The sequence below is a fragment of the Suricata suricatta genome, chromosome 16, assembly GCF_006229205.1.
Source record: "Suricata suricatta isolate VVHF042 chromosome 16, meerkat_22Aug2017_6uvM2_HiC, whole genome shotgun sequence".
In the NCBI taxonomy this organism is placed as follows: domain Eukaryota; kingdom Metazoa; phylum Chordata; class Mammalia; order Carnivora; family Herpestidae; genus Suricata; species Suricata suricatta.
In genome coordinates, this window is record NC_043715.1 from 14,954,233 (window position 1) to 15,026,321 (window position 72,089).

Below are 72,089 nucleotides of genomic sequence, written 5' to 3' on the forward strand. Positions count from 1 at the left end.
ACTTCTTTAGAAAACAATAACAAAAAAGGAGATCTATTCAAAGCTTAAATTGTTTTTTCTAATTTAACTTCAAAATTCCAGCCTAATGACTCCTCCAACTCCAACCTACCCATCCTGCTAAGTTATAAATAGTTTGACATCTTGGTTGTGTAGCATTTTACAATGATTTCTCTGTAAAGTATGAATGCCTTCTCGGTTTTCCATGTGTACCATATTAACAGTGTCACTGCTTATGCTTCTAAGCATTTGGTGTAAATACTGAGTTGTGAGATAGCCCCTTGTGTGTGTGCTGCTTCCTAAGTATCCTTATGGCTTTTTAAAAAGCAAAACAGAAATGGTGACTTCCACCAGTACTCAACAAAATCCGAAGACCGTAAGTGAAAGGTGGAAACTCAGAATGCACAAGATCATAGTTTTCACAATTTATGTGAATAGAGGTTGGAAAGGTATTGGCCTTTCGTGGAGGACACTGGCTAGTGTGAATGAGGGAGTCTCCTGGGATACTGGAGCTGTCTGACATATTCATACGGGTTTGATTACATCAGTGTGTGTATATGTGTGCATGTGTGCATGCGTGTGTGTGTGTGTGTGTGTGTGTGTGTGTGTGTGTATAGGGTGTACACTTAAGACCCGTGCTCTTTATTATATGTATGTACACATCAATAAGAAATGTGAAAATAATCATTTTCCAAAAGACCTATAACTTCAACTCCTGCACAATGGAAGGAGGAATTCCTTTCCTAAAAAATGATTGCTACACCATCATTTTAAAGGGCAGGCTTTTCATGAAATTTGGCACTTGTGAGGGACACACAAGTTAGCCCAAACAATAGCTACTGGGAGTGAGGGGCAGGGAGGGGGGCAAGTACATTAGACCACGTCTCTTGGGTCTCAGGCTTGTCTAGGAATGCTTGGCATTGCTTCTTGGGCACCACACTGAAGGTCTTAATGGGAATGGGTCTCAGGTATGGAGACACTATGAGGGGTATTTCCATGTACAAAGTTTATTGAGCAGTGTGTTTGAGATGGACACTGTCTTTGGTGGGGTGAAGAAAGCAGGGTCAGGTTGAGGAAGAAGTTGAACTGTGATGCAGATAAAACCAAGGCCTTTCCTTGGGGAGCAGGGGGTTGGATCTCCAGAATGGGATGTAGTCTGCTTCTGCAGAAAGGAGTTTTCTAACCCGGGATAACTACCAGGGAGAGGACTCTGTGAAGAGCTGTCCAAACACCAGGGAAATGAATGCTTCTATTCTGAAGTAGGGGATGGATCTAGATGGTGCTGGAAGATTCCACAATCAGGGGGAGGCAAAATGGAGCATGTACCACTTTGCTCTAACAGCATCTCACCACTCAAAATGTGTGAGCTATGTGCTTATGAGACTTGGAGTGAAGGTTATAATCATGGGCAAAACTACAGTAGTTCATTAAATAAAGATGCCATTTGGCATCCTAGGTAGCAGGATACTGAGCCTGCAACTACCATCTAGTGAAAGAGAACTTGATGACCTGAGGGAGAAACTCAGGGACACCTTCTAGTCTCTTGTGCCCATGACCTCCTCTGTTGGGTCACAGCCAAGAAAGACAACCAGAGCTGCAGGCTCATCTACCCAAGGGGCATTCCCCTAACTGCCGCCATGTTGGGGGGAAAAGCATCTTTGTGCAGGATGCAAATGAGTTTTCATAAGGGGACATGAGTTAATTAGTGTGCTCCGGTTTGGGAAGTTGGTGACAAGCTGCCACTTAGCATTCAGCAGTTCCCTTTCTGAACAGGTGGCAACTGACTGACAGGCATTCTCTGAAGTGGAGGAGGACATCTGTGTTTTTCACACTGTAGAATACTGGATATTTCCAAGTTGCACATTTGGGAAAACAGCTGACTTGCCTTCTAAGTTCTTCATGTTATGGTACAAATATCCATCTGATGCACAAACATGTAAGAGGCATGGGAGGGGGGCAGTTATGATAGAACTGGAAAATACAGATAAAAATCTAATGAGTGGAGACTTCTTATCAGATGAGGAGATCTCAGCAACTAGAAGAAAAGGATATGCAAACAAAAATTATATCTACAATGGTCATCAAAATCTACACTAAAAATTTACCATGTTTTGTCTCTCCTTGCACACACTACACATACCACTCACAATTTGAGATTCTGGAAAAGACCTGCCTTCAACACGAAATAAGCCAACTGTTTCAGAAGAAAAGCTAACCCAGCAACTCACAAGAAGGAATCGTATCATACATGAGCTCCATACTTCCATAATATTTAACCAGCAGTCTCACTCCTCCTGCTCTGAATTGTGTTGTGAGTGCTCATGATTTATAGACCACCATCGATAATCAAAGCCATCATTGGATTGAAAATGACAATCAGATCGGGCATCTAAATTAAATGGGAACAAGAGTCTCTTTCAGAAGATCCATTACACTGAAGGAATTCTGCTAAAGACACCAAGACATTTACAGAGAACACCTCAGAGCAGGACTCAAACTGTGAACAAAATGGAAAATGTCTCAAAGAGCTCTCAAAATTAATTAGAAAAATGAGAAGAAAGCTGAAAGAAAGCCGCCATATGGGGGAAGATAGAAGTGGAGAGAGTCAGCCTGAACCCACGTTTAGGACCACACCCAACATCTCCCTCTGGGGGTGAAGAGCCGCTGAAGGTACAGAGAGAGCCTCAACAGACAAAAGGTTTGGTTGCTGTTATGTAGGATTTAAAAAAACCACACACACACACACACACACACACGCACACACACACACACACACACACAGAACCATTTATTTGCTTTGATAAACTGTGTCTCCCACAAGCAGCAGGTTATCTCTCTTTTCTGTTTCTTACTACCAGGAGGTAAAAACCACGAGAAGTGGTTGAAGGAAGATACAGCAATAAAAGTCACTGATCGGGCAAAAAAAGAAGCCATAGATCAAGAAACCTGTGGTTAGTCCGTTTTGAATATAAATGGGAACCTCTAAAAGGCCATTAAGGAAAGCAGCCTGGAAAATGCACATTTTTTTTCTTGGTTTTCTTGGATAAAGCCTTCTGCCCAGTGCCAACAAGACCTGCCAGGCAGTGTGAAGGTGAGGAATGTGGGACATTTAATGACCAACAGTAGTGACTGAGAAACCCAGGGCCCAGCACGTTCCTTTTCCGACAGGGTCATCATGCCTCCTTTGTCCCTTATGGCCCTAGGAATTGACAATGATTAAAAAGGTCAGAGATGGGTCTCTGATCCCAAGATAACCCTAGATATTGGGACAGTGGCCTAGGAAGCAGCCTGAGCTAAGAGGCTGCTCTGTACCACATGGAGACTAACCACTCATGGGGAGTGTGGACTTCAGACCTCTTAAGATGGTAGACAATGCAGAAGCTGAGAATCCCACAGAAAGAAGGTAGCAGCCATGGGCAAGGGAGAGGACAGAGAATTGGGCCAGTAGGAGAAATAGAAATAGAAGCACAGAAAGAAATTAGTGGCCCGCTCAGACACTTGGTCTAAGACTCCATGGACTTGGTAGAGTAGGAGCAATGGGCATCAGGAGCTGGAAAAAGTGGAAAGACTAGCTTGGAAACCCTGCAAGATGAAGACCACCGGGGCCTCTGAGCCCTGAGATGCTGAAGCTCTAGAGCTACCGCTATCTCCGAGCGATGCTCCAGTTTTTTCCCATCCTTAGCCAGAATGGCTTCCTTTTCTTCTCATTTCCTTGGGTATTATTTAAATAAACTTGATTAACTGCGATAAACTCAGAGAGTCTTGTCTCCTTGTAACTGCAAAGCACCTCCCTGACACACTGGCATAATAGTGTTGGACATGATGGCAAACACTGCCAGTAGTGCATTCATGGAGTGTCCTGTGGTTCAGGGCCTAGAGTGATCAAACCCATTGTCATATGCCTTGGAACTGCTTATCCCTTTTCCCACTTTTTTGGGGGATGTTCTAATCAGTGCTAGATGATATGCCCATAAAATGGGAGTCAGCATTCACAGCACAGGGCCTGTGGCCTGTGGGAATCCATGATTTCATCAGGGACGTGTTTGTAGCCACGATGATGAGCCAGAGGCACTTGTCTATATAGATTCACCCTTAGCTGTGTGCCTACTGTCCCCAGGTCTGGATGCTATGGTCTCTTAGGTGCACAGCACTAGCAGCCCCAGGTAAGTCTACAAGGTACCTTTGTCTCTGAGGATGTCTGAGACATTGGGCATATTGACATCTACAGACTTCCTTTTGCGTCAAGTCATAAATGTTCACATATACAGGAGATGGCTGGGACATGTCACATGGCTTAACATGAGACCTGTCTACAAAAGGCATTGACTTTGCAATGCTTGCTCTTGGTGATGGTGGCTCCACAGTGGCACTCACTTCATGACATTGACAGCTGCGTCTCCATTCTCCTCTGCTTCCCAACCCGACTCCTTCAGTTTCCAATTACCAACATGTCAATTACAGGCACCGTTATGGTTTAACTGGACCCACTACTTCCTGAAAGCGGGGATGGGAGGAAAAGGAACAGGGAGCTGCCCTTGAAGAATGGAGGTACTGAATGCCTACTACCTACATGACACACATCATCCAGGAGGGATGTGGGGTGCTTCCTCCATTTTGGAACATGTAATCAACCGAATTGGCCCAGTCTCAGACTGAAGCCACTGGATGCACAATCAGTGCTTTTTGTGATTTTTTTTTTTTTACCTATTTCTTCCAAAAAGAGAAATAAATCCTGAAGGAGTAAACTGGGGTTTGTGCTCCTCAGAGGAAGAAATGAGGGTGATAGTCATTCATTTCCTCATTAAAAAAATACTGTTCTGATCTAGAAATTGCTCTTTCTTCTAAACAAAAGGTAGAGAGGGGGAGTATTGATGGGAAAATATGTTTATTATTTGAGTCAATGACAGGACTAATAAAAGTCTGATTAATAAATAAACAGAAATGGGAAAAATTGTTACAGTTTTCTTATAACCCACATCCCAACCATTTCTCTTTCTGTCTCCCTATTTTTCTTTTAAATATCCCCCCTCACCACCTCATCCTACTCCCCCCCCCCCAGCTTTGGGAAGAGAGTATTATTTTAATATTAATGTTTTCTTTTAACAGCTATGGAATCATCAGTGCCAAGATGATAAACTGAAGGAGGAAAAAAACCACTGAACTCAATCAGAGAATTCACATCAGCTTTTTGAAAAGCGGGAAAAACAAAAATATTCATCTCAAATCTCAACCCCCTCTATTCCCCAAAACGTCTTTCTTTGAATTTGCTCTTGCATGAAAGTCTTTACCTAGGTTTGAAAACCAATTCTCCTTTTTTTCTAGAACCATCCAAATATTGAGTGTGTGTAAAACCATGGTACCTTAAAAAAAAAAGATAATTATCAGAGGGAAGGAGGAGGAAGGAAAGAGAAGGAAAATAAAGAGATATGACACAAGGGACCTGGGCCAAATGAAGACAAAGCAATGCACTTAACCCACCTGGAGAGCAAAGCGGACCAGCAAGGCGCTCAGCCAATCGCCTGGGTCTGCAGCGGGGAGGAGAGTCGGCATGGGTTCATTTGGCCGAGGAGTGTGTTTCATAAACCTTACGGTGCAGCTATGAAAGCTATCAGGATCTTCCCACGTTTCCTGTCATCCCGTGGAGATTGGCTGCTGGAGTGTTGGGGGGGGGCGCGGGGGGAGTGGAGGTGGGGGCGGGAAGAGGGTGGTTGGGTTGCGGAAAGGAGGACTGTCTCGGTGGGGAGTGGAATCACAGAGGAATTTATTTTAGGTGCATATACAAAATGCAACGAGGGGAAAAAAACAGTGTATTCCTTTTGGGTCATGTGAGGGAGCCACTGGCAAAGATAATAATATACAAGGCGGGGGGAGAGCGCGGGAGAGGCAAAAGGCTTTCTATTATTCGGGACACCGGTGAAGCACACTGAGGCAGCTGGAAGATTAAATTAAGTATTATATCTGCTGACCCTGTTGCCATGGTTACCGGACAGCGGAAAATATTAATCAACCCAAGTCTTTTCAGATAAATGTGCTTGAAAAAATACAATAAATATAAATATATATGTATATCTTCCCTGCTTGCTGTCTAAATGCAGAATGCCAGCCAGTGCACCACCTGATAGTAGAGATAAACAAACAAACAAAAAAAACCATTCTTGCCTCTCTGGGAAGGTTTACGTCACCTACGGGAGGCAGGGCCTGAACAGCAGGGCTGACCACTTGCTCACTTTCTCTTTGATTTCTTCTTCTAACCCCTTCAATAATTACCTATAACATCTGGTTTGATTGTGAAATTGAGGGGCTATCTCTGTCTCCTTACTCTGAGAGGAGAGAGTCATCCTTGTGCAGTAACTAAACCTGAGGTGCGCTGGAGGGGAGAGAAAAGGCAAAAAGACACATACAAGTAAGACCAGAAGCTCAATAAGTCAAGGTAAGAGCGAAGAGATTTTCATCTGCTTGGCTGTGAGTCTAAAGGATCCCGTGCTTAATTTCTCCCCAGGCTGGAAACATTGCTTCTTGTACCAGTGTTACGTCTTCACAGCCATGGCCAGGCATCACTGGTCCTAGATTTTGCTTCATCTCACTTTACCCCCAGCAGCTGACGCTGTAGACTTTCCTGCCTGCTGTGAAATGTACTGCCACTGTTCCCACCATGGAAAACTTGAGGAACTGCAGAGTGGAACCAAGGAGCACGGCTGCATTAACACCAGTAAACTCACTGGAGCAGGATCTTTCCTGCTCGATGCACCAGCATCGATTGCCACTCTGCTACTAAATGCTTTCTTCTCTTCCATTCAATGTTTCCTGAGTTCCCACTATGTGTGAGGCATCCTGTTGGACAGTGCGTGTGGGAGATGGAGACAGTAAAGACTGAGGAGCTTAAATTATGGCAGGATTGGGGTCAGCGATGGGGGTGCCTTGAGGTTCATTTTATTCAAACGTCACCACTTAGCAGATGACGACCTAGAAACCCCAAGTGGATAAAGGTTTGCTTCAGGTCCCCATGTGCTTCGCTCCAGACCGTATCTTGCAGAGAATCTCCGAAGTCCTAGACCTGATCTGATCTTAGATGCCAAGATGGTTTTCATAGTAAGTTTGTCTTTTCATGAAATGCTACTGGTTCCAATCCCCTACAGTGCCAACTCAGCCTGGCCCTGGCCCAGATACATAGGGACACCTTAAGAAATCTATTGGACAAGTTCCCTTCCATTTTCCCTGTCCTATCTCTTTCTATAACTCGTGCCTTCCTAACTCTGTTCCCCTTGAAATAAGTAGGACATTTTGGACATAGAGACTCAGTTTCCAGATTTCTTTCCTTTGCTGAATACTCACATCCTTACATTAACACAGAGTCCTGAAGAAATGCAGTGAAGTCTAGCACAGATCTCCTAGCAGAATGCCCATGCATTTTAGCCAGAATGATCCTAGCTATGAAACCCAAACCAGTCTGTCAGGCCTGGTTCTGACACCCCCTTAGCCAGGAGCCACAGGGGTTCGGATAGCTTTTCTCCTACTTAAGCCTTCACCACATGTAGCCCTGGCCAAGACCAATCAGCCCCCTCTTTTTGCTGAGGTGCAATTTTACACAGTAGGTGACATTAACTCGGTAGCTGAGTCCCGGCGTGCAGCTACAGTAACCACAGGGTCCCAGCAGATGACAGGAGGCAGCGGGTTGTATGATCCTGTAAATTATTTCCCCATAGTAACGGCAAGATTACACACTTTAATATGCATGTGGCCTCAGAGAGCCTTCTCCTTGGCTGAATCAAGGCGATAATGTGTATTTTGTGCCCAGAAATCCATTCTGAGCCGTCCATGTGAAATAGTCGGCACTCCTGGAGGGTTCCTACAGGACTGTTCTCACCTGGCTCCTCCCACGGACTTCCGCACGGACTGCTCCTTCCCTCTCAGCCTCCCTTTGCTGCTAGGTTCTCTAGTTTGTGATGACTGTCTTGGAACAGATTCCATGCCCTTCCCAGTTTCAGCAAAGCTCTTTTGTTCTTGTTTCTGCCTACATGTATTATTTTTTTTAATCTCTTTAGACAAACACAACCTGATTTGGGTATCCTCTTTTCTTAGGGAGAAGAGCAAAATTGGTCCAGTAAACAAGGAAGGGGAATAAAATAGAAAAACAAGGTTATGTAGACAATCCAAAATGGGTTGCACCTACTATATACACGACAATCCTGGGTTTGTGAGCTGAAAGCCATATTCCTTTAAGTTTAATACAAAATACCTCTTACCCTGTAGTGACTTAAAAATTTTTTTTAAATGTTTATTTTTAAGAGAAAGAGATAAAGTGTGAGTGGGGAAGGGGCAGCGAGAGAGAGGGAGAAGCAGAATCCAAAGCAAGTTCCCGGTTCTGAGCTGGCAGCATAGAGCCCCATGTGGGTCTCCACCTCACAAACTGTGAGATTGTGACCTAAGTCAAAGTCGGATGCTTAACCAGCTGAGCCAACCCAAGGGCCTCCTGTAGCGACTTTTAAAATAACTATTTAAACTAGAAACTTGAGGGGTGCCTGGGTGGCTCAGTCAGTTATGCATCTGACTTCAGCTTAGGTCCTGATCTCGCAGTTTATAAGGTCGAGCCCCACGTTGGGTTCTGTGCTGACAGCTCAGAGCCTGAAGACTGCTTTGGATTCTGTGTCTCCCTCTCTCTCTGCTCCTCCCCTGCTCATGCTCTGTCTCTCTCACTCTCTCTCTTAAAAATATATAAATATTAAAAGAAAATCTAAACTAGAAAGTTCATGGTACCAGCATCAGATATAAGGGAAAGGTGGTAGCTTCAGTGGCAAAGAATGAGTATGAAATTCAGCTCTATAACTTTTTACTTGTAAGATTAGAGACAGGTTTTTAACCTGTGTAATCCACAGTCACCATCTCAATAAAATGGAGTAATTATAATGAGTATATAAAATGTTTGTAAAATTCAATTAGACTAGTGCCTAGATATAATAGATGATCAACAAATAATAGGGCCCAGGCAGAGGGCAAGGATACTAATATATGCAGTTATTTTACAAATGCCTCAGGATGGTAATTTGGTTTTGATATAAAGTCACTTTCCCCAAATGTCCATTGATCCTATTAGCTAACCAGACCCATTACAATCCAAATGGTGCTCTGAGAATATCTACCCAAAGCCCAGAGAGAGAGAGATTAGTGGATTCGTTCTGCTGCTAGGATGCCCGTTTATTTTTCCTAGGCGTCAACTCCTTCATCTGTAAAATGGGGGAGATAGGTCACGTGGAAGAAAAAGGTTTAGTATAATTCCAAGAGCTCTGGAAGAAAATGTCGACATTTTATGAAAAGAAATTAGATTGCTTAGTGAGGACTATTTTCTGTTCTTCATACGCCTTAACACAAACGGGTGGGTGGAAGGTGAAAAGCGTGTTCCAGGGAAAAGGATTTGAGTATACTATCATGGAGTACTCGACGCAGGTAAAAGGATATTACACTTGAAGCGTGGACATTCAGTTCCTCAGAACCGTCATTACACATATGTGAGTTAGGCAGAGTACAGCATAGAAACAAAGCTTTCACTTTATCACATGGAACCAGGTAAGGGAAATAGCGTAAGCTGAACTTTGGACAACCCTGAATCATACTCAATTTATTCTCCATCATCCAACAAGTCATCATCAAAAACAGGCAAAGCACAGTCCAGGAGAATAGGACACAATGGAAATATACACAGATGCACTGGTACTTTATTGTCCAGACATAAATGAAAACTGCAGCTTAGCAAGACTTAGGCTTTAAATGGCACAGATAGAAACAGTATGTCTCTCTTCCTTTGTCAAAGGAGGTTGTGTGTCTTTGATACTTCCACCAAAATAAGAACTGTGCTGAAGGTCTGCAATGTCTTTTGAATAAATCTTGGAAAAAGATAAACCTGTGCCAAATGTATAAAGCCTCAAACACGAACACCCAAGGAACACTTCAGACTCTTTCTCAGAGAAATTCAGTGCCAATGGATCAAATCAATTCCAAAAGCAGTTTCATGGAGAAAAACACACTCACATAGCTGATACTGATTAATCAGACATTTCCAAGGTCTCATCCTTGGCATAGCTACTTTGACTTTGGCCTTGATTTTCATAGGTACAAATTTGTCATAATGGTAGCTACTAGAACTGAAAGTCTTAATTTGTCAATTGTTTCTTCTTTTAAAAATACCCTTCAGTCTCCCCATCTGAAGAACTTTCTACACACCCCCTAAAACACAGATCCCTTTCTGTTTCTGTAAATGGCATCAGCCAGTTCTCAACTGTTCTTCACTGTGGTTCCCCTTCTGCACCAATCCATCAGCCAATCCTTTCAATGCCCTTTTAGAATAAAAGTCTACAAAGCTCTGCATGATTTGGGCTCTGACTACCTCTCCCACTTCATTTCCTTCTACTCCCATCTTGGCCTAGACAGTCTTGGTCTCTTTTCCTTTCTCAAGTGTGCCTAGAACATTTCTTTGAGACCATTCTCTGTCTCCACTCTTGTTGCTAATAGTCTATTAACCAGGGTTAGACTTCAGGAGAATTTGAGAGGGGGAAATAATTATCTGCTCCAGGAAGAAATAGCTTACTAACTGAAGGAACTGAAGTTTTTGTAGTAGAACATGGAGCATCCATGAGAATGGGTCTAAAGGGTGTTGAAATAGGAGGGTTGGGAAATAAGGCAAATAAAGGAAGAATTGAGTAGAATAAGATGGCTCCATTATGGCCTGGCAAAGAAACCTGGACCCAGTCCTAATACTTGCCTGGGCTAGTTCCTAAAAGCCTGGGCACAGTGATAGCCTATAGCAAATGGTAGAGAGGTAAAAATGTTTTGGCATTGTATATAGGAAGGATCAGGGGCTAGAAATGCTAGAATAGACTCATTATCTGAGACTATAGAACCCACTGCCTGAGTATGTTTCCTAGGAAGGCCCAGAGAACACTGCCTTGGTTGAATCAGTAAAGAACACACTAGTGAGACTGGCAGTGACAGCTCTATGAAACTCATTGGTTGCTGTCCTCCATAGGTCAGGGTAAACGAAAGAAAATGCTATCTTGGAATACATTTCCCTAATTTCAATGAGGAATACAGATTCTAGAATGGCAGAGGTCAGACACTGGTACTAAACCATTCAACAGAGGATGGTTATAATTACTGAAATGGGCAGCAGGGCTGACTGGGCAATCAGAGACCTGTGGAGATGGCTAAAAATCATACTGTTCTGATGAGTGAAATAGCCCCTGGTGTGCAACTAAGCCCATGTAGAGACTGAGAATCTGATCATGGAACTCAAAGTAACTGTGTGACAGGTGTTGCCTTTAATATTCTCGGTATTAGTAGAACCAATAGTCACAAGGTTGGAATGGCAGACCAACACATCATAATACAGTAGATAATACAGTAGAAATGGTAGGCATATTCATGCATAAGAACATCCAAAGTTACATTAACAGATGACCAAGATCCCCAATGTCAACTAAGTCTGTTATCCTGACACCTCCCCTCGATCTGTACCATTTGCTCATAGTAGGGGTACTTCCTTAGGATCAGATGATGAAGGAGAAAAGAACTTGAGATTGGTTCATGGATATGTTGACACATCATGTTAGTGTGAACTGTAAATGATCTGATAGCCTCCCTTAGGAATGGCCTACAAGACAGTGGTGATGGGTCATTATCTTATAAAGTGGAGCTCTGACTAGAATGTATGGTCATAAATTTGGGATAAAGATAAAATAATGGTTTGGATTAAGATATATAAACACTCATGAGCAGTGGCAAATGCTTGGTTGGTCAGGAGCCTGGAAGGAGTAGGACTGGAATATTGAAAACAAGGAGAGCTATGAAAGAGACACATTACAAGGCAGGTGGATATTTTGTTCATGCCCACCAGAGGAGAGGTAATGAATAAACAGGAATACTCATCCTGCAGATGTCAGCCATTCTCTCTCCTCTGCAAGGTCAGGTGACCAGTTCTGTGGAGGCAGGAGGGTTGGACAATGGAAGAAAAAGGTTTCACAGAGGATGTGATATTTTAGCCATAATGAAGAAGGAATCCGTATTTGGTAGGTGATGATTACTACTACAATGACCAACCACCACCACCACCGCCACCACCATCACTACTACTAATACTACTAATAATATTAAGTAACATTTACTGATGGTATATGATATGCCAAACACTATTCCAAGCATTTTATACCCATCTTCCAATTTATCCATCACAATAACTATGAATTAGATCTTATTATTATTAATTACCATTTTATATATGATGAAGTTGGATATTCTGAATTATTATTATTATTACTATTATTTCCTTCCACTAGTGATACTGACAACCATGGGTCAGAAACAAACTTGGCATCTATCATCTTATTTAGTCAATAACCCTACGAGATAGGTATTATTATCCCTGTGTTGCAAGTGATGAATTGAACTTGTAACTGCCAGACCTAAGAGCACCTTCTGCTGAAGCAGTTTATGTCATTCCTATTTCTGCCTAGAAGTCGGAGACAGAAGGTTGGTGAGGGGGGGCGGGCACTGAGCTTGATCAAACTGTTATGAGTGAATGAATGAATTAGCTGAGATAAAATGCCAACATTCTTGATCCACCTTAAGGATACTGTTGTCCCTGCCTTCCTCCTTCTCCATCCTTTCCTTCTCTTTCTCCCACAGATGTGATGACAATGATTGAGCTGGTCTTAGTCATCTTTACCATCTTGATATTTTATTCCAATTTTTTTCTTATAAACCAAAGAAAGGACTCATGTTTTAGGAAACAAATAAAAATAAAGAGAAATCTAGCATATTCATTGCAGGATATGTATCCCAAATGTTTTTCTAAGGCTCTTCCATGATACTTCCGACAATGCTTTGAATCTCATACAGGCCAGGAAACCTGCTTTCTGAAGGCTTCCTTTCCATGCCTTTATCTACATAACTTTCATTGACCTAAATTGGATTTGTGTGTGCAGAAGGGCAGCACAATTGAGGCTCTGCAAGTCTTGTCGTCTTTTTGTTAAGCTTCCCAGGCTGCCAATTACGAATTCTGTGCACTCAGGGATGTGCAGGACACAGCACATTAAATTGGAACAGAATGTACTGGCTAATGATAACCAAGTCAAATATGTAAAGGGATTTCTGGGTAACAGAGATGGAGTTGAGGCCGGAAGCTAATAAAACAGGGCTTAAACTAGGATGGGGAACCAAAAGAAAGGAGAAGAGAGGAGAAGACAGAGTGAGGAAGAAAGAGAGAGTAGAGGGGGAACAAACATGAGAATCTGAGGATATGGTTTCTTTAGAAGTATGTAATGGAGAAGAGTCTGGAAAATAATCCCTTGAAATGATTTATGGCTATAGGGAATCTGGGACCATTTAAAATCTGTCATGGAGGAATCTGGGACTCCATTTGAGAGACATTTCTTTGAGCTGTATCTATGTCTAACTATTTTGATAATTTGACCAGCTGTTTAAATGGAATGATTATGTGGCTGGGTGGATGGGCTAAATCGGTCAAACAAGTCCATCTGGAAGATGATGTAGAGTCAGTTAACATGTTATATTCTTTGTGCAAATGCAAACGCATTGTTTCCATTGGTCATTTGCCATTCATGGGATAGAACATGGAACTAAGTAATTCTTATGAAATAAATTTACATTCAAAGACAGAATGCAGAGGAAAACATGTCAGCACCTCTCTTGCTAACTCTTTGCAATAATCATTAAACACTGACCCATGGACTCTTTTAAGAAAACGATGCCATGACTTGTATGAATGCATTTTGAAAAGTCGAGCAAGTCACACAAAATCCTAACACTAAATACTGTCACTGCCAAAAAAGATAACAGCATTAAATCACCTTGTGTAGCTGGGGCTGTACAGGGGAAGTTAAAGTAACAGATCTTCCCTTGTAACAGGGCTTACATTCTACTGTGGCTGACATCCATGGAACCATATGGTTCGAAAAGAAAATACTAGTGTGTAAACACTCACATATATAACTGGATTCAAGAGACACACATACTCACACACAGGCAGAAATATATTTAAGTGCCCAAAGTTCATCATCTTTACACTGCATGCAAATTTCATGGTTTGAACGTTCTAACACAAGACACATAGCTACCACTGGGCAGTGATTAGAAGTTTCAAATATCATCTCTTTGCAGGTAATGTTCAGCATACCTCTAACTCAGTCCTTTCTCTGGAATGACAGTTCAAAGTGCCTGTAGATCATTAGGGATTTTCATTTGAACACTGTTCCTTGAAGCCAATATATCTAAAAATAAAATCATCACTTTCTCCCCAACATAATTTCCCATTCCGCCATTCCCCATGATCTTTATCATGTGAACTTTTATGGGGCAAAGGGCATTGTCTGAATTGCTTACAGCTGTATTCCCAAGACCCAAACCAGTATCTTGCATATAGTAGATACTCAGTAAGCATATGTTGAATGATTTGCTTGAATGGATAGATGGATGGAAGACTAATATCACTATTCTCCCTGCTATGGAGCTCATCTCATACCTTCCTTTCCAGTTACCCATAAATCCTGTCCTATCTTTCTTCAAAATGCTTCTCTCCACGTGTTTGCCCCACTGAGGTATGGTGGATAAAAGGAGAGTGAGCATGCCAGTCAGAGTGGCTAAAATAAACAAATCAGGAGACTATAGATGCTGGCGAGGATGTGGAGAAATGGGCACCCTCCTACACTGTTAGTGGGAATGTAAACTGGTGTAGCCGCTCTGGAAAACAGTGTGGAGGTTCCTCAAAAAATTAACAATAGAACTCCCCTATGACCCAGCAATAGCACTGCTAGGGATCTACCCAGGGGATACGGAAGTGCTGATGCATAGGGGCACAGGTACCCCAATGTTCATAGCAGCACTTTCAACAATAGCCAAATCATGGAAAGAACCTAAAGGTCCATCAACAGATGAATGGATCAAGAAGATGTGGTTTATATATACAATGGAGTATTACATGGCAATGAGAAAGAATGAAATCTGGCCATTCGTGGCAACATGGATGGACCTCGAGAGTGTCATGCTAAGTGAAATAAGGGAGGCAGAGAAGGACAGATCTCATATGTTTTCACTCATAAGTGGAACAGGAGAGACTTAACAGAGGACCATGGGGGAGGGAAAGGGGAAAACATAGATGGGGAGAGGGAGGGAGGCAAACCATGAGAGACTCTTGAATACTGAAAACAAACTGAGGGCTGATGGGGGAGGGGGAGGAGAGGAAGGGGAGGATGACCATGGAGGAGGGCACTTGCGGGGAAGAGCACTGGGTGTTATATGGAAACCAATTTGACAATAAACAATAAAATAAATAAATAAACATTTAAAAACAAAGGGAATAAAAAGAGAGTGAGCACATGATAATCCTTGAGAAACTGTGTAACGCCATACACATTTAGGGTAAATATTCCTTTCAACTTCTGCTTGGCAGCACCCCAATTGAGATTGTAATGATCTCACAACAAATATAACAAGCCACTTGCTTCCAGAACTTCCTTTCCTGTCATCCTGTATTCCCATTGAAGTATAACCTCCTGAATCTCTACGGCAATTATGCCCTTCCACCACCTGACCATCAATGAGAAGCTCCCCGTGGCCCGTAAGACCGCAAAGAACTAAGACCGTCCATACTTGGGAATCTGTGTATTTGTCTACCTGTGTCTCCCACTTGTCTCCTTTGCTCTGGAAATACCAGTCATCTCATGCTCCTCTAACAGGCCCGGTCATCTCTGCCTTCACAGAGTCTGCCATTCTCCACGTACATCAGTAAAATTCATGAGTAAACAAATAGATAAAGATCCTCCCCATCAAACTTTACAAATCCCATGCACCTCTCAGATGCACTGTCTAACTCTACAGCCTTCTTTCCTGACTGCCTGAGTTAGCGTAAGCAGTCCGAGTACATGAGGCCAGAAATCTGAGTGCATGTAGTTTACTTGGGAAGAGCAAGGGACATGAGCAAGAGATGAGACCACCGTGGACAGCTATGGGGAAAGCACTAGAAATGGTGCAAAACATGCACTTTGGAACTATCTCATCTGTAAGGTGAGGCGGCTAGTATATTTACACACAAGCTCCTGAAACATATTGGTTGAGGACCAATGCAGAGGAGGGAAGAACATTAATTCCCAATTACCGCCATCTACCACAACTCCAGGAGAAGCTCTCAGGTACAGAAATGTAGATACTGAAGTAGTTCATGAAATCTTAAGTTTTCTAGTAGCCACATGCAAAAAGGCAAAAAGAAATCGTTTAAATTAACTTCAATAGTATGTATTTTTATCAGTTAATATATTTTATTTGACCTAATATGCTACCCCAAATATTATCATTTCAACATGTAATTAACATAAAAATTACTGATATACTTTCCATTTTTTGTACTAAGTCTTTAAAAACTGGCACGCATTTTATGCTTAGAGCACATCTCAATAAGGACTAGCCACATATTACGTGCTTAAGAGCCACATGTGGCTACTGGCTGCTTTACTGGACAGCGCAGGTTTAAGATTCACAGGCACACGGGCCACCTAGAGTATCTGCTACACAGTTTCTAGACACTAAGATCATTTTCTTTCAATTGACTATTTAAAGTACTGATCTAAGACTCAGCATACATTGTTCAGAAATGTTATTTACTTTTTCATGTGGTTAGGTCTTTTGCCCCTGAATAAAGAAGTATACTTCTAGGATTTACTTGTATTCCTTCCCATCAGTTCCTTTTTTTATTGCCTTGTTCAATTACCTTTTGCCAAATGATTGATTCTCTGAAGTCACTTTATCCACAGGTCCCTAACCTTCTACAAAAAGAAATCACTGTGAATTCTCCATTCAGTGGGGAAGGGAGACGTGCCTGCCCAGCTCTCCGCACAGGGACACAGTTAGCTCTGTGCCCGGCAGCTAAGAGCCCCTGCCCTGAGGAAAACATAGGCAACCACTTCACAGACAAGAATTTTAAAGACTTCCATGGAAGGAGACACAGCAAACTCCTTCCATAACAAACTGGAGTGTTTTAACACATTTTTCTATGTGAAAAAGAAATTCCATTCCTCAAACCTAAATCATCCTTAAGGTGTTTCTCTGTTTGGTTTGGTTTGTCTGCCCTACTCTATTGCTTGTCTTCATTTCCAAGTCCACAGAGGACTTTGAAAAGCACAGGATGGTCACTTGGTGACCAGTTTGCCATTAAAAGGTTAACATGTCTTCCCAGACAAAAAGAACAGCAGCCATTATGCCAGGGAGCAAAAAGCACTGAGATTTGTGGCACCAGAGAGGCAAAGTAGCAAAGGCAAAGAGAGTTTGCAAAGTCAAAGAAAGTCTCCAAGGCACTAACTGGTGTTCATTGTCTACTAATGGAAAAATGGGAATTTCTCAAATCTCAATTACATAAGCAGAGAGATGTAAACATTTCCAAACCATCAACTTCTTAGGGGGAAAAAGGCACAATCTGCTGAATTTCAGAAGATTCAAAATGACCCATCCTTCTCGACCTTAAGCCTAAAAATCTTTCCAGTATCTCTAACTGATGGTTATTTGTGACAGCCAAACCATGAGTAAATGTGAAGATGGAAAGTTTCCATTGGAAAAAAAGATAAATTCTCCATTATTGGTTATTATAATTGGGTCTACAGACCCATTTTCCTCTTCTTTTTTATCCTAAGATTAAATGTTCAACCTTTCACTACTCTCTTTTAAGATTTTCTATAAATATTCTTTATTTTATGTAATTTTGTTATTTTATTGAGAGAGAGATAGAGAGAGTGTAGCAGGGGAGGGGCAGAGAGAGGGAGACACAGAATGTGAAGCAGGCTCCAGGCTCAGAGCTGTGAGCACAGAGCCCAACACAGAGCTTGAACTCACAAACTGCGAGATCATGACCTAAACCAAGTTGGACACTTAACCAACTGAGTCACCCAGGTGTCCCATATTCTTTTTTAAAATCACTCCCCCATTTCTCTAAAATCTCATTTGTTTTTAAATTATTATTTCCTTTCCCTTTTAAAGATATTTCCTTCTTTCTTAACTCCTTTCCATTCTTCTCTACCTCGGGTCTATTATTCATTCTCTTACATAAACTGCCCCACCTTTTACATTGGTCAAGCAGAACTTTCCCCCCTTCCTTTTTCTGACTTCCAGGTGAGACCACCTTACTCTCCTTGACTCTTCCTGGTCACACATCAACCACCTTGTCCTTCATTTCCCCAGGACTTCAGGTGCTCAGGTGTTTGAAGGACATGTGTCACCCCTCGGTATTCTTTATAGACTAAGGTGAAATGGTGGTACCCCCACTGCTAGGACCCCTGCTTTTAACAGGAGTCATTTGCCACTAAGAGACAATTTGAATAATAAACTTTACTCAGATATTTAAGTGGCATTGATCACAAACTACTAGGTATTAAGAATATCTTGTTTTCAAAACAAACATTTCTAGGAAGTGGTGTATGTACAGTGTACTTGGAATGAAAAAAAATGTGATGCCTTTCTTTATAAATGAAAATTATGGTATTTTAGGTACAAGACAAATCACATATTTGAAGATAAAAGAAAATAAGAAAGTGCTGCCATTTGTGGTTGGTTTGTAGAGACCAAATGTATACTTGATTTAATTTCATGCCGGGCACTTTTTCACAAATTCAAGTTTGAGATGGAAGAGTGAGGCAGTTTTCTTTTAGATAGTGAACACATTTTAAAAGTGTTGCTTCATAGAAGATGAGCCACAGATAGGGAAAAAAAATACTTGCAAAGGACACATCTGACAAAAGACTGTTGTTACCTAAAATATATAAATAACTCTTAAATTCAACAGTAAGAAAATAATCTGATTCAAAAATGAGCCAAAGACCTTAAAGACACTTCATGAAGGAAGATGTACAGATGACAAATAAGCATATAAAAAGGTGCTCCCTCCATGTCCTCCTGATCCTAGATCATCAGGGAAGTGCAAATTAAGACAATGAGGTATCACTACACACCTATGAGATTGGGCAAAGTCCAGAACACTGACAACACCAAGTGCTGTCAAGGATGTGGAGCAACAGGAATTCTCATTCACTGCTGGTGGGATGCAAGATGGTACAACCACGTAGGAAGACAGGGTGATTTCTTACAAAACTAAACATACTCTTACCATATGACTGAGCAACTACACTTTGTATTTATCCAAGTGGGTTAAAAACTTATGTCCATACCAAACCATATACACAGATATTTATAGCAATTCAATATATAATTGCCAAGACTTGAGGCACCTGGGTGGCTCAGTCAGTTAAGTGTCTGACTGTTGGTTTCGGTTCAGGTCATGATCTTGTGGTTCATGATTTTGAAGCCCGTGTTGGGCTCTGCACTGACAGTAGGGAGCCTGCTTGGGATTTCTCTCTCCCTCTCTCTTTGTCCCTCCCCCATTTGAGCTTGTGCTCTCTCTCTCTCTCTCTCTCTCTCAAAAATAAATAAATAAACATATAAGAAATTTATAATTGCCCAAACTTGGAAGCAACCAAGATGTCCTTCAGTAGGTGAATGGGTAAGTAAACTGGTACATCCTGACAATGGAATATTATTTAGTGCTAAAAAGAAGTGAGACCTATCAGGGTACCTGGGTAGCTCAGTCAGTTAAGTGTCTGACTCTTGATTTTGGCTCAAGTCATGCATGATTTCATGGCCGTGAGATCAAGTCCCAAGTCAGGCTGAAGTGCAGAGATTTCTTGGGATTCTCTCTCTCTCCCTCTCTCTCTGACCCCCCCCCTCAAAATGAATAAGTACACCTTAAAAAATGAGTTATCAAGCCATGAAGACACAGAGCAACCTTAAATGCTAAGAGAAAGAAATCAATCTGAAAAGCCACACAGTATACGATTCCATATATATGACATTCTGGAAAAGGCAAAACTATGGAGACAGTAAAAAGATCAGTGCTTGCCAGAGGGAGGGAGAGGGATGAATACGCAGAAAACAGAGGATTTTCAGGGCAGTGAAAATACTCTGTATCCTATTATAATGATGGATAAATGTCATTAAACGTGTATGAAAACCCACTGAATGTACAACACCAAGAGTGAACCCTTAGGTAAAACTATGAACTTTGGATGATTATAATGTGTCAATGTAGGTTCATCCTTGGTAGAAAAACTGTACCATTGTGATGAATGACACTGATAGTTGGAGAGGCTGTGAATATGCAAAGACAGGGGTTATTGGGAAAATCTTTGTAATTTCTCCTTGACTTTATGTAAACTGAAAAACAGCTAAAAAAAATAAAATTCTTCAAAAAAAGTATTGCTTCAAATCTCATTTTTAAACATATTTAGTTGAATATTATTTTGTCCTTCAACAATTGTTATATTTTATGATTATGTCTAATCCCCCAAATTCCATTTTCTGGAACATTCCATAAACACCCCCCAATTTTACCAACTACAGTTAGAGTTATATAATCTTTGGTCTTCACCTGGAATGAAAACTAAAATTATAAATGCACACCTGAAGAAGCCTGTTTGAAGTTTTTAAAAATTCATATGTAAAGGCTTCACTTACAGGAAATGGAGTTTTGGAAAATATAAAATTGCTATTTTGGTCAACTTCATCTCAAATATTGGTCTTCTTCTTTCTTTGGGTTTAGAAGAACAAATGAGTTGCCTTTTAAAGTCCCCACCCACTTCCTTACCTTCTAGATCATTCTCTCACTTCTTCTCAAGTGAAATCAATATTTAACAAAGGAATAAACTGGGTTATTTATGGAGTAAAATGCAAATTTAGACAAAATAAATTTTATTTAACAAATATTTATTTAGCATATACTATTTACAGTAAAAAATGATGTCTATGAAGACATAGATTCTGCCTTAGAAGTGTCCATAGAATAATATAGGGAAAAGAAAGACAGAGATACCTATATACTGGAGTGATATTGATATATTGGGACAAGTTAATATTCCTTAAGAGAAGGGAGGTATAAACTCTTAATTAAGGTTAGAAGAACTAGGAACCAATTTTTTGACCCTCAAGAACTTCATAGTACTGAATACAACACTTCAGAATATCATAGTGCAAAAGACCAAACCCAGTAAGCAAATCCTAAACAGCTCCATGCCTTTCAAAGTAGTTAGGGAATCTTAGCCTTCCATTAACAAACTCAAAGTACTTCTCCTTGTTGGTTGGTTGGTCGGACACCATATGGTAGATGAGAGAACAGATGTTAAAGTGGGTCTGTCACTTTCTAGTTGAGGAATCTCATCAATAAAATGCAGAAAATAAGATCTACCTTAAAGGGTTATTATAGAGTTTGCAAAGGAGTTTGGCATATAACATTTCACATTTCAGTGAATGTGAAATTGTAAATGTGAGTAACAGTAATAATAGTCATAATCATTTGTTCTACTAAGTCACTGTGTCACTAATTCTCAATCTATCAGAACAATGCTGGTACACTTTATTTATCTTAACAGATAGACCTTATATACAGGTTGGGGGAAGGGTGGTATCTCTGGCTCATACTGAACCCCATACTTATTCTATCCCCAATCCTCATGTCACCCTCCTTCTCCTCTGCTGACTCTCATGGAAGCCACTGTGAGAAAATGTAGTGAACATAGAGAAAGGTGGAAAGCTGCAAAAACTGAAAACAAAAACAAAAACAAAAAACCCCTGTAAGAATAGGTTTCCAAGAAATAAGGGTCCTGCTCATAAAGATGAACTCTCATGCTGATCAATGTTTTTCACTTCTGCTCATTATGGTGCCTAAAATTCCACTGGTAAAAGCTGTAGTCGCCAGCCCTGGGTCTGTAGAATCTTGAGTCTACAAAGGTAGTATCTTCCCAAAATAAAGATTTCACAAGCCTTGATGAAAATGCCAAGTCCCTTTCCCTGTGGCTAAAATTATAGCATGTTTGCATAGAAGCTTTGGGCGTCCAATTATTCACAGAAATTCTGACTGTTAGTTACATATGTCTGCACTTAATACAGGACGAATTCATCATTATCCATTCAATGACCATTGGCATCAGAGCATGAATTTTCCTTGTTTTGGGGCATAACAAATATACATGACTTGCCATGAAATGATTTGGGATTATTCACAATTTGAAATATATTTTTTTAGGCCAAAAAAGCAAAGACACATGAAAGCTATTTGGCATAGAACTTCTGGAACACCGTACCTGCCTGGGACAATGAGATCTCTTACCACGCAGATTCAAGCCCTGACACTAAATGGTTTCGGAACTCGTAACCACATGTTCACTCCCTGGAGTTGCACACTCTGCTAACTGCATCGGAGGTGCCATTTTAGGGGTGGGGTTGGTGGTGTCTTCCCAGAAACAGGGCGGCCCTGTCCCACAGGCAAAATTCACTTATATACTTGGGAGTGTGCTCTGCACCAGTGGCATTTCCTCACATGCAAAGACAGCACCGTGAGCCTTGCAAATGGCCACTCACTCTGGACGGTTGGCACATTTCACTGCAACTGATGCAGTGCTAAGGGAAAGGAAGCTCAGTTTTTTATGTATATGCTCTGCAGGAAGGGAGGACAAAGACTAAGAAAGGAGACAGATGATGTTTTCTCTCTCACCTCTTCCTAAAGTTTCTCCTCCTTGACTTTGCCTCGCCTCTTATATGCTCCTCACAAGGAAGATGTTCCTGTCTCCAACTCTATCTTTTATCAAAACAAAACCAGTAAACCTCTAGTATTTAGACATAGCAAATTGAGACCTTCACCACTGAAAATACAGAAGGAGGGATGCCTGGGTGGGTTAAGCATCTGACTCTTGATTTCAGCTCAGATCATGATCTCACAGTTTCTGAGTTTGAACTCTGCCTCGGGCCCTGTACAGACAGTATGGAGCCTTCTTGGGATTCCTTCTCTTCCTTTCTCCCTGTCCCTTCCCCATTTGTATTTTCTCCCCCTCTAAAAATAAAAAAATAAACTTAAAAAAATGAAAATACAGAAGGAAATGGTTAGATAAAAATCTAGCCAACTCTATGGCAGTATAAAAGGAGGTGACTGATTTTTAAAACTTAGGTAAAAAAGCAAATAAAACTTTCAAAATCTCCTTCATTTCAGTTTATAAACTCTTCAAATCAATAGTAACCTTATCACTAGAATTATATTTCATAAAATATAGTAATAAATAATAAATAAACAGTTCTGCTTGGCCCAAAAGCCATGGTAAGTAGCTGACATAAATGTTTGAGTAAGGGAAGGACAGAAGGCTAAATGCAGATATGGATTTGAATTGAGTGATATATTGTCTGTCATCTAATTCCTTCAACAAACTAGTCCCACCCATCTTTGTGGGCACCTACCATGCGCAAGGCATACAGGCAATCCTGACTGTTGTTATATGTAAACATAATCTCTTCCTGTGACTTGGATTTCTCTCCCATGAAGTGACAGAAGTCCTCTAAAATTACAGTAATGTCATGCTGGGAAGAACCATAGGGATTAGCAAGTCTAACCCCTTCATTGAAGATTTGTAGACTCCAATGCTCCCAGAGAAGGGATGACTTGCTTGCAAAGTTGGTGCTCGAGGGGGTGGTGGCATCAGGATGGAAAGGAGCACTCTGACTCTCAGTTTTGTGCTCTTTCCATTAGAATAAACACATGCAACGAAAACAGGAAGACGGGGGGTAAGAATCTTTTTCATGGCAGTTAGTTTTGTCAAAGAGCTGAAGAACCAGCTTTACCTACACATTCTGATCAAGGAATGAGTGAATGGATTAATTCCATTACTCAACAAATCTTTTTCTGTTTTCTTTAGTGGATACTGCATGTAAGACACTATACTCAGTATGGTAAAGGATCTAAAGATATAAACTATATGGCCCTTGCCTTCCATGAGCTCTGCTTTAAAGGACAAACATGTTGATATGAATCTTGTTAGGACAGCATGTATGCGGTCAGGGCATTTTCTATTAATCTGCTTCATTTGCCAGAAGTCTTTGTTGTCCACATTTGCACACAGTCTTCTCCAGACAGAGGACAGAATGATTGTCTGTCCTGTTATGGTGAAGGGCCAGTGTGCTTGAGCAATTAGACAGAACCTCTCCTCACCCTTCCACTAACTATTCTATGTAACATGGTCCCGTGATGATGATCCCCAACTGTGAAGGTGAGCCGTGACCTGCAGAAGCTCTTATACCATTTAGACCTCAGGAAAGAGGATTTCCCTGTGTTTGGGTACACTGTCCAATAATGATAAACAGACCCAGATAAGAAGCCAGGAGCTAGCAAGAGGAAGGAATCCCAACTTAAGGTTTTACAAATACCTAACTGTCTCCCCACTTCTGGAGGGCCCTGTTGGTGATTTCTCTTCTTTGAAGTCTTAGTACATACATTTAGTGATAACTAGTGAATGTCTATAGACAAAGGAAACCCAGCACAAATTCAAGCTATGCCATTGTGTTTATAAAACTTCACACACAAAATCCAGCAAGTGTAGCTTGAGCTATGCAAAGGTATGCTATTTATTTGATGAATTTTAGCTAATGGGAAGAATCTTCCTCTTAATTCTTTTGCAAACCCAACTGTGGTGTGGTAAAACAACAGAAAGGACTTTTCCGCAGGAAGACAGCTGTTAAAGTTCACTTAGTTTCAAGAAGAGCAAACAGTAAAAGAGAAGGGGGTGTACAGGTTCTGAATAGGCATATGGTGCTTAATTTCAGGTACATATAATATTTATTCTGGCTCGAGGGTATGACTCTAGCCGCACACTAGCACACCCCGAGATGCCACTAGGTCTAAATGCACCACCATAAAAGGCAAAAGGATGGAAGTCCCTATCCTTGCCTATTCCCCTCAGGACCAGCAGCCAATATCTCCCTGACCTCCTAGAAAGACCCAGAAAGGGTTCAGGCTTAATCACTTGTACACAATACACCCTTTGCAGCCTTTTAATATTTCCAGTAATTTTTCTCTTATGAGTTTTGAGCTAACATATTCTCAAGACACTTCCCTTTTAAGCCTTACATCAGCAGAGGCAACAGCAGTGCGCATGGAGACAAAGCAGGGGACAGCCAGACACACGATTTACCCCAAGCTTTTGGCTCTTGGTGGCCTTAATGACAATGCTTTTAACTTTGTACAATCCCTGCCTCTCAAACAAAGACGTGATTAAAAGCAGGTGGGGGGAGGGGAAATAACATAAAGATGGAGATGTACAGGAGGCCAGCTTGGTCCCTGTCCGGCACACGATCCATTCCCGGCCAGGAAAATGATTGCTGCACAATGGCCGGTATGGCCAGCCCAGGGCAGCTGTGAGATATAAATTGTCAGCAATGACCATAAGCACTCAGAGAAACAATTTAATTCCTCACTTCCGCCATCATGGGCTGATATATTCTTTCAAGGTCATTACCCAAGGCTAGAAGGGTCGTTTGATTAACGAGTGACAGGCCCAATGAGGGCCAGTGTGCTCGAGCAAGGCCTTATATTAATTAGACAGAAGCTCGGGAAAATAAATGTTACGGAGAAAGGAGGGGCCAAGTCTTTGGCATAAGCTGTGACCTCACCACCCCCACCCCACTCACCCCACAAAAGATAACACCCTGACCTTGATCCTTAATGCTATAGTTTAGCTTTGTTTTAAAACCTATAAAATACAAAACATAAACCATGCTTCGTTTCGTATTCGGGATGACCCAGGCCCTGGCCTCCGGTTTCCACACTGCCTTTGTCTGACCCTTACTCATTTAGTTATTCTAATTTATTGGTTGATTCTGAGCGGAGATGGCGAGAACTGCTTGCTCTGGACTTCACGTCTCACAAGCAGCTGAAGCCATGTTGATCTGAGCCAAGGGAAGCAGGGGAGTGATGACTCTTCAGTGTTTTAAGTCCAGTAGCTAATAATCTAGCAATTGCTCTTTAATAAAATGTCATTATCTTGCTTAAGGAGTTAAGGAGATTTGGCGGTAACAGTGGACTTGTAGGGCAGATGACCATTCGAAGCAAAGGGGGCTTAAAAATACCCTCCGATCCTCATCCAGTCCACTCTGTCTCTTTGATTATATCTATCCTGAAAGCCTAGATTTAAGGGCTGCAAAGGAATAAATTCCCAGGAGATTTCAGTCAATTCGAAGCATTCATTTTCAACACAAGAGACTACTGGTTTCAGAACCGAATTTCATTTCCACCAAACATCAGGAAGGATTTTTCCTTCCTCTACCCACAAACTCACCATTTGGAGCCCCATTGGGAAAGGAATCCTGCCACCTCAGAGGCATCTGCTGTGAACGCAGTGTGAGACTATATATCTGTTTGAATTTCCCTGAAGTTCATCACCATCTATCAGAGAAAGCTTAGGCAGTGAAGTAAGAGGCGTAGGTGCCACTCAGGATGTGAGGAGTTTTTGGTTGAACTTTCCAGCAAGAAGCCACATCTAGCTTTGCATTCTGTTAAAATGGAGAAAAGAGATTTTACTTTTGGGACAGGTGGCTTCTGTGATCTTCAATTTGGCACTACCTTCTGACCAACACTATATGTACAGACAGGCAAGAAGCATCTTGCAGATGGTCCTTCTGTGATTCTTGGGGCCCACTGTGATTCAGTGTCAGAGATGGCCCCCAAGGATCTGCATCTCCTGGTACTCCAGCCCTGTGTCATCCCCTCCCCTTGAGGGTGGGTGGGACCTCGCAACTCATTTCTACTAGTGGTGATGGAGTGTCACTTTCAAGGTTAGGTTGCTTGCTCTCTCTCTGCCTCTCTCTGGCTCTCTGTCTCTCTCTCACTCTTCTGAGCCTTTGGTACAGAAGAAACAAACTGGCATAGATAAGCTGCCCTATGCAGCCCAAGGCCAGGAATTGGTAACTGCAGCCAACCACCAGAGAGAAGCTGAGACCTGTCAACAGCCATGTGAATGGCTCGGATTGGCTCCTCTCCAGTGGAGCCTTGAGAAGACAGCGGCCCAGCTGACCTCTTGCCTGCAGCTTTATGACACATCTAGCTAAACTGTGCCTAAATTCCTGACTGAGGGAAATGGAGATAACCAATATTTGTTATTTCAAGCTGCTAAATGTTGGGCTAATTTGTTATGTATCAACAAATCATGTACACACTAATGCCACGAATCCTACTATGTACTGTATGATCTTATGAAGAACAAGTCATTGCTCTGTGCTTTTGTTTCCCTCTCTCTAAAATGAGAACAGTCTCCTAGAGAGGCTTTAGACATGAATTAAATATCTATACAAATTTGGTTCTGATGGTGGAAGGGGAAATTCTATGCATCATCAGCATCTTATGAGTAACTGATGTACAGTACTTATCAAATTTATCAGTTTTGTGGAAGGCATAACATTGTTGTCAGACATGATTATTACACTGTATTTTACATGTCTGAGTTATCTGTCCTTGATGGGTACCTATAGAAGTCCTAGCCAACAAATTTGCCAAGACAACCTGCACACTTACTCATCCATCCATTTCTCCAACCATCTATCCTTCTAATCATCCTTTCAATAAGCATGGAGCTTGGAAGAGCACTATAAGAGATAGAAAAGTGTATTCAATACGGTTTATGTTTTCACAGAGTTTACAAGCTAGCAGGGAAGACAATACATAAACAAGAAGTGCAGGAATCCAAAGTAGAATGTGACAAGTTTCACGAGCGCGGGTGAGTGTGGGAGGAATCTAGATGCAGAGGGTAGAATTCGGCTCTGGCTGGGAGTGGCTGGAAGAAGGAGCTGACACACATGTTAGCACAAAGAAATATGCCACAAGTTCTTATTCCGGAAGTATTCACGATGTGTCGGTCAAAGCCCCTTGTCCAGTCTCCCTTTGACCAACACCACACATCTGAAGTGTGGCACCAAAATAGAGTTACGGTCTGCAGCCAGAGCACCATGCTAACTGGCACCCTGGGAATCACAGCCAGGACCCCAGCTTCATTACACCAGCTACGTTATAATGATACATTACTGAACATCAACCTCCTGGATTTAGGTTGGGCATCTGGCTGTCCAGCCTTTCTGAATTGAGAACAGCACATAATGAATCCCCAGTTCCTTAATGTGTTTAACAATTAATAAGCTACAGTTTCCTTGAGGACGGCACAGAATAAAATATGAGCGCACCAAGGAAGGGGTCACACAGTATAAACGCATTGTATGAAAACAATATACATGATGAGGCTGGGGGATGAGTAGCTTTTCCTCTACTTTGAAAATATGGTAAAATAGACCAGGGACCTAAATTATCCAGACGTGGGTCAGTTCTGTATTTCATTCTGCTGTTTAGACCCTTGTACACGTAGATGACGATTTTGCCCACTGGACACAGTGGCTGCTACGAGAAAATCTGTTCTGGTCAAAAGAGTTACTATTAACTAAGCTCATAAAGAAAGCCTACATGGGAAAGGAGAAAAAATCATGCAGTTTGATGCCAAGAAACAGGATTAATAAAAAAAATATTCTGGCTCTTCAAGAGAAGCCAATTCAGCAGGTTTCATTCTGTGATGTGTTCAACCAGCATCCCACTGAGAGAAGCCGCGTGGCGCCCACCCGCGCGGGCAGCCCCCAGCCGCGGCAGCCCTCGGAGACCCGAAAGGCTCCGCCTGGCCCCTCCTTCTCCGAGCCGGCTGAGGTCGGCTGTCAGGCCTGACAGACCTGCTCTCTGGCCTCTGCCCAGTTTCCTGGTGACAGATGAGAAAGCACTCATCGGAATCTGCGCGAAATCTGAGAAAGAGGCACACCTCTGAGGAAGTCAGTGGCGCCCTAACTGTACGCCTTCACCTACACCGTAACTTAGTGGAAAATAATTTTCATACTCTAAAGTTCTGATTTCGAATGCTGGAAATAATTGTGCCATTTGTGAGGGTTGCTGTGACATCATGACAGGTGCACCTGCTTCTTGGTGGCTGGATTACGCGATCTCAGACTATGTGAGGACATACCGAGACTGGGTAACAGAAACCTTTTAGAAAACAATTCTCCTCATCTCCAATATTCAGCCCTCTGAGGGAATTCCAAGTGGGGCTGGAACAGCTCCCTTGTGGCCCAGGTTAATTATGCTCCCTAAACAGTTCGGCCTTGGGCAGGACTTGCAGAGACACACTTCCATGGCTGGAAATCTGCTTCCCTTCTCCCAAAGGTTAGGAAGAGCTTCTCGGGCTGTAATGTGCATACAAAACTACTGAAAATGATGCCAGGGCTAATGGCACACAGACTCCTCTTTGAAGGGAAGGTTCTAAATTACAATTTTTTAATTACAATTTTAATCCTGTCAACGTTCCTATATTTTTCTGGAAGTTTACATTAAGATAAGCTTGCTGTGGCTTCTAAAGTGCCATCTTTTGTGTGTATATATATATATATATATATATATATACACACACACACACATATATATATATTTTAAATATATATTTTTTAAATATATATTTATTTTTCAGACAGAGAGAGAGCGTGAGCATGGGAGGGGCAGAGAGAGAGGGAGACACAGAACCAGAAGCAGGCTCCAGGCTCTGAGCTGTCAGCACAGACCCCAACGCGGGGTCCCTTGGTGAAGGCTCAACCACCAGGTGCCAACTAGGATAGTTCTGCATGGGAGAGACAGGCTAACATGCCAACAACCTAGAAGCTGTCTTAAAGCTGCTGATTAACAAGAGGGATGAATTATAAGTATTTTTGGTCAAATATGTCCAGTAGCTTTTTATACCAAACCATTGTTATTTGATGGGACATTTTTGAAATTTGTGGCTTTTTAAAGACTCGGGATATCTTTTCCTAACGGGAGTCTTTGTTTCACACATAACTGGTTTGGGGCGTGGGCCTGACGTGGCCCTGGCCATCCTTCTCTGCCTTTTAGATTTGTTTAACAGATCCTCACTGTCCAATATGTTCAGACTGGTTTCTTCTTACCTTCCAGATCAGCTTCTCCTACTATTTTAAATGCTTTTGAAAACCTTTCAATAACAACTTTGCCTTCAAAAGACTCTAATCCAGAAATTACTTGCCTGCTTTTCTTATCTGAGAATTTTTACATAAGACTCATTTTGTCTTTTTAATTAAGGCTATTACCTTTGACAGATCTGAATTGTGCATTTTTTAGATTCCATAGATAAAATGCTGTTATTTTAGTAGTCATTATAAGAAGCAGAATCATAGTTGTGTGGTGCTTAAGAGAATGGAATGTGGAGCCAGAGGGCCTGAGCTCAGATCCTGACTCTGCCGCTTCCTAGGTGTGTGAGCTTAGGCAAGTAACTTAACCTCTCTGAGCCAAGGTTTCAGCAGTGTAGTGGAAAAATAATGATTGTTCCCATTAACATTACCAAGAGAACCTTTTATGCTGCCCAGAGATCATACTGTATTCATATAGTTCATTTACCATTTCAGTCTTTACAAAAAAATTTTTTTAAATGTTTTATTTATTTTTGATACAGCGAGAGACAAAGCATGAGAGGGAGAGGGGCAGAGAGAGAAGGAGACACAGAACCGGAAGCAGGCTCCAGGCTCTGAGCTAGCTGTCAGTACAGAGCCTGACGCGGGGCTCGAACCCACGAGTGTGACATCTGACCTGAGCCGAAGTCGGAGGCTTAACCGACTGAGCCACCCAGGCGCCCCTAAAAAATTTTTTTAATATATGTTTGTTTTCATTTTTGACAGAGAGAGAGAGAGAGAGACAGAGACAGAGACAGAGTGCCAGTGAGGGAAGGGCAGAGAGGGAGACAAAGAATCCGAAGCAGGCTTCAGGCTCTGAGCTGTCAGCACTGAGCCTGATGTGGGGCTCAAACCCATGAACTGTGAGATCATGACCTGAGCTGAAGTTGGAAGCCTAACCCACTAAGCCACCCAGGCGCCCCACCATTTCATTCTTCATGGATGACTATGACATCTTCTCCATTTATCTCAAACCACCAATGCCTTCTTCCTTATTTTCACCCTTAGCTGGGGACCCTGTTCCCTACTTTACTGAGAAAACTGAGGCAATGAGAAGTGAATTTCCAAAGACTCCTAACTACCACATTCACCTACCAGCTAGCAACTATACTGTCATTTTGTGCCATTTTATTACCACACATAAACTCCTCACTCTCTTATCTAAACCCAATCCTTTCACTTCACACTAGATCCTACCCCTCTTGTCAACTGAAGAGTATTGCTGTAGGTAGTCTCCCTTTCCTCTCCTGCATCAATTTTTTTCCTCTTTCTTCATTATCCTCTTTGTCTCGGTGACCACAGCAAGTTCCCGGGCTTTAAATACTATTTATGTTCGAAGGATTTCGGAATTTACATCTTTGGCTCAGACTTCCCTTGTAAAATCCAAATTTCACTATCCAATGGACATCTTCACGCTTTTTTTTTTGGAGACAGATAGACAGAATGAGAGGGGAAGGGGTAGAGGGAGAAAGAGAGAATCCCAGGCAGGCTCCACACAGCACAGAGCCCGACATGGGGATCAATCTCATGAACCGTGAGATCATAACCTAAGTCAAAATCAAGAGTCAGACGCTTAACCACCTGAGTCACACAGGTGCCCCTCACATGGATTTTAAATAGCCATCTGGAAATCAACTCAGCTAAACTATTTTTCTCCCCTAAATCTACTTCTTCCTCCATGTTACCTACCTGAGGTGATGGCAACTTCAACCTCCCAATTGCTTAAGCCAAGACAAAAGCACTGGAATCATACCTGAATTCTCTCTTAAAGCCCTGAACCACCAGGGTATCATCTTAGCCCTACCTTTAAAATGTTCCCAGAATCTGACCCCCAACCACTTCTCATCACTGTCATGGTTGCTAATGCCATCACTCACTTGGATTCCAACAGGAGGCTTTCTACTTGTGCCCTCTGGTCTGAACCCAGAAGCCAGAGTGGTCCTTTTGAAACTTGGGTGAGGTCAAGACCCTCTAATGCTCCCCCTTCTAATCAAGGTCAAAGCCAAAGTTCTTCCAAGATTTTACCAGGTTATCTATACCCCAACCTACGTATCTCTTGGACTAGCTGCTAATCTCTCTCTTGCTCTTTAGGCTGTAGCCACAATGGTCTCCTTGATGTTTCTTTGACACACCAAGCATGCTTCTACCTTAGGGCCATGCCACCTGTAGTTCCCTCCATCTAGAACAGTCTTCCTTCAAATACCCACAAAAGCAACTCTCTCATCTCCTTCAAGTCTTTGCTTAAACATCTTCTCAATGAGTCCGACTCTGACCACTCTATTTAAAATTGCACCCCACCCTCACCCCAGACCTTTCAGTTTGCCCTCTCCTGCTCTATTTTGGGTTTACTCCACCGCAGACATCACCTTCCACTGAACTCTATAATGTGTAATTTTACCAAGGGTATTATAGGTCTGTTCCCCCCAGATGGAATGAAAACACCAGGGATCTCTGTTTTGCTCACTATTTTATATACATAGAAAAGAACATGGTATATTTCAGGTGCTAGATAAATATTCGTTGAATTAAAATGAATTCAGTTTGAATGACAAATCTTCTGAGGATAATACATATGTATATCCTCAGATCATATGTATAAAAATTCTTAAGAGTGCTCAAAAATGTGAGCTATCATCGTCATTACTGTCATCACAGTTACCAAATAATAATGGTATCTGAGACTTTCTTACAGCGTTTTGTAGCACAAAGCATACAAACAAATGAATATGCATCAGGATATTGAATGTATCCTTTAATGTGTAAAAGCGAAGTCTTGAGATTTTGGTGGGTAGAGTCCAGCTTAGAGTGATTCTTTTAATGGTCCTGTTCCCCTGACCCATTCGTGGGGTGGGATGTTGTCACCATCCTTTCTATAGGGAAAGGGACCTCTAGGACCACTAGCCACCTGGACTGGAGTAGACTAGACTGAGTGATGTGCTGATAAATGTTTAACAACCAGCTCTCCAGGAGACAACACTGCCACCACTCTGATGTGTGGTGTTCACGAATTTCCATAGTATAAATATTCCCACAGTGGCTGTTTCAAGCTTCCAACAGTGTATCATTAAATAGAGGTTTGAGAAGAGTTGTGCAGTGGTGTATCACTATCCAGGAGTTCTACCATACTATCACAATATACATACAAGAACATCAAGAGCATAAATATTAAAATGTAGAAAAGTGACTAAGAAGTGATTTGTTTTAAGGAATTATTATATTATATTTAATTTATTTAATCATAAGTTTAAATAATTTACTTTTCAATAATCATTATATTTAACAACCTGCTCACCAAAATTCCTGAAAATTCAACTACTGGCTCCCAGGAGCTAATATGAGCAAGCATCAGCACCACAATAATTAGAGAGGACATCGGACCCACGCAGGTCCAATCAGGGTCTCTTTCCTAGAGACAGTGAGTAAGAGCTGAGAGAGACAGTCCTTCACATCACAGGAATATAACTTGGGAACTGTGGACAGCTATCTTCCATATATCATGAGGACAGAGTAGCAGGAAAAGGTAGTCTGCTAAGAGAGAATAAAGAACTGCAAAGAGAAGCAGGGCTAGGAGACCAAGAGAAAATTCTCAGTGGGATATTAGTCACCTCCCAATTCCTGGATCCAGCTGTTCCTGATGTTGGCACTTGGGCTCCATGAGATGTCTCTCTTTATCTAATGTAAATTCTGTCATTGGTCAAGCTTCAGATGACTTGATACTTGCCAACAACTGTCCTAAGGACCTGTTAAGCTTATTAATTGGGGTTGGCTGGAGTTATACCACTGTAATCAGTAACAGTGACTGCTTTATGCTTACTGGGTATAGATATCTTATTATTTTTTTTAATGTTTGTTTATTATTGAGACAGAAAGAAACAGAGTATGAGTGGGGGAGGGGTAGAGAGAGAGGGAGACACAGAATCTGAAGCAGGATCCAGGCTCTAAGCTGTCAGCACAGAGCCCGACGTGGGGCTCAAACCCACAAACCTTGAGATCATGACCTGAGCCAAAGTAAGATGCTTAACCGACTGAGACACACGGGCACCCCTAGATATCTTATTTTTTAAACATTTTTTTTTTTTAATTTTAGAGAGGCAGCAGCAAAGGAAGAGAGAATCTTAATCAGGTTCTTTGGTCAGCACACAGAGCCAAAATGGCCCATGATCCCATAACCCTAGGATCATGAACTGAGCCAAAATCAAGAGTTGGACACCCAACCGAGAAACTCAGGCTCCCCAGGTATAGGTATCTTTAAACAGAAGAATGAATGGCTACACACTGAGTGTATTCATTAAAGGTGAAAGGGATATTTCAAAAATGAAGTTTACACCAGGAAAAAAGATGAAATTGGTTCTTGGAGATAAAAACTAGGTGAGGTGCAGCCTCAATTTATCATAGCCAGTGTTACCCAAAAGGTTATCATTTGACAACTTCTGATATTCTTGTACCTCTCTTATGATTCTTGCCGTAATTATGCATCATCAAAGTCAATGTACCGCAGAAAAGAAACGCAACTCATTCAATCTGCATAAAGCATGACTTTGCTGAATTGCAACCTAAAACCAAATATCTATAAAGTCATGAAATGAATGTGTTAATTTTAACATATCTTAGAATAAATAGACTATTAAGAAATGCTGCCGAGTGTGCCACCTGCTGTAGTACCCAGGACCTACCAGGGAGAACACCACTCTGGTTGAACCATATTCTCTAAAGTGGTTCCCATGCCATGTGGTTCTCTTCTATCAAGGTTCTGGATTTGCCAGAGGACTCCGTTTTGAGTCTCCATGATGGGAAGATCTAACCTGCTGTTATTAAAACGAAAGCAATACATGGCAGGCACACATTGACAAAGGAATCTGTGTTCTATTAGTTGGGAAGATGTATTTGCAGAGGTTAATTCAATGACATTCTTTATTTAAAAAAAAAAAGAAACTGGCACAGTGAGCATCGGCCAATCCTACATTTCAAGTTCATGTTAGTTTCCCTGAGTGTTTATCTGACTGGAGCATGAAAAAGATACCAGCCGTAAGTTCTCTATCTCATCACATGTTGGGCAAAGAAGAGACCTGACTCAGTTATGACCAACTGAACTAATTCACTCAATGGGAAGTATCCAAACCCTGAGTGGACATGATGTTTTTGGGTGATGTTTGTCTTCAAAACTTAAACAGCTGATGGCTCAAAGTTCAGCATCCAAAACACTACTTTCAGCCCTAAGGGAAGAAAGCTCAGGAGTATTTTCCTGTGTTTTGATCCCAGCTCTAAAGTCACTCCTTAATGACTTAAGTTGAGACCTGTAAATACAGAGGTCACAACTGTGCTTAATGGAAAAGCAATGTCTGAAGGCCTTGAGACCAGTCCTTCTGAGCCCTTCAGCAGACCTGGAGGAGATCAGCCACTCTTCGGGAGCTCCATGAATGATGCTGGTGCATAAATCTGCCTTCTTTTACACATTACTGGGAAAAGCTGACATTTGGTAAAGAGAGCAAAGCTGATCAGTTAGGCTCATGGCTTTATTGAAATCGTATGGACGTTCAAGTCACAGAGGAATATACTGAATCTGCACAAAGAGTTTGGGACTTACTGATGCTGTGCTGAAAAGGCCATTGTTTAAAGAAACTTTTCTCCCTGCCTTAATCCTTCATATAGGGGACTCACTGCCTTCCAAGTGTTTTGGAATAATACCAACTAATCATTTCTATATGCTGTTTTTTATTTCTCCTCCTTTGGTCTGAGTCAATTGTGAATATTAAAGATGTGAACCAACCAGGTGATCACATGGGAACACTCTGAGTGTTGAATGTGAGTAGCACATTATCACCTAACATATGTACATGTCACATCAATGACTGTTTTATCATTGTTCTAGTAATTATTCCACTCACCAGACTAAACTAAAAAATGAAAAAGGCTTCATGCCACTGTCTCCAGTTTCTCATCCTATGCCTTTTCCTGTTTCCTCTGCTATAAAGGTTTCTTTTTATTTCACCATGGAGTACTGAAGTAAAGTTTAATAAAAAGACTATTTAAAAAAAAAAACTGAAAAAATCACCCTGTACTTGAGTACTAGTAAATCCAAACTCCAACTCTGAAAGTGTACCAACAATAAATGTATACTTATTCCAGAAACAAAATCTTCAGTATTTATTTCTAAAATCACATCTCTCTGAAGAGAGTCATAGAAATTGTCTTTTTTTTTCTTCCAAGGAGACAATCCTACCTTTCACCAAAGCAAGGGTCAGAGGAGATGTCCAGACAGTAGACGAAACATACAAATGTCACCATCTCCTAGGTCAGTGGTCCCGTTCCTCACACCACACCTAATTCCTCGCTCACTGGCACAGGCCCATCTGCCAACATGGTGGAGATGTGACCATTTAGGATCACCCGCCACCCCACATGGAAGCAGTCCGAAAAAATAAACAAGTAGCTCTGATCTCCTGGTGGTGAGATGAACTTTCGGCAACAGCATCTCCTTATGCCATTTTTTTCAATAAGCATGTGGCACTGGACAGACTTGCCACATAAGCCATAGGCAATGGCTAGTGGTTATCTCAATAAACCAGTGACATGTGTAGAGTCCAAAATCACCAAGACATCTTTCTTGAAGAAACCCCACGGTAACAGATGAGGCAGGGGGGCATGTGTGGTGAGGTCTGCCTGAGAAGGTCTGACCCGTACGGAAGATTGTCAGGGTGGGGGTGGGGGAAGGAATGACAGCATCTAATTTCAATTCCTACTAAAACCAGAAACCAATAACCTACGTCATCAAACAGAGTCTTTTTGTCTTTGAAAACTGGAAGAGTGGAACAAGCGTACCTGTGGCTTCGCTCGTGTTTTTTATGTGACCATTTGGCCCCGTAGACACGTATGTCACATGCTTGCATTCAGGCTAGGTGTAAATGAGTTCTAGAATGCCTGGAATCCTATTTTTCATTGTTACCAGGTGGAGCTGATCTTACACCCTCACTTACACGCCCCCACCTCTTCCTGCAAGCCCCCAAACCCTTGAACGTTTCCAAACTCCCTTGTTGCTATGGCTGCTTCTCTTCTTCCTTTATTTTTTTTTCTTTATTATTTTTTTTTTGTAAGGCCTCTGGCCTTACACTGCTGTTTATCACCTAAGGCAAACTCTCTCCCTCACTCTTTTCCCCTCTCTGTTTCTTTAAATCTCGAAACCACAAAGCAGCATGCGAGCAACACCGTGGGTCAAGATATCAAAAGAGGGAACTTTTATGGGTTTCCTCAATAACATGGACAATGAAAGAAGAAGGAGCCAAAGCAGCATCACTGACCTTATTTGATGCTGTGCAGTAAAGAGAGATGGCTCTTGTGCCGCCTGCCCATGCGGGTCCGGGCCACTGGTGTGTGAAGACCGGAGCTCTGGATCAACACTTGGTCTGGGTTTTCCTATACTCTTACGCCAAAGCTATCCAAGGGGCTTCAGCAAATAACACCCAAATAAACACAAGGTTACCGAATACGTTAAACTTGCTGCAGCAAGAAATTGCTTTTTGACGCCCCATATACACAGACACTGTTTTTCTCTGCATGCTCACCTACATGAATACAAGAGTTCAGACTTGGCAGTGACTATCCATGCCACAAGGGCACAAGTCCATATTCCAAATGGTACAGATGCTCATCAGCTCTTGCTCTGCAGCCACAAGCTACATATGCCAGGGACTCATGTTAGAGGAAGGATTTTGGAGCCCATTGTCATAATCGGTAATGTAGACATGCTGTACGTAAACAAAATCTTTCTGTGGGGGGACACATCTCTGGATTTCTTGTGAGATGGACCTAAGGGGACAAAGGCTTCAATGGCCCTCAGGAGTAACTGCTTCTGAAGCCGCTGGGCTAGTAGAACTCCTCGCTGAATGGCAAGGAAGCAGAACATACCTGTTTGGCTGGTTGAACTTTCTTTTTAACACAGTCACTTTTATAAGCTACCTTTAGGAAAACCGTATCTTCTCTCATAATCAAAAGCACCATAAAGGAGATGACCAACCCTTTTTTCCTTCGGTACCCCAAAGATTTAAAATCCTACTTTATGGTCTCACCAACATTTTCTAGAGAATAGTCTGTATCACCTACTCTCCTACCCTACCAGAAAATGATACCCCATTTCACCATCAGCCAAAGAGGAAAAAGAAAGAATAGTGCTATTTTCCGCTGGAGAAAATTCAATTTCCTGATTCTTAAGAAGTCACTTATACTTTCTCTTCTCATTTTTCAGTATTGACCACTTGCTATTTTCCCCTTAAGAAACAAGATCATTCCAGGGGGCCTGGGTGACTCAGTTGGTTAAGTGTCTGACTTCAACTCGGGTCATGATCTCACGGTTCATGAGTTCAAGCCCCACGTCCAGCTCTGTGCTATCCTGGAGCCTGCCGCAGATTCTGGGTCTGTCTCCCTCTCTCTCTGCCCCTCCCCCACTTGTGCTCTGCCTCTCTCAAATAAAAACATAAAAAAAACCAACCAATATCATTCTGAAAATCACCTTACCGAACCATCATCTTCACTGTTTTCTAAGCCTACATATTGTGCTTAATTGTAAATACATTTTGATTACAACCAAGACCAGGAGCACCATATTTGCATGTCTGCGGAATCAACCATCAGTGTGCTCATTGCCTGAGGTCTCTGTGGACACTGGTGCGAGCTGGACTGAGCTTGCACAAACAGGAAAGTGTGGACATGCACTGCTTTGCTGATGCTTCATAAATGTAGGGGGTTTGGGATCCAGGCAAACAAGAGGCTCTTTCAAAATAGACTCAGGCTGTGTCAAAGACCACATTTCCTCTTCTCTTCCTAGAAATGACAGCACTGCCCCCTGCCCAGCCAGCAGGAGTGATCCAAAGGCATCAGATCAGCCTGACCCTCACTCTCTACCCAGTCATCTACATCCTGAATATTCTCATCTTTGTGAAGACTTATACTAGACCTGGCAAGCTTACGTGAGGTTTGACATGCCTCCCCAAACCCCTGTACAAAATATTAAAACCATGTGGACAGAAACACGTAAATAGAAAGCTAATTCTTCCATGTATTTGGCAGACTAAGTAAAGGCTATGCAAATGCTCTCTGACCTCCCAGCTGAGAGCAAGCATGAAGAAGATGGTGCAGACTGAGCCCGAGGCCTGGGTCCTGCCATTTTCCCTTCAGCTTACACGGGACACTGTGAGCACAAAAGACTTTTCGGCTCAGCTGATACCGGCACGTGCAGAAATGTGTTTCCCCTTCCTCTCTCTGCCTCCCCTCCCAGCCCTGGACTCCTGCTCTCCTGCCTGGTGCTTATCGGAGCTTCATGTGGTGACATCACAGGGTGCTGAGTGCGGTCAAGGGCTGAGCACGGATGTAGGACATACTGCCCTGTCCTTTCTGCCCGCTTTCCAGTGACCAGAGCGAGTGCATGTGAAGGCTACTGCTGCTTGTAGCTGGACTGGAAGCTGTGGGCCTGTATACACACCTCAGATGTGACCTATGCAGTATGGGGCTGACGCGTGAGGACAGCGATGTGATGGTGGCATGGACCAGGCATGTGTCAACAGCTCAGGTTGGAGGGTTTTTTAATCCAGTGTCTTCAATTTTCATGCGACTGACCGGAATGGGCAGGAACCTGCCTGCTGTAACCTCTTGAACTGATAGAGTTTGTATGTCGAGACTGAATGAAACGACTGTGGACCGAGCAGGCACGTGCACCATGGACAGTCACAGTTTAACATCTCATGTTTCACTGTCACAAGCTAGACCTGAAAATGTTCGAATAAATCCTTTTATGATTACGTTTATTTTAAGTGACTTGAAATCACTGCTACCCTTGTTTGCTTGCAGGAAATACCTAGATTTTAAAAGGTATCTGCATTGGGGTGCCCAACTCAGCAAGTAAAACAAAACAGAGCAAACCAACAACACGCCCATTTCAATTTGAATTTCAGATCAACAATGAATTTTTTTAGGATAAGTATGCCCCACGCAAGAGCTGAGACATACTTATATTAGAAATTTTAGCTGTTGATCTGAAGTTCAAATTGAATTGCCATCCAGTATTTTATCTGGGATCCCTAAACCTGCAGAGTTTGTGTGCATGTGTGTGAGGGGAGGCTTGGTGGGGGGTCAGGAAGGGGCTGGTGCAATGTAACTTCATTCTGTTGTATAAATTGTGACGTGGGGGGGGGTAATGCATTTTTAACCCCTCTGACTCCTTGCTTGGATAGAAATATGGTCACTGGAGAGAAGATCAGATGAGCTTTGTAGTTTTTAGCCATCTATTTCCAGGTGCCTGGGGACCTCTCTGGAGGGAAGAAAGGTTCCAAATACGATACTGAATTACTGCACTGGGGGGAAGCTGAGCTCGGGCAGGTATGTTTTTCAACACGGCACTAACAGAGCACGCACAGGTGATTAACATTCTCTGCTGAGGTTTATGACTTCATTAGAATATTTCTCATCATAATTGAATAGGTAAAAATACCTGGCTATTAAATACAAGCCTATCCCTCAGGATGACCAGATTATCACTTGAATTTAAAATCTTTCTGAATTTTTAATAGTGCATAACAAATATGATTATTTATGCACTTTCTTCCAGGGCTCAACTTGCCAGGCCCACAATTATTTGGAATGCCTTCGGTTTTGATGGGAGGGATTAAACTGAGCTACGCTGCTCCCTGTATATCTCTTTCCAGTCGCTCTGAATATATTTAGCCAACAGGTTCCCCTTTACCTTGTGACCTGGATAGAGGCCCCTCTGGATCCTCTGGGGTCCCTGGGAGGGCCTGCGTTATTTAGAAACCCCTGGTAATTAGCAGCAGGGAGATGTAAGGAGCCGTGGTGTAAAGGGAGCAGCTGAGAATCCATAACGCTGGCTGCTGAGAAAGTCAAGTGGAGGCCTGCCTGGCTGAAACCTCTTCAACAGATCTGTAGTCCGAACTTGAACCCTGCCCTCTCACCTCGGGGTCTGATATTTCTTTCTTTTCCATTTCTTCCCCCCCCCCCCCCCCGGCCCCACCTTCTCTTCTCCTCCCAGCTTCTCTATCAAGGAGTGATGTACTCAGACTGACTGAATAAATGTGAGTGACCCCCATCCACCCACCCCCACTTCACTGAGCCTGACAGAGAGAGAGAGAAAGAGAGAGAGAGAGAGAGAGAGAGAGAGAGAGGAACCAGAGGGAGGGGGGAAGGGAGAGAGGGAGATAGAGGGGGAAAGGAGGGTCCCGACTTCCTCACAGGTAATTAAAGGGACTGTTTTCAAGGTTGCGTGGGCAAAAGACAATTCGGCCCTAATGAAGCATCGATCGACTGGCACTAAGGTAGAAAGGAGCTGACATTCATTCAAAGGTACCTTTAACTGATGTAAGACACTGCACTGGGAATTATTTGTTCTCTGCTGTCATTGCCTAGGACCTGGAATAGAAAAAAAAAAAAGTGTGTGGGGGGGAGAGTTTGTTTTAAATTTATTTTTGCATTGCCACAAATATGTGTTTTCAGCTTTGTTTTCTTGCTTTCTTTTTCTTTTCTTCTTGCAAAAAATATAATGCATCAGGGCACGTTCTATTTGGTTGAAGGGAGGGGGCTCTCGCCCCTGAGGGTAAATTTTCTTCATTAGTCACGTTTAAAAGCCCACCAATCAGGCCTGTAGGTCCGGATTCATGAGGTCAGAGATGGCTGAACAAGGACTCCCGGGGTAGGTAGCAACATCGCTGTCTGTTTAGAAACCCAAACTCGGTTCACTCTGCGGGTCTAGCCGCTATCTACTTTGCGCTGCTGTTTGCTATTTTATGGCAAAAACATAAACCTCAGGGGAAAGGGGGCCAGGGAGGGAAGGGGACAGACCATCATGCTGATGGGGGGGTGCTGATGAGGACGCGTCCTGGGGACCGAGTGACAGGAGCACTGTGCAGCACCAGGTCTTGGCGACACAGGCAGGGAGATGGGTTGTCACGTCAGGAAGCCAGGAGGAGCCCCAGGTAAAGGCGTGGGCGAGACGCCAGTTCAGCGTCCCCTCTCAGCTCTCCCGGCGGAGGTTTTCTGGGCACTTCCTCCTGGCTGGACGTGCCTGGGGACCTGGCTTCTAGTTGTCTAGTTTTGCTCCCTAAGCCCTAAAAATATTTGCATTTGGAGAATATCTGAATGATAATAAAAAGATCGGAAAATGCTGGTCATGCTGAGTAAATTGGGACGGGTGACGGGGGAAGAGAGGCAATATCAGTTCCCAAACAAGTGGAGTGTCATCTGGAGAGGCTTCCCTACAGCCCCCAGCTCGCCCAGCTCTTACCAGAGGCCCCGCGGTCAACAATAGCGGGTCCCCTCAGAGCAAGAAACACAAAGGGAATTTGCTCTGGTTCAGTCCCCACTGTGAGGCCCTTCGGAAGCTGAAGAGGGTCACTTTTCCCCCCATGCTAAAAATAAGGGGGGAAAAAAGAATTCGCTTGTACACACCCCCGTATAGACACGCCAGGTACAATGAGCTGAAGAAAAGGGGCCCTGTGACAGGACATTTCAAATCACTTTCTTATCATTTTCTTTCTTTCTTTCCTTCTTCTTTCTCTTTGCAGAATTTATCACTGTTTCTTGATCTCGCTCTTAATTTTGGTTTGGTTTTCGAGGGAGGGGTGGCAGGATGTATTATTTAACTTGATAAACAGCATTAGCACACCGCCTGCTGCCTCCTTCCCTCGGCCCCTTGCTCCTATTTATTCATTTGTGTTTACATTTCTAAGACATCCCTTTAGCTGAAGGAGGACACTTCCCACATATTGCAGTATTGGCCATTAATGCAAGAGGATAATTTATTGGTTAGGCAGCCTCTGAAGGTGAATTTTTAAAAGAAAAATCGGAGCCCAGTTTTCTTGTGTTCGCTGCATTCATATTCATTTGGTTTGTGCCTTCCTTTCTTTTATCTCTGAAACCATTTGTAACATTCTATTTATCAATTTCTGATGCTATTTCATTGTGGTTTTAATTTTATTTTATTTTTTTAAGGCAAAGAACAGGTCAGGAAACAGAGGCAGAAATTGCATGGACCACCAGCTGAAATAATAATTATGAAAAAAGTTTTCCCCTAAAAATGGCGAAACTGTAGCCCAGCAGATCCTATCTGCATTAATTTGGCTGAACAACAAGATATTGCAGGGGACAAACTCTGAATCAAGCAGTTCCGAGTTCCCAGAATTGGCACAGCTCAGCCTAAACAATGGCTGCTTCCTATTCACCTTAACCCAGCTTTTCAAAAGAACATCCCCAGAAACACAAAGCATCAGCGGGAAATGGCAATTTTATGAATCCTAATCAATCAAAGGGCTTATTAACTCAATGTGAAGCCAGATTAAAATCTTTAATTATAAATCGTGCTAAAAGGAAAAACAAAATGTACTTATGGTACATTGAAAATTCCGGATATTAACGTATTGCTATTATCTCTTGCAATATTAAATCCCCCCCTCCCCCCGCAACAACCTCACCTTTTTCTATTACTAAAGAACAGGGCTACACGACCAAAATCATTTTTCCCCTCGATTTATTAAAATGTATTCTTATTCTCCCCCTGTGCATTCAATGGGTTGCTGGGAAGCCGCGTTGGTGGTTGTAGGAAGGGGTATGAGAAATCCCATTACTGAGCTCCGGGCGCCTAGGGTTTCAGTGTGATGCTGGGGGTAGTTTGGGAAGCTGTGTATTAAGGCGCAGAGTTGTGTTATAGGATTGGTAGTTTGTGGGTTGGTTTGGTTTTTTTTTTTTTTTTGCTTTTTTGTTTTTGTTTTGTTTTTGTTTTTGTTTTTGTTTTGAGGGTTGTGGAGGCCAGCAGTCAGATGTGGAGCATTTTTGGTAACGCAAAGGACATGTATGTCTGTGCTCCTTGGACAGACTGGCAGGAGTGGAGACTGGTAGCTTCAGGAAGGGCCCTTGCTTCAAGTCACAGTGTGAGAAAAGGCTCTGGGTGCTGCTGCTGCTGCTTCTCTGCTTCTTCTTCCGCTGCTGCTGCTGCTTCTGCTTCTGCTGCTGCTTCTTTTATCAGGCAGACATTTGGGAAATGACCACAGCAAATTTAATCACAGTTGGGGGGTGAGGGAGGAGGGAAAGAGAGCAGAGACTGTGATTCACATGTTTTATTTATTTGTTCAGAGTCACGGCCATCCTATTGTGTGTCCCTCATTCTGTCATTTCAGGCCCCTCGGACCCACCCCCTACCCCTGCCCCCATTGTTAATGTAAGAGGCAGAGAATATAACCACATTTTATAATAACAACATATCCAACATTGCAAACAGCAACCTCATCTTGAGAGGGGTCCTTGTCTTATATTGAAATGACAAAGAAAGAAAGAAAGAGAGAAAGAAAGAAAGGAAGAAAGAAAGGAAGGAAGGAAGGAAGGAAGGAAGAAAAAAGAAAGAAAGAGAAATCTTTCTGTCCTTATGACAATGTAAGATGGAGAGATTTGTTCTTTGTGTAAGAAATTCAGTGATCTTCATAGCTAGGGTACATGCCCCGTCTCCTCCCCTCCTGCACATGGGCTATTGTGCTATTCTATTTTTATATTTACAGAACAAGCCCCATGTTACCAGATTGACTTTAAATTAAAAATAGAAAGAATGAAGGAAAGGAAGAAAAAAAAGAAAACTGCAATGTCTTGTGTACAATCAAAGCTAATAAAAAAAATGGTAATACTTTGGTTTAAATTAAATCCTACTTCATTCTTTCTGTTCAAAGTTCAGGCTCGCTTTCTTTCAGCCCGTCTACTCTTGAAATGTTCCCTTTCTTTGGGTTTATTCCTTTAGTTCCAGAAATGAGAAACCCTCGTTTCAAAATTAGGTCTCTCAAGGTCCCTGTCACTTCCCTTCCTAACCCTAGAACCAGATTTTATCTATGGACAGAAGGAGGGAGTGGAAGGTGGGTTGGAAAGGGGAGAGACAGCTCTCGCTGAAAATCTTGACAGTGAATAGGGTTTGATTTTCATACTACAAGGTCGACTTTGTGCCCTTTTTATCTGAACACTAGGTTCAAACTGTCTTATTGAAACCTGAACGAAGAAAGGGATGTGTCATGGGTGGACACTAACCAAGTCTGCCCAGGTGGCATGTCCTGGCCCCCTCCTGGCTCTAGCTCCCCTCAGGCACATAGGATCATCCCACGCTCTATTCCTGTAGCTCCCGTTTCCCAAGTGCAATACCAGTATGGTTTTGCTGAATTACTTTGGAACTCCTGAACATACACAATGCCCAATGAATGTTACTTTAAAATCATTTACAAACATCTTTACTGAGGGTTGAACAAATAAAGGTATACCCAGATGCAACGATAGCCTCTGAAAACTTGCAGGCTCCTATTTCGGTGGCCAGCTCTGTAACTCTGTGACCACACCTACAGTGCTCCTAGCTGGAAACAGAAGAGTGTGCGCTTTCTTTTGCTAAGATGTATAATTTTTGTTTAAGTCCATCCCTCCTTGGTATTTCTACCTTTGCAGTCTGATAATTTGGCAGTTATCTAACTGTACAAACATAGCTGGAGGACAAAGAGTGAGGAAAAGGTCCTAAATCAGTTTTCATGGCTAAAGTGCAGACGGAATCCATTTTGGCAAGAAGCACTTAAATTCTCAGAATTCCTCTAAATCCTTAAATGCCACGCGGCTGTGATATTCCTTTGAAGACGAGCATTGGACCTAGTAAACCGAATACTGGAGGCACACATCTCGGTCTTCGTTAGTTCTTGCAACAGCTTTTCACTAAATTCAAAAAAGACCTTTTGTGCTTAACTGGGTTTTCATTTCACTGGTTTTAAATTTGTTAAGCTTGACTTTTGACACTTTGGGTGTTTAGCCTTTTTTTTTCTAGTGCAATTATATAATAAATATTTGTCCTTCCCAAAGGAAGACATTAATCTGTTGTTAATGCTAGTATACGAAGAATAAAATGTACTTCACTCTTTTGTTATAAATAACCCATATAAATATGTACATTTTCTAAACACCGTCTTTAAGCAACTAATCATATAAACTATTTTTGAAATAACCCAGTGAAACTTTGTATACACAATATCTTTACTCCACGCTGCTGCAAAGTGGAAACAAAATAGAAAAAAATAATAAAGCCAAGAAGGAAAGATAACTTACGCAAATAATGACTTGAACAAAAAGGTGACTCTGAACTTCTATTTAAACAAATTAAACATCAAATGAGAGAAACCACTAGTAAATTATAATTCTCTATCAAAAATAGAAGTATTTTACTCTTTTCCCATTGATTTATTTACATTTCCAGTTCGCTACAGCAAATGAAAAAATATGAGTCAAGACCACAATCATCAGCCAAAAAATGGAAACACGTATTGGTTTAAAAACAAAACAAAACTGCATATGGAATTTTAGTTTCTTCTCAGAAATGACAAAAGGGACATTTAGAAATTGTTCAAAAGGTGATGCTTTGAAATTAAAGTTTCTGATATACATTTTATCTTTTAAATATTCAGAAGTAATTATACTCTTAGATGAGCAATATCAGTCTGGATCTAATAGAAATGTTTTCTCCTTTTCTGCCTTAAAGAAATTATTTGAAAATGATTTCACAAATAAATATTACTTTAAAATCAATATGAGAAATGACATTATCATTAGTAAATGGAACATAATTCTTAAGCATTTTAATCCACTATTTCAACTATTTCCAATATACTTAAAGTATTTTCACATATATAGATTTTAAACAATTTTTCAAATTAAATAATTCCTTAAAAATATTTTTCATGTATATGTGCCTACCCATCATGATTCTTACTTGGGAATTACTACGGGTTTGTATTTTTTTATGTCATGAAAAAAGTGACAGTGATGATAGCAAGAGAATATGTACGTTTTCTATCTAGTTTTGTTTCAAATCCAAATAAATAGGAATGTAAAAATGGTTTAAATGGTTATTTTAGAACTCTGCAGGGAATCTTCTTTTTAACAGTATTTCAAGCCTTTTCTACAGATTTCTCACATTAGTATTATGTTGTTGGTTTCTTTTTGAAAAATACTAAGCGTTGTAAAGAACCTTATAATTTAAATTTATTTCCTGTGCATATGGTTTTGTCAAAATCCCAATCCAAACACAGAAAATGCCCTGTGTCTCCTTAACACCTACAAAGCTAATGTTTACAGGCCAGCTTAAATCTGAAGAGAAATATTCACCACAACTCCGGGCTTCTTTTTTTTCTTTTTTTCTTCCTTTCTGGATCAGCCGAGCTCTACATTTGATATACAGACTGGTTTTTTTTTCCATCAAAATTACATGAGAAGCAAAAAGCTGGAATCTAAGACTCTCGACAAACTGGGCGGTTCTCTTCACTCCTCCTGTCTTTTCTCAGTGTCAGACTCTATGTTTAGATAAAACAATTTATCTTTATCATTTTCAAGCTGGTCAGATGGCCTAGGGGGTGGGAGGTGCAGAGAGGTGGCGGGGTGAGGGAAAAGGTGATTGTTTTACTTGTTGTCAGAGGGCATTGATCAGCCCCGCTGTCTGCTGGTCTCAGAGGTGAGGCCATGTCCCCTAGGAGCACTTCGGGGCTGGGCCGTGTCAGTGCAAAGCTGTATTGAGTCATGACCCAAATGATGGCTTATTGAGGGAAACGGGTATTGGCGTCCAAATCATTCTGAGACACCCTCAGTAACACTTAAACCAGTCCACTCCGTTAATGTCAGGTCACGGGGGACACATTTAGCCCCCTCAGCTGACCATTAGGCCCTTTGATGGAGTGGACGATAAACTTGACGGGACAAGCTGGACCCTGCTCTTGAGCCTGCCCGTGTTGACAGCAGGCCCAGGACGGGGCTGCCTTGGAGAGAATGCAAAAGGTCCCTGGAGTCAGGTCCTCTCGGGATTCTGTCCCTTTCACGCCGAACAGGATAAAATATACCTAAAACTAGTTTGAATGTTACAGCGTCAAAGGGAGGAAAACTTGCCACTGTGATCCTTCACAAAAATTTTCAACAATGAGGTCAGACACAAATTGTGGATAAAGTGGTCAGGCTCTACCATTTTGTAATTTTTATTTCTTGCTTTGATTTTTCTCTTTCTTCTAAGCACTGCTGACACAGTGCAGGTATTTTGAAATCCATTTGTTATACCTTCTGTAGCAAAGAACAAAAAGAATTCCTTATTGTTTCCCAGGGAAGTAGAGAAGAATTCAACAAAAATTTACTCCATTGTGATCCTAACGTACACCAGGCAGTGTTCTGGAAGGGGATTATTTTATTTTGTAGTCCCAAACATCAATGTGTTTTGGGGCGCAGGGGCGTGGCATGCTAAAGCTAATTAATTGCATTTCCCATCAATGGCAGCATTAGCCTAAAACAAACTTCGGCTTGAAAATGAATCGAAAGAACAAACTAACAAAAACCAGGTCTTTGTTAACATTCAAAGGGTGAATTAATAATCATTATTGCTACTATTTAAACAAATTATACCTAAATCTTCTGTTATGCGAGAGATTGCTACTGTTTACTTTTTCTGCTTTCTCACCGGCAAGGCGGCCTCTGGTTTGACAGAGCAGATTTTCTGGTATTACGATGCTTTCATCCTAGTTTTAACACCTTGTCTGGATTCCTCTTGAGAATTAACTGATACTGCATTAGAAGGGAAAATGAGAGGGAATTTTTAAGTGGCCCCTGTAATCGAAACCTCAATCTCACAGAAACAACCCTCCCTTCTTTAAACAACACTAGTTAGTAATACACAATTAGCAAAACAAAACAAAACAAATAAAAACAAAAAACCCCCCACAAATGTTAGTACACACGAGCTAATAATTTGACCAAATTATGTGTCTGTTTTGTCTTAAAAGTAGAAATCTAATTAGCAAGATAATCTATTTACTCAACTATTAACCACCCTTCTGATAAATAAGGAAGCAGCTGTGGGGTATGTTTAACCAAGAGTGAGGGAGGTGGAGCCCAACATCTGCCTTTCATTGTCTACCTCACATTATCCAAACCTGAGAGAGACTTTTCCAGAGTTCATACGCTTTGTCCCCTAATGCGGTTTGGAATCCTTAGAGCTTGCTAAAATTCAGAATGATTTCTTCCGAAAGGAGTCAGTTTATCGGACCATGCAGGTTACATCTCATTTTCATATTGATTTCATTACTGCTTCAGTCCAGAGAAACTGGATAAATTAACAGACACACCCACACTCTGCCTTATCATATCTTGTTCTCCAAGCTTTGAGTAAGATTTTTGTGGATTTGGAGACTTCAAGTGAGTTAAAGGGAGGTTATATCTTGGTGTGCTTTTTAGAGGAAGAGCTACAGTAACTCACGCTCTTTCAATATACAATTGATATTGTGTGTACAGAGTGTGTGTGTGTGTGTGTGTGTGTGCACGTGCGTATATATATACATACATATGCACACCCATCATTATTTGCTAATACCATCTTCAAGTCTCATGATGAGAGGCTATGAATAATCCCAACACAGATATGTGTTTGTGACGGAGTGTGTGTGCATGCACACGTGTGCGTGTGTGAGAAACAGTGTGACAGAGCCAGCCCGTGGCCATGCATCTCTTACTCATCTCATCCAATAGGCTTCTAACTAGAGCCCTAACTCAAGAAATAAATTGCATTGATCTGGTATTTATAATGGGGCAATCTCGAGTTTTTAGTGGGACGAGAGATATACCAAAGGGAAATTACATCATTGCCAGTAACCTTCTCCTCCCTCTACCCTGCTTTCAGTAATTTTCTCCATGTTCTTCCTTTCAACGTGCAAAGCTAAGACAGTGCACAGAATGTATCTGTTATGCCCGTTATGTGTTCCTAGCACCTAATACGGGTACCATTTGTAGTTTAAAAATGAGTCATGAAATTCTTACTACCATTCTGCCATTTCATTCAGAAATCCTTGAATCCTGACCCAAATAGAAGTTTCTGAGGCAGAAGCTGAAAAGGCCTAAGACATGGAATCCACTAAGTTAATAAAAATCAGCCTGATTTTTGAAAACATTAGAAACCATCATAATGCCACACTTAACAATTTCATTTTATCCCTGCGATTAGAATTCTAACTGAAAAGTCGGTAGAATTGGGATGGGTTCGGCGCAGTTCCCCAATCTGAGATATTTTTTCTGAGAACGAGAAGTACTGAATTTCTGTCTGAACTCTGTTCTCTGGGGACCTGAGTACAAGTGAGAGAAGCAAGGCATTTTGTCCAGTAGCAAAAGAACATTAGATGTCTGTCTGTCATGCTGCATTTATATTCCTTTTAATGTATTAAACAAACACACGAACTCCAATTTTCCTGCTCTAGAATGATATTTCTACCTGTAAGATTCTTGGGAAATCACCTATCAGTCCTCATGCATTCCTGAAGGCAGCTAATTCTGAATGTGACTCTCTTTCCTTACGATCTAGGTCTCAATCTCTTCACCCCCATGTGGCCACAAGCTGGAGGATTCCAGGGAGACCGTATGCTTGAAGCAGGCTCTGTCACATGTCACTGCACTCTGCTAACAGCCCTAATCAGATCACCTATGAATCTGACCCAAAGGGTGACAAGGGCAGTGTATTCCATTCTCTGGTTCCATGAAAAATCAAACATGGATGCTTTACCCTGATAAAATAATGCTTCCAAGCGCTTTAAAACTGATACCTGGAAAATAAGTCTCATAACTCCTTTTTTCTGAGTTGATTGATGAAAAGGATCACTTATTTGTATTTTTTTTAAGTTTCAGATTTCATCTAAATCTCAACACATTTTATTTTATTTTCTTAATGTTTATTCTTGAGAGAGGGAGGGAGGGGGAGAGAGAGAGTGTGCGCGCAAGGGAGAAGCAGACAGAGGGAGGCACAGACTCTGAAGCAGGCTCCAGGCGCTGAGCTGCCAGCACAGAGCCTGACATGGGGCTCAAACCCATGAGCCGTGAGATCATGACCCGAGCCGCGGTCAGATGCTTAACCAATTGAATCACCCCAGCATCCCTAAATCTCAACATATTTTAAAATAGCTCACTGAGCTTCATTCTCTGTGCTATTGGTCACTAGAGGTCACAATGAGGTCACCAGGCTATTCTCTGAGAAAACGTTACACAATATAAAGGATATATATTCCAGAGTTTCAACACTGTCCTTGGAACTTTAGCTGATAAAATGTGAACACAAAACAGCAAACAACCTCTCTCCCTACCCAAAGGTGACCAAAATGTCCAGACCTGGGCTTTGGTTTGCTCTTTGAAACGGCCCTTGGTCCCGGTGAAGAAGGGATAGGATTCTGAGATACAGTCCCCATACGGCCCCACTCAAGCGGTCTCCTCCAGTGCTCTCGCCGTAACTTTTCTCTGTTACACAGCACTAGACTGCCATCTATTCTGTGTACACCAGCCATGTCGCCAGCTCATGATGACTTAATGACAATCCCACATCCAATGCCACCCTGAGTACAAAATGGTGACAGGGTGTCTGGCAGAACTGAGGACCCCACATGGCCGGAAGACAGAATAGACCCCTGGCTCTTCAGCGCGTACAAGGCAGAGGAGGGGCTCTTCCTGCTTCTGGGGGCCGGCGGGGGCAGCTTCCCTCTTTCTGTACACCCGCTTCACCCTCTGGTCACTCAGGTGCTTCATGGAGGTTTTCAGGAAAACTAGGGCAGATCATCAGGAAAAGTGATAAATGGGGGCCTGCATTTCACACAGTTGTTTATAACAAACTAAGTCTAAACTCCTGTACTGAGAGTCAGATTACAAGGGGGGAAAATGTATGCAGGCAACAGGGAGTTAAGTAAATAAATTTTTTCTTTTCTTTGTCGATGTGTTTAGTTCTCTTCCTGCTAAGATTCATCTCACTCTGCTATCTTGTGAGAGACACATATGGTGCAGTGAAATTGCCATCCAAGAAAGCATGTCCCAGCCTGTTGAGACATCATCAAATAAGATTAAAGCAAAGTAAAAATAAAAAGATAGAACGATTTTTTTTTCTTTTCCTTGTACAGAGAACATCTGATGAAAGCCACTGAGGTACTTGAATTGCTTCTAAAGGTTTTGCAGCCATTTCTTTACTTTGGATGGTTAAGAAAAAGTCAGGAATAACACAACAATATCTTCTTTTCTTTCTCTGAGTTAGTGGGGAAAAATATGCTTCATAATAAACCAGATGTATATGAATAAAATACAATATTGCCTTTGGCACTTCTGTTGCAAATAACACTTAAACATGATGTAGACAGATTTCAGTCTTCGCTTCTGATCCTTCTCCCTGGATTCTATGAATTAAAACTTTCTGCGGTGACATAGAATAAAACTTCTGATTTTGTGTTAGTTACCATATCCAGATTCTTTTAATGGCAGAGTATTGCTAATTTCTCGCTTTTAAGACCTCAATGGGGGAAGGACTGAGTTTCATCCTCACCCAGGTTAGCTTTCCTGCCTATTACTGGGGCTCAGGAGACAGGGGATATCCCGGTAACTAAGTCCTCTCCCTAACCAGCACCGCCTGGAGAGGCTACAAGGCTAGCGCTCCCCTGTGAAAGTGTGGGCTCGGTGGGCTCACCTAGTCTCATCAGCTGTGTACATGACACTTCATGTCCAATATGGCAGGAAATTATAAATGCGGCCGCCAGTCACCAGAGCATCCCTGGTACCTGGCAATACCCAGATGGCGGTGTTATGAGTCAGCTAGATTAATATCATGGCCACCCCCAGAAGGCAGCATCTTTTTCACCCAGATTCCCACTAGGTGGAGACTGACAAGAATATCAAATTTCTCAGCCTGTGCAATTCTACTTTAAGAACCTGCTGGCTCTGGGTGAATTTATGATGGGGGCAGGGAGAGGGGAAATCCACATGCTACTTCCTTTAAGTCTCTTTTCTAGAACATGCAAAGCATTTCTTATTTTTCAGGGGCTTTCTTCCCTTTCCCTCCCCAAGTGGGATTTCAGGAAGTACTGTAAATTCTTTGAAAGGATGCAGTTAGGAGGTAAACAATACCATGCTTCACATCAGAGGTGGGGCCCAAAGCCAGGCTTTGAAATTAAAATAAATTTTTTTGTGTGTCTGGAGAAGAAGGGTGGCAGGCAGTGAAAGACATGCATTCCCCTTTCTTTACGGCAGACACACTGTTCTCTGTGATGCGAAGTCAGTTTGCATTCAGAAGCAGAAAAGAGGAAGCAGCCTGTGCATTTGTTTGCACACTGTCCTAGGTAAGGAGCCTTAGGTTTACAAGATCTGGTTTCCGATGCGCAGCCCTAATTGGACCTCTGGAAAGCAACAATGCGTCAGTAGAAGAGATTATCACTGGCCTTAATAAGCTGTTGTTGGCTTTCATAACAGCCCCAGCCTAAAAACGAAGCACACTGAACCCAGAGACGGTCTCACCAATTGCCTGGAGCAAGGATTAAAGAAACAAGGATGCGAAGGAAAGAAAGAAAGAAGTGGGGAGGGGGCCGCGCCAGAAACAGGGGGCTAATGTAAAATCGTTTCCGTATTACCCTTCTTCCCTTCTGACAATGGTCAAGTTCTGATTCGAAATACAAATTATCTCCAATTACTTCAAAAGAGGCAGTCAGAGAAGTGTCATCTACCCTTCACCATCTGTTTGCTTCAAAGGAAAGCGCCCACCACGCCGAACGCGACTTCCCGTCCATGCTCTGGATGGGCACCAAAGATTCAGGCACAGTGTTCTCTGGAGAGAAACCTACGGGGGGGGGGGGTGTTTCCTGGGGAGGAGAGCGGAGGTGGTCAGGAAAGAGGGCAGAAAGAAAACACAGAGGCTCTCTAGGGACCAGCGGAAGGAGTTCTGAGAGGGGCTTTAATTCAACCTGGGGGGATGTCTAGTGTGGGGCGGGCGGGCTCACCCACCCCCTGGATCCTCGTTCCCTGAACTTCCTCTACTGGAGGATGTGGTTTAAAACAAGATAGGCTTTGAGAATGTCACTGGGAACTAAGAACTCAGGGACGGGCAAGACAAACGAGGGCTTGTGGCACCGCTGACCTTCCACCTGGTCAGCTGTGGTGGGAAGCCAACCATTAGGAAAACAAATGCTATGAAGCTGCGCAGAAGGTAGGGAATATCCAGTGAACAAAGGTTTTCTGACACCATCAAAGAAGAAAGACTGTAAAGGCAGAGAGAAATGGGGCTTTGGGAAAAGAAACAATCTGTTACTACTGTACTGTCTGATAGACAGTTTGTGGGCTGAAAACAAAAAAGGAACAAAACAAAACTTACCCACTAGATGAAAAACCCCAAATCTCACTATACAGGATGGTCAAGTGCAGACCAAAGCCATTCTAGAAAATCTCAGTGGAGATATAACGTGTCACTCCATATCAAAGCAATTATAACGAAGAAAACCAAATGTAATCATCTGAAGTGGTTGTCAGTGGGCACTCCCTCCTTCGGGAAGGGGGCAGTTAAAGGAACAGAGACCATGAACTGGTGAAGATGTCCCAGCACAAGGCCAAAAGGTCCAGCAGGAAGAATAGCTTCCCAACAGGCCATGGTGAAATAATAGGGTGAAAATTTCTAAATGCCTTTCATTTTATGGGAGAGTTCTAGTGTTTCTATCCAGATACATTATATTATTTCCACTACCTCTGATCTTTATTTTCCATTTTACAGCCCACTGAATAACAGGTTTCTTCAAGAGGGAAAGAAAGAAAACAGACCCTCTATAAATGAGGACAACTTTGCCTCATAAACAGTTTGTGTGTTCAGAGAGGAAAGGCACCTGGAACTTTCTAAAGGAAAACACTTCCAAATACCAGCGCCATGTGGCGGTAGGGTAATTCTCTCGCTTGTCAAACAGTATTGAAGCTCAAGAGTTTTTAGTACAATGCCTGGAGTAACTACTGGGGCCTCTTGTTTCTCATTGCAAAAGCAGATGGGGACAAGTCGATTAAATACAGAAAGCCACGGCGCTTGTTGTGACAAGTGTCAGATGGCAGTGGTGGGTGTGAGGATGAGCTGGTGGCCAGCAAGACCGCGGTGAAGGGGTGAAACCAAAATGTCAGCGGATGAGCTCTATGCTTGCGCACCCTCCCCTTACACCAGTGAGAATGCCTCTACTTTGCTCTTCCGCCTTCTGGTCCCCTGCCCTCCCCCTCCCCCTCCCCTTGCCCCGTTTCCAAGTATAAGTCAAGGGTTCTGTTGGCAGGTCACTGAGAGACGCTGTATCTAACCGTTGCAAATGGCTATGTGACACTTGGCTTTAAAGAAATTACCCTCTTTTTGCTCTTCTCTCAGGTCTGTGCAGCCTTCCCGGTTCCAGTGAGGAGAGGGTGGACCACCTGATGAGTCGTCAGAAGAGTGAAGAATGGGAATGAAGACACTTGTGCTTCCCTCAGGTCTCGGTGTGGCGTCTAACTTAAGCCGCTGCGTCTGCGGCAGCTCTCCTCCCGTCCAGCCCACGCTGACTTGCTGGCCACTGCCGACGCAGTTTGTTTCAAACATGGAATTATAAAACAAATATGGCAGAACTCCTCAGAATAAAAACACCTTTGGCAAACCCTGGCTCTCCTCAGTTGCTGTCTCCACCACCCTCGCTGCCATGGGAGGGGATGCAAGATGAGTGAGAAAATTGTTAAGAAGCAGCATCTGGATCTGAATAATTGATGAGTGAGAGCGTCCGCAAACATGTCAGAACTGAGCCCTGACAAAGTTCTGTGTGCTGCTTTGTGCTCAGGAAGGGAACCAACATCACGTTCCAGAAGACAAATATTATCTGTTGCTCTTCCAGGATGCTTGTTATTAAAAGTTGAGTTTAGGAGAATAGAAATAGTTTGCTTCATTTGACATTTCATCCACTAAAGACCTAGGGTATGGGGGGAGAACCCAGGGCTATGATGACTGGAGGCTGGTGTCAAGTGGACCCGTGTTGTGGTTTCAACAAGTTTTCCATGGACTGGTTTTTGCACCAAATGTTAAAGAAGTCACAAGATGCTGATGATCTCCCAATCCCGGAAATCTTTTCACAGCCTGTTTCAGGGACTACAGATACGCCAAAGATCTTTAGTTTATTATCTAAGTAAATATCACACTACAAAACAAGATCACCCTCCTTCCCCTTCCTGCATACAGGGAGCAGAGGAAACAAAAAGTGAATCCCTTAATAGACCTGTCAGTGCTCTGACTGGCTGCAAAGTCCTTTCAAAAGTCAATGCCATTTTATCATCAAGACATTGACAGGGCTGATTTTTTTAAATGCTTTTTGGAAGCCAAATTTCCCACTGATTTCATGCTTGTGCTCTCCATTTATGACTCTGTAGTTCTTTTCTTACCTTACCTCATCAAGTCTGAACTTCATAAAGCCTCAATCATCATCTCTATCATCTTAATTGCCAGGAATGAGCTTGGAGTGGGTCCAGGTCAGAACGCTAAAATCCCTGGGGAATTCCAAGGTGCTAAGAGAACAGCCTTGGTTGGGGGTTCAGTAGCAGTCTCTGAACTCTACTCAGATCAAGAGCACATGGTGTCAAGGATATGATCCGTAATTTAAAAGTAAGGCCACCGCAACCAGGAGATGGGAGGGTGATAGGTCTGAGATATGGCCCTTGAAATTTCACCTGTGTGAGTTGTTCTACTTCATGGTTCATTAGGTCAGAGGCAGGACAAGTTAAAAATATTCCAAGAAACTGGGAGGTGTTACTCTGTCCCTTATTTAAAATACAGAGACCTTGAAGTATAAAATCACTAGGGAAAAGGCATAAGCACAATCTAAATCTCTCCCTAATTAGGGTCACCACTTAAAATACAGGATGTATTATATATAGATAGATAATGTTAAAATATTTAGTATATTTAGTATAAAATATTTAGTATGTCTAAATGTGGGACATACTTACATAAAAGTTGTTTATCTAAAATTCAAATTTATCTGCATGCTCTGTGTTCTTACTTGCTAAATCTGATAATCCCATATCAGACTTAAACCAATTTGATTTCCACAGGCAGGAGACTGGAGTTCTAGACTTTTCTATAGACAGTACACTTTAGGTAGGTAATATGTTTCAATTTCTACATATATGCAGATGGGAACTATGTGATAAGGTCATTCTTCATGAAACATCTAAATTTTAGAATTGTACTTTATTTTTTAAAAAATCAGTTTCACCACTTTCGCAATTGCCTAAATCACCAAAAACAAAACAAGTGAAAGGCCTTAAGAATGATACAAATAACCAGTGTTAAAATCTTGCACATCACAATTAATTAGATCAACCCATTAAAAACAGATTGGTTACTTTAGCTTAGAAATGCTTCATCATATTTTTGTCACAGTCCATATTTGCAAATGGAGGGCCAAAGTATTAAAATTTCTCCTAACCGGGTTATCACAAATTTAGAATTTATCAAATACAAAATAACTAAAGTTTGTTATTCTTATATTGTACTTAAAATATAATCCACCCCCCCCCCCTCAGTGATTGCTTTCTCTTTTCCCTTCAGTTTACAATAAAAATCGCATTACCTAATATGGGCTTATTCTTGAAAAGGAAATAAAAATACTGAATTCTATGACAGAAATTCTAAAGAAAGTCTGACTTTAACTGTCTCGGGCCCTCCCAGTGTATTTGTTCCATCTCCGTGGGCTCTGGAAACACTGAGTTGGGCTGTGACAGCCTCCCATGCATGCTGGAGCAGGTCTGCACTGCAACTTTGAGAAAAACAAGCTTCCTGAATTTACCCAGGTTCCCCATACATTGCCTATCTTGAGCAAGATAAAAATCTCTACAGCAACTCTTTTGATAAGAGTAGATATAGTTTTGGGGCAGCTGGGTGGCTCAGTCAGTTGAGTGTCTGACTTCAGCTCAGGTCATGATCTCGCTGTTCCCAAGTTTGAGTCCCACATTGGGCTTACGGCTGTCAGCCTGTCAGCACAGAGCCCGCATCAGATCCTCTGTCCCCCTCTCTCTGCCCCTCCCTGGCTTGCACTCACCCCACCAAAAAAAAGAGTGGATATAGTTTTAAGCATCCAGATGAGATATCATCATTAATGTCCCTTTTCAAATACGGTCCTGTAAATTCATCTACTGAAGGAGAGTATTTGGGGAATCTATGATAGGGGCACAGGGCCGGCTGCCCCACAATGTGCCACTTCCCTGGGCTCCCAGGGATATTTCAGATCTGAATATTCCCTGGGGTCTGCCAGGGTAGCATCGGTTGTAGAAATTTCTGTTAGAAGAATCAGTAGAATATTCTATGGTGAGGGCTATGCCCCTGCAGTTGTGAGCTGCCAAGTGCCAGGACAGGATACACTAGGAAGAGGCTATGAGAAGCATCTTTATTCACTTGTGTTACCAGGAAAGATAGAGAAGGTGCCTCCTTTTTCAAAGATTGCTTTAAAATGACAATGAGAGGGTCAAAACACAATAAATAAAATGACTTTTTTTTTAAGTATAGGCAAATCCAATATGCCTGTGTTTTTAACAGCTTTTCTGTGAAACTAGTCCTACTTATTAGTATTGAAACATAAACCATGTTATCAAGAATCTTAAGGAACTAGATTGCTGTTAAGTGATACTTCAGAATCCACCCCCGAGCAAAGCTAGTGTACCATTATAGGAAGATAAGCAGAAAATCCTTGCTTCTACTAAAGGACACCTTTGCCTGAAATACTGTAAATGATTCAGTTCAGTTCTAATGCCAGTGATTCAAAATATTGCTCTGGAAAATTTTAGTTACCCAGCAGTATACAGAGTATTTAAAAATGAAGGAAAAGATCAAGACTTGGTCAATGGAGGGGATGTCAAAGAAGGTGATTAGTTTTGGAATGCGCTGTCTTAAAGGTCCAATTCTCACATGTGTTAATGTCACACGTGATAATCTACGATATTAGGGTCATGATTGGTTGCTACGTGGCTCCATGTTGAATGCAACAGCAATAATCTAAGGATGATATCACTCTTTACACTCCTCCCAGTCTCCATTCTGCTGTTCCCCACACCTGGCCACAGAAAGTAATTGATTTCCACCTGGAATGGTTCATGTACCCAGGCTTCAGTTCTTAGTCTGTTTTGTTTTTGAGTCCTAAGACTGTTTTTTGCAAGAGCAAAACAAAAAAAATTTTAATGTAGAGATATTACCCTAAAAGAGCTTATGGTCTAGGTGAGAACATAAAATTCCCACAAAATAAATGACAGAACAATGTGTCAGACAAAGACCTTTAAGTTAAATCCTCAAGTAAATGAAAGCACTTTTTTATAATAAAAAAAGTAGATGAGTTTCTTCAAAGATGGCTTTAATTATAATCCAAAACAAGTTACATATTAGAGATAGGCCAAAGGCAAAGTCCAATAGATTACATCTGTAAGTCAGAGCATGGTTTTATCACTTGGTCCTGGCTAGGACTAGGGTAAGTCAAGCATGTATTTCCTACCTGGGTTACAAGTCCTTCTCGTTAAGTCTAGAAGAACTCTGACCTCTGACTTCAACCTCTCTCCACCCTGAGTCCATGAGATATAAACCTTGGCAATGTGTCACGACCTCCATCCTCACTTTCCACAACAGCCCAGCTTCCCTGGACCAAGTGCTTAGTACCTGCAGACCTACTATGCCCAGGCTCTTCTCACTCATTGGAAACAACAAACTCCACCCTGTACCTTGGATAACATCCAAGTTCCCTTCTGCAGTGATTAGTCCCTGCCTCATCTCCACTATTGCTAAGTCTTGGTTTCATCCCATTAAAGATAGGACTCACTTCCTCTATTCTCAGATTATACCAAGTATCCTACCACTTGAAGATGTGAGTTTCAACATCATTACATTTTATTATAGTTATTGCCACTATTTCGAAAGACTCTGGCTCCTATACGCCCTCCTTTCTACCTATCTGCCTCTATCACCACCCTGACTAATTCAAACTCAGTGTGAACAAGGCCATGGATTCCTGGCTGGTTAGCTCAGTTGGTTTGAACTAAGTTATGGATTAGACCCAACACATCATTGTACTCTATCATCAGGCCCTTTGGCCAAACCATGGCATTAGTCCTTCAGTCGGGTCCGTTTTCTAGCTTATTCCACTTGTAATCCCCATACTTTCAGAACTGTACTGCTGAGGTCTCTTTGTGCCTGGTGGTCAAGTCTGCTCAAGTTATAAGAATTAGATAGCAGTTTCTCCAAAATCCTGTCACGTTCACATTACGGTGTGAAATATTGGTAGTTAAGCAATGTATTTAACTTTGGAACCCCTCCTTGTTCTCTTAAGAGAAAAATACTGAAATTAATGGGTCTGAAGATGCCTCTCAGCTGCTCTATGCATCCAGTGCAGTAGAAACACACCCACCATCAAACATTAGCATCTGGTGCCCCAATTCTAAGAAGTCAGAATCATGGACAATTTATTCATTTTCCCTTTTTGTTTTCACATGGATGGCCTTAGGAAGAAAATTCCAGAGTCCCCCCAGTGACCTCTGCTCCATTTTGTAACGTAGAACTCTAAAATTCAAGAGTAGTAGCTTGGACACAAGGTGGTGCTAAGGAGTAAAAAATTAACTGGGGTCCTTTTCCCTAAAGGTTACCTCAAATGCTTAATAGTTTCCAAGTTATGTTCATACATGTCATTTTATTTATTCCTCAGAACTCAGGGAAGAATAATCTAGTTTCACTTTCCATAAATAATGAAAATAAGGGTGCTGTGGTTTACATAACTTATCCAAGATCACCCAGATCAGGCCTGGTCTTCATTCCTAATCTAGGTCTAGTGCTTTCCTATACTCTACTACACACGTGAATCTCTCTTTTGTGTCAGACATTCTCCAAGTTGGCTGCCATTGACATCTGCCAAGTCGTGGAGTTGTGAACGCTCAATGCAATGTCGGGTGTGTGCCTAACTTACATTGCCATAATGGGGAAAGGTGGGTACTTGGTGAATCTCTCTGTGTGCTCACGATTCCTTGGCTACCTTCTAGGGCATAAGAGTCATTTTTCTTTGGTACCTAAGAGAAATGGGTAAAATTCATATCCAGTTGGGTAGAAGACTCCCTGGTGGAAGCTTTCTACTCAAGCTAGAGCCATGGCAATTCTGGAGCAGGGCTAGCCAGAGCCTTTCAGAGAGCCCGCTCCTGATACCAGCTGAAGATCTATGTTGGCATGCCAGGGGGCGCCAGGTCTTGTTCATGCCCTAACAGCTGGGTGCCATGTAAGCCAAGAGGCCCCTGCAGATGGCAGATAAAAATAAGATTTATCTCCTATTTATCTGTACCTATTATTTCCAAATAAGATCCCATCCTGAGGATTGGCATGGCCACAAATTTTGGGAAGACACTATTCAACCCACCATACTGTGAAATCCATTGCAAGCACTTATAATTTTTCTTCCTTTGAACTAATTCTCCACGTTAAGCTGAAGCCCCACTTCTCTTGCCCTGTCCTCAAAGAAGATGAGAACCGTTAGCCACTGCCATCCCTGTAGGATCTCCTCATTTACCTTCCCTGGGCATTCTGCAGGGGCTTCCTCTACAAAATAAACCCAGGCACCTTCACATGCAAAGGTCATCCCTTTGAATCAGTGTCTACCTTGGTGTCTGCTTTTCCTTTCAGATTCCACAGTATTTATGCAACAAGCATGGGAAGATGGAAAATGCCTTTCAAAGTTAGAGGACAAAGTTGGACATTTCAGCCTTCATCCATCTGTTTTGTTCCATTCCGAGTCAGGATTTGCCTATCTTCTGTCCTAAACACTCCTTAATTAAGACATGACTTACAAATCATTTTCATGGCAACAGGCTGCAATGTTATATGCCTTAGAATATTTCAAATAATGAGCTCTGAACAGAACAAACTCTTTGTTTCTGTGAGGAATGCTAATTGAAGGAATTTATTTTTTTTTTCCAAAAGGACACTGAACAGAAACCTATGTACTAAGCAAAATGTAGATGATGCCTCCCCTTTTATCTGTGGTTCCTTGAAACAGAAAACAAAACACAACTCCAAGCAAACCAACTGTTCTGGCAGGAAAAAGAAATAGCCTCAGAATTTGTATTCTCCAACAAAGTCAGTAAGGAAGGAAGAAAGGTAAACGCTGAAAAATACCATTCAAAGCACCAGAGAAAATAGCCAGTTCGATTTCTCTCAGCAGCTGGAAGGAAATGTCTCCGCAGCCCCCTCCCTTTTTAATTTTTTTAGTTACCAAATTCCTTTATGTTTCTTTTCTTAGAAAAGTGACTTTATAGGTCATTAAACAACTATTAAAAACACAAGTGAGCAAAACCCAAAGCGTGGGCCTTTTTCCTTTGATTTTTTTTCCTGGTTTTCAGAAAAGGGTTTTGAAAGTAGGAATATTTTTGTTAATGTCTTTGTGGGCATTTAAACAGTCTTTCCATTTGTAACATCTCCTAAATAAGGCAGTTATAGGAAACCTGCCTTGCATTAGCACACCTGCTGGGCCCAAACATGAACATGTATTACACCAAATGGGACACCTCATTTGCCAAACAGACCCGAACCTACAATTACCTGCCTCTCTGGATTGCTAACACCCGGTTTTCATCAGCCTGCATGGAGCTTTTCTATGTCCCCTCTTCATCCCCCAATTGGACAAGAAAGCAAAAGGCAAAGAGAGAGCATAGAAGGAATTCCTCTTTAAACCCAGGTGAGCCCCATTTACCAAGGTCATCACCAGGTTCAGGCATGGTGCAGTCCTTTCAAGTCCCAAGATAAGGCCGGCTTCAGGGAATTAGGGTCCTCTTCACTTACAAGTTTCTTTGAAAGTGAAATCAATCAAAGGAATCTCAAAACAAATTACATAGTAAATTATTGTCTCTGTTTTGGCCTACTCTCTCTGCCCCACTGTTCAGCTTCCTCAGCAATGGGTGAGCCACCAGTGAAAGGCTGCAAAATAAGCAGATTAGAGAATGTCAAGTGCCTCCATGGACTCAACTTCACAGCCAAACTTCTCCAGCCCAGGCTGTTCATCGGACTCATATGGGTCACAGGCTGCTTCAATCAATGCTCCTCTAATGACTGAAGTTTGTTCCCTAATGTGAAAGGGTAAGTAAATAGGAGTCGGGCCAGGGACCTGAAGCATCTCTGTACCACTCTCCCAGCCTCTATCTCGAAATGCTCTGCCATAAGCTGACGTATAAGAAAGGAGGAAATAGGAAAGAATATAGAATTCCTTTCAGACAGAAACCTTTAATGTCCCTTTCCTATCATTACCAATGCAATTCTGGGAGTCTTCGGTGGCCTGAGCGTCCTAAGGTACTGAATAACAAGCCCTAATATGAAAACAGAATGCAGAAAACAAATTAGCATTTTGAAAATAAAAAGCCTGGCTTTTAATCCTATTAAGATCATGGCTGCTTTTTTTTTTTTTATCTCCCCCCCCTAAAAACTCTGAAAGAGATAATGATGTCCCCATTAACATAAATGCTGAGATCAGCATTTCCTTTGAAAGAAGTTGTTAATATTTGGAAATGGTTGGATTTCCAATCCAAGCTTTGATTGTTATTCTATACTAGCCAGCAAGTGCCAAGGTCACAGGGAGATTCACCTGCAGACTGAGCTAAATGAATCCACTCGGCCACAATGCATGTATAATTTAACATTCTCCTCTCAAGTACTTCCATGCATTCCTAAAAAATATTTTATTACAATAACAAATTGGTTTCGAAATCATGCATTATGTATTCTGAAATTAGGTCTGCCAGTGAAACCAGGATATACAAACATGTATACTCCCCGGCAGGGCTGGAAGAGACCCCAAATGCCATTGATGCCAGGATGGAGCCTGAGAAGAACAGTGAATTCCACAAGGAATCCACTGCCACTTTTTTATTATCTTAATCTGAGTGTTTGGAAAGAAAAAGAGTAAACTGATCATTTGCTGTAAATAGCAGTTAGAAACCAAATCACCCATTTTCCTTGCACCCTCCTCTCTGAAAAGGTACCAGATACCTCTCTGTTGGGCAGAGGTATCTGGTATCCTAAAAATAGGCTTGCCAGGCAGTTTTCACAAGCTTTACTTAAAAAACAAATATTCCTTGAATTTTTAAAAGTCTTCTTTTCCTGTGATCTGACACTTTCTAAGTATACATTTTATAGAAACTGGACTTTAACAAAGCTTCTTTGAAACATTAAAGGTAAAGATATCAAAACCGTCCTTACAAATTTGTGTTAAGAAGTAGACTTGCTCTGCTGTAAGCTTTCATCATAGAGTTATCCCAAAAAGTTAACATATTCAGAAAAATTCTTAGGATTCCCATCACAGACGCAACCCCCTAGAATGTTTCCCTAATAGATGCTTGTTTCTGCTCTTCAACTTTCATCTGAAGTTAAATACACATTGATTTAGCATCCTTCACAACATAGGCCTGGTTTTCTCGTGCACGATACATGTGTTTCCTGAGATGTCTATATACAAATTATTCAAGTGAAAATGCCTTTCCATTCCTTCAGGGTTGTTGTTGTTTTCGCCTCTACTTTCGACATTTATGTCACACTGAGCATAGTTCAACCTCACTGAATGGCATCAGTGAATTCTGAAAAGGCAAGATTTCCCTCTCTGCAAATTGTGAGTTCCATGATGCAGGGGGCATCCGATCTTAAAAACTGAGAAAGAAATTTAGTAGAGCTTTTCTATTTGAAAAGTTTCTTAGGCATGAACTTGATCTCTCTATATTAAAAGAAGAAAATATCTAGTTTATTCCAATAGGGGATTTGTTTTTCATTAACTTGCAAGCTAAACGTCACTGGTATGTTTCCATTGGTCTACTAACTTGGTGAATAAGACAATAAAATTCCTAAGAGAACCACTTATAAATCTCTTTAAATTAAAATCAGTCTAATTTTTATTATAAGACCAACATCATGATAGGCTTTGTATTTTTAAGGCAATGCCCAGACCTAAAAAGTTTAATTCCCTGACAAGAGCTTTTAATAAAGACAAATCATGGGGAAAATTAGATGCTGCAATCATTCCTTTTCAAAAAAAAAAAAATCTGCAAACACTCTGTTAAGAAACCGTTTCTCCTTAATTTCGTTTCGATGTAGTGATATGACTAGACATATAGCTTTTCTATAGTGAAATTATAAGGAATAATTTTCTCTAATCTAATCAGTAATATCTGAAAATGGGAAATGTTAACAGCATAATTTCTGATTTCTTTTGTATTGTAATTTAGGCTGACACATTAAAGCTTTGCTTTTCAGGAGAACAATTAAGAAATTATTGATAGAAATTAAATATTACTGACAATTGAAAATGCATTTTTCCTCATTTGCTGCATCTTAAAATACCACTCCCACCTCCCATCAAAGATAATCTAAGCTAAGTTAGTATAAAAGTAAAAATGAACTAAGAAGCATGTGGTTTTGTGCTAAACAAAAAGGTGATTTATACAAGTAATAAGCAAATTCCAGAATATAGAGATATATATATTTGGAAATCCTCTACAAATGCCTTAAATTGTAATCTGCAGGCTAAATGATTAAACTCTCTCTGGGTCTGTTGGCTGAAAAGCTATATCCTTCATTTTAGCTGTGGGCTATTTTAAGCTGAATACAAACTGCTTTTTTATTTGTTATTAAAGGCAGTTCAAATCTTACACCACTTTGTGTGTACACTATACAAGCCAATGTATGCCAGTTAGGGAAATATTAAGATAGGATTAAAAATGGAAAAAATAAAAAGCCTTCAGTAATAATTAAATTTCATTCCCACACACTACAACAAACAGTTCTACAGCCAACTTTTCTAATACTGATATGACAATTCTAAGTGATCATTCATGACGTAAATGGAAATGTGTTACCAACTTCTTTTCAAATCAGGCTTGAAAAGGTGTTCCAACAACCACAATGCATTCTGGTGGTGAGTCATAAATACAGAGACTCATATATGAGAAAATACATAAACTCGTAGATGTTCAAAATTAAATTAGTGAAAAGGACTGAATAAAATGACAACTTGGAGGCAGAAGTTCTAAGGGAGAATGCCAGAAGTCAATGCCTTCTAATGCATCTCAAGCAGGACAGTTTTAACACAAGCCTCTCTTAATAGCTACGGAGGTAGGATTTGAAGAAACGAATTCCCTAATGCCACTTAAAAAAAAAGTCCACGGGAAGCATCAAATGGGTTTTGAATATAAATATCTGTAAGGAGACTATTTCCTGAATTGGCAGCTCCAAGGAGCACTGGGCAGATAGCATGGCAGGTCAACGTTCCGGGGGTGGTCTGGGGCTGTTTCATGAAGGACAGTGTTCAGTTATTTCAGTTCTGCAAGAGTCACAGCCTGGATTCAGTTGCCGGCTCTGTTCTGTCCCTGACCTGGCCATCTGCCAGAGAATGACACACTGTCAAGGACAAAGTAAGAACGGCTTCCCTGGGCTCCTCAGACCCAAGCTCCTGGCTTCAGAGCCAAAACTCTAAGGAGACTGAAACTTGGTCACTTTCAGCAGGTCAGAGTCAGAAGGCAGGGACAGGAAAGGGGGGGGGGAGACGAGAAGGTGCCTAAAGCCGTCTGGAGCCTCCCTTCTCCATGGGCCTAATGTCGCTTGGGCCACAGAGCAATCACAACAATAAAATGTGGTGTGTCCTGGGGGCCCCTTCGAAAGAATACTGTCGTTCATGCTGAATACTGAACCAGAAGCTTACACTGCGGGGCTCGGTGCCTTGAGCCTGGCTGCATTCATAGCCGAGGCAGACAGATGCACGGCCTTTGACAAAGCCAGGAGATGGGCATTTCAAAAATAAAATCATCTCCCAATTACAGAGAGCCCTTCCTCCCGGGGACCCCACAGCACTCTATCAACCTAAATTGGAATCCCGTCTACCAAGCTGCCTTCAATGCAGCCACTCCAGTTATAAATTGGATCAAATGCTCTCAGATTAATTCCTGGAAGCCTATATTCATCTTTGTATATCTTTATTACAAAACTAGCCACAAGACTGCTCTACAATTTTCATTACCAGAACGGCTCTCGGAGCTGGATTACGCCATGGTTTATCCCTCTGTGACCCCAAACCATCTTGTTAGCTCCGTTATTGTATATTCACGTAACACACCTGAGCCCAGGATAATACGAGAGTTATCGTGAACGAGGGGAGGAGGTGCATTTTATTGCACGGGATGTGTTGCATTTCTCCAAGAATATGTAACCTGCATCTGGCACCCCTGGAAGTCCATACCTCCTGTCCACACTCCCTCTTGTGCCCTAGCACCGAAGACCTGCACGATTCTCTGCAATTTGAAGGGAAGTGAAGATAGCCCGAGGCTGGCCTGGACTTCGCAGTGAGGGCCACGCTCCTCTCTCAAACAGGGGTGAGAGATGGCAGTACTCTTGGGCTGGTCCAGGTGAAGGAATGGAGGCGCACCACCTGAAGCCACAGCAGTGAGAACCTGGGCGCTTCATGGAAAACAGCAGGTTTTCAGTCTGTAAAGGGAGGATGGAACTTTTGTACATCAGAAATGGGAATAAGGGTAGCCCATGGTCATGGTCTCGGCCATAACTACATTTAATTAAAAATGTTTATTTCTGGGGTGCCTGGGTGGCTCAGTCTGTTACGTGTCCGGCTCTTGATTTCAGCTCAGGCTGTGATCTCACGGTTCATGGGATCAAGCCCCTCTGTGGGGTTTTGTGCTGACAGCACAGAGTCTGCTTGGGATTCTCTCTCTTCCTTTCTCTGCCTCTCCCCCACTTGTGCACTCACATGTTTTCTCTGTCTCTGTCAAAAATAAATAAACCTAAAAAAATATTTGTTTCAGTGAAGTGTGGTTCTTAGAACACTGCTGCCACTAGCAGGCATGAAATAAGGTGAACTTTATGATGATTATTATAAGCTATTAGATTACAGTAATATCTATTAATATAATGGGTAAACTTATCTCCAATATTATGTTAGAATCACATGGCTTATTTTCTACCAGCTTGGTCATCTCTCTCTCTGTCTCTCTCTCTCTCTGTACACACACACACACACACACACACAGAAATATAAGTGGGTATATCTATACACACACACATATAATATATAACTATACATTCCATGTGTATATATACATATTATAATTACACACATTATATATTTAAACACACACATTTACATACACACATGCCTGTGCACACACATAACATGGGTGCAGCTTCCTATTCCCCCTCCTTTCTCTCTTGCGCGGGCAAGATAGCAATAGCCTTCCCTTGTCAAGCAAGACCGAGAGTCACTCTCCAGCCTGCTCCCTCCTTTCTTCCCACCCCCACCTTTCCCTTCCTCCCCTCTTTTGACTCTTCCTTCCTCCCTTTCTTTTGAAATAATGCCAGTTTGGTTCTTAAGACAGGAAGAAGAACCTAGAAGAATAATCCATTATTTATGTATTCCAGGGAGACTTGAAGACTTCTTTTCTTATCCCTTTTGCGAACTGTGAGGCTAAAGTACAATGAGACTAATTTCAAGAGTGGATGCAAAAAAAGAAATAGTCTCACTGTTTTATGGTCATGTTCTGGTTCCTTAAAAAAAAAATCCCCTTGATATCTCTCATTGCTCAGAGAAATGATATAAAATTTCATGTAGACAGGTTACTGCACCTGCATTGTTCTTGGACCTCAGATCCCCCCTGGACATGGGTCCTCAACACACTGGTTATTATGTCCTCCAGGTGTTACTACTCAAGGCAGGGTCGGCACACCATGTACCCAGGGGCTGACTAGATCTGCAGAATCTTGGGCCTCCCCCCAGATCTCCTCAATCAGAATCTGCTTTTCGACAAGATTCCTGATCATTTGTATCAATTTTAAAGTTTGGAAGCCCCAACAGTGGGGACTAATAATTACTTCTTTATGGACCCTACACTTCAGACCGATGAAATCAAATTCTTTGAGATTAGAGATGAGGAAATTCTGTAGCCTCACGTGGGGGTTCTTCCCACCATCATTTCTCTGCTTAGGCTTCTGCAGTGGGTCTCTATCGTCTCTGCTTTTGGTATCTCCGTATGAGATACCAAGGTCCTCCGTCAAGAGGGAAAAAAATGCCATAAATGAAATTCAAAAATGAGTAACAAACTCAGAGAAAGAATTATTTCATAATGAAATAAGACTAATAGCTCTAATACATAGAAAATGCTTAAAGTGAGTAAGCAAGGACAGACACTACCCAATGGAAAAATAATTATATGAACAAACAAGGCACAAAAAAAGAGATACAAGGTCCTGATATATAGTAAGAAAACTTTTTTAAAAGAAACCACTTACTTAAAATGCCTTTCAGCTCCTTTACCCATCCCACTCTCCTGCCTCAACCAAGCTAAATAATCAACTCCTCCGACTTCTTAAGACCTCTCCTTTGCCCTGGAGGAGAGTCTTCTCTGCTCTCAGTGCATTCACGTCTCCCTCAAGGTTCCTCTGAAGACCCCCTGCCTCCAGGTGGTCTTCTCCAGTGACCACGTCCTATTTTGTATTCTCCATCATTCTCCGCATCTTCCATCTTTGGGTATTTAATTTTAAAGCCGCGCCATCTTGTACAGTGATGTAAACTGAATGTTTGTGTCCCAGTCTCCCTGCAAACTCCCAAAGAGATGGTATCAGGAGGTGGGGCTTGGGGAGGTAATTAGAATGAGAAGACACCACGAGGGTGGAAACTGTTCTGAATCAAATTAGTGCTCTTATAAAACTCCCAAGGGAAGTTTCAGGGAGAACTGGCCTCCCTTCTGTTCTCTGCCTTGTGAGGCTACATGCAGAAGCTGGAGGTGGCCTCTCCCCAGAACCTAACCACACTCACATCCTGATTTCAGACTTCCTAGACTCCAGAACCATGCTAAACACCTTTCTGTTGTTCATAAGTTCTGTTCTATTTGTTTACAGTCTATGGTACTATGTTATAGGTGTCCGAATGAACTATGACGGCACTCATTAACACTCTCGTTTTAAATGATCCTCATGCAGTTCTGTGGATAGGGTTTTTTTTTTAAACTAAGCCTCAGGCTTTTATAGTTTTACTTCTTACAGATTTCCCTTTTTAATGCTCTAGGTCACTTACCTACTACTGTGTTCTATCCACCACAAAACGTATCACAGGTTAAACCAAATTTCAGGGATTTCTTCACGACACAAGTGAAGAATAAAACTTCACAAAGCACCCAAGACTGTAGCTAATTTGTCCGAAAAGGAACCTAGGGGAAGTGACATGTTCCCAGAAGTATTTAAAAACCAGAAGTTCATTCTCTGAAGCTGCGCCTGGGGCTGCCGGCTAAGACCTTCAGCAATCTCCCTGCTCTGGGTACATGATGATTTGTGCTCCATTTTATTGTTTCTTCCGTATGCTGATTGGTTTTGATTCATTACACAACACAGAGTCCATGAGAAAAGTCATTTTTCAAGTTAACGGGTGCACAATGAAATTAGATTAAAGTTTTGTAAATTTGCAGGTAGGAAAAACATCAGCATGGGACCAATATAAGACATCTCAAGAAACAGAAATATAAGGGGGCAACGTATTAAGACTCGCCTTGTTTCTGGATGTGAATATTTCCCATTAACATGGAAGGTTTGCAGGGAGATACCTGAGCCCCTTGCTCTTCCATCTCTACTTGAGCCAGTTTCCCTGAGAGCTTCCCTCGTGCTGCCCTTTCTCTGGACAAAGACTTGACTGGGGGTCCTGCACCTCACTTACACTTCAGGGCTCTAGGGTTCGGTGGGCAGGGGGCTGTGTGACCCGTGGCCATGTGAGCCTATCTCACCGGGGATGCTGTGTGCCATTCAGTTCCTCTAAGCCCCACCAGCCCAGACCCCTGACTGTGCTTCTTTCCTGAACCCAGTAAAATACGGCAGGCTTTACCATAGGAGATGTGGGTGCAGAACAGATTTTCAGGATGAATAGAAGCCAAGCCCCTTATTCCTCCTTTATCCATTTGCTTTCGTCTTTCTCTTCTGCCTCTTTATTTCTACCTGATGATTTTCTTGACCATGTCCCTTAATTTTCTAATTCTCTTACATAGTTACATACACACACGCCCACAGAAATGATCAGGATACCCATTGGGAGGAAAACACACCCTATCGCTGTTTTTTTTTTGAAACCTGGTTAAAAACAATCCCCTTTTAAGCAGTGACAGCCAGGACTCCGTAATCTGTACATACAATTTAATCCTTTAAAGAATCAGCAGGGCCCACATCAATCAAGAGCCTTCATCAACTTGTAAAAACAATATTTTGATTCAATCAGATTCAAAGCCCTGAAATTCTCAGCTAATTAATGCAGGGTCACTCAGGGGCTGTGCAATGGTGGCTGGAACCACGGTCAAATATTTACCCTTGGTGCGCGCGCACACGTTCACATCACCCAAGGATCTGAACGGCGGGCAAGGAAAGATAATGCACCTATGGCTGCAGTAGGTTTCATCCGGCACCAGCGTTTGGAGAAATAATTATTACAAAGAAAGAAAAGAAGAGAAATAATTCTTCCATCATCACAGATGCACCCAGGGAAGTGAATGTCTGTTAAAGGTAAAAGGACAGTGACCAGCCAATACCCTGCTGGCCGTTTTAACATCCCGAGTGTCCCAAGCAGCGAGGTGTTTTGTATAGTTCCTCCCTTAACATTCAAAATAAATGACAGGTTTAAAATTTCATAAGACAGCAAATTCATTCCATGGGATCTTTTCATTAGGTCTAGATTCTGATAAATTTGCTTGAGATTGCACCTTGAGACATGTGAAACCCTATGTATTTGGTGGAGAGGGGTAGGTGGGAGCAAATGCAAAATCACACTGTATATGCTCATGCTAAGTGTGACCTCTGTGTATGTTAACACTTTATGTACATGGAAAATTATATAATTTACTTATACAAGTGCAAAAGAGAAAGAATCCGGATGCATTAGTGATAAGAGTGATTTGGAATTTTTCTTTTAAAACACAGAAGATAGGTAGGCAATCTGAAATGAAGTCTATGCAGAAATTTCATATAGCTTTGGCCCCTTCTTTTCTCATCTCTTTACCTTTGGCCTCTCCTTTAAACTCTTTACAAAGAGCATATTGTGATCCTAGTTACAATGCTGCAGTGTTCTTAAGATGTTATTAAAAGATATTGTCTAAAGAATATAGGAGCTCTCTGTGTTACTTCTTATAACTGCACGTGAATCTACCATTACCTCAAAATTAAAAGTTTCATTTAAAAACTCATGTATTGTAGGGGCACCTGGGGTGGCTGAGTCAGTTGGACGTCTGACTTTGGCTCTGGTCATGATCTCACAGTTTGTAAGTTCAAGCCCCACATCAGGTTCTGTGCTGACAGCTCAGAGCCTGCAGCCTGCTTTGGA

The 72,089-nt window shown here is 41.9% G+C and overlaps 1 long non-coding RNA gene across 2 annotated transcripts; it reads left to right on the top strand.

Annotated features, from left to right (window-relative positions):
• The first annotated feature begins 28,820 nt into the window (after positions 1–28,820).
• LOC115281078 lies at positions 28,821–39,677 on the top strand. 2 transcript variants are annotated; one of them, XR_003904064.1, is made up of 3 exons: positions 28,821–28,907; positions 38,702–38,848; positions 38,944–39,677. It is a non-coding gene; the product is annotated as an uncharacterized LOC115281078 (long non-coding RNA). The 2 variants fall into 2 exon arrangements; XR_003904063.1 differs by having other exon boundaries at positions 38,702–39,677.
• Positions 39,678–72,089: the final 32,412 nt, after the last annotated feature.